Source organism: Nuphar pumila, chromosome 10 (assembly GCF_984573655.1).
Source record: "Nuphar pumila chromosome 10, dmNupPumi1.hap1.1, whole genome shotgun sequence".
NCBI lineage: Eukaryota > Viridiplantae > Streptophyta > Magnoliopsida > Nymphaeales > Nymphaeaceae > Nuphar > Nuphar pumila.
Window position 1 is genome coordinate 4,772,040 of NC_143258.1, and position 72,089 is coordinate 4,844,128.

At 39.4% G+C, this 72,089-nt stretch overlaps 3 protein-coding genes across 3 annotated transcripts; 2 read left to right on the top strand and 1 right to left on the bottom strand.

Annotated features, from left to right (window-relative positions):
• Nucleotide 1: 1 nt before the first annotated feature.
• Nucleotides 2-5,564, top strand: LOC149823312 (glucan endo-1,3-beta-glucosidase-like). The gene is made up of 3 exons (XM_090019920.1): nucleotides 2-1,042; nucleotides 3,629-3,938; nucleotides 5,402-5,564. Exons 1-3 carry the CDS (start codon nucleotides 2-4, stop codon nucleotides 5,428-5,430), a joined length of 1,380 nt encoding a protein of 459 aa, XP_089876046.1. The 3' UTR covers nucleotides 5,431-5,564.
• Nucleotides 5,565-20,582: 15,018 nt separating this feature from the next.
• Nucleotides 20,583-21,329, top strand: LOC149823313 (uncharacterized). Its single transcript, XM_090019921.1, has one exon. The coding sequence runs from the start codon at nucleotides 20,583-20,585 to the stop codon at nucleotides 21,210-21,212; it is 630 nt and encodes a 209-aa protein (XP_089876047.1). The 3' UTR covers nucleotides 21,213-21,329.
• An 18,515-nt stretch (nucleotides 21,330-39,844) lies between these two features.
• On the bottom strand, nucleotides 39,845-43,284 carry LOC149823314 (heat shock cognate 70 kDa protein 2-like). The gene is made up of 2 exons (XM_090018776.1): nucleotides 42,803-43,284; nucleotides 39,845-41,851 (listed from the first exon to the last, which is right to left on the bottom strand). Exons 1-2 carry the CDS (start codon nucleotides 43,014-43,016, stop codon nucleotides 40,119-40,121), a joined length of 1,947 nt encoding a protein of 648 aa, XP_089874902.1. The 5' UTR covers nucleotides 43,017-43,284; the 3' UTR covers nucleotides 39,845-40,118.
• Nucleotides 43,285-72,089: the final 28,805 nt, after the last annotated feature.

Below are 72,089 nucleotides of genomic sequence, written 5' to 3' on the forward strand. Positions count from 1 at the left end.
CATGGCCGGAAAACCACCACCACCCACCACCGCAGCGGCGGCCTTCCTCCTCTTCCTTGCACTCGTCTTTAACGCCAATGCCATCGGGGTGAACTACGGCACGCTCGGCGACAACCTCCCTCCGCCTGCCCAGGTGGCTGAGTTCCTCCGGACACGCACCACCATCGACCGTGTGAAGATCTTCAGCTCCGAACCCGACCTCATCCGAGCCTTCGCCGGCACCGGAATCCCCGTCACCATCAGCGTCCCCAACCAAGAGATCATCCCCCTCACAAGCCCCGGCTACGCTGCCCGGTGGGTCTTCGCCCACGTCCTCCCCTTCATCAACGGCACCCGCATCAACCGCATCACTGTCGGCAACGAGATCCTCAACACCGGCGACAAGAACCTCCTCGCCAATCTCGTCCCGGCGATGCGCACCCTCCATGCGGCACTCTCGCGCGCCGGACTCCACCGGACCCAGGTCACTACTCCGCACTCCCTCGGCATCCTCGCCGTCGGCGACCCGCCGTCCGCCGGCCAATTCTGGCAGGGCCTCGACCGCTACGTCTTGGCCCCGATGCTCGATTTCCTCCGAAAGACACATTCTCCGTTCATGGTGAACCCTTACCCCTACTTCGGCTACAACCCCACGATGCTGAACTACGCCATTTTCCGACGGAACAACGGCACACGCGACCGGTTCACAGGACACGTCTACACCAACATGTTCGACGCGCATATGGACGCGGTTTACTCGGCGATGAAGCGGTTGGGCTACGGCGACGTGGAGATAGTGGTGGGGGAGACGGGGTGGCCGACGAAGGCTGAGCCGGGGCAGGCGGGGGTGAGCGTACGCATCGCGCGGACGTACAACCGACACCTGATACGACACGTGTCGTCCGGGGTGGGGACGCCGCTCATGCGGGGGCGGAAGTTCGAGACGTTCGTGTTCGCGCTGTTCAATGAGAACCAAAAGCCCGGGCCCACCGCCGAGCGCAACTGGGGACTCTTCCAACCCGACTTCACCCCTGTCTACGACGCCGGAATTATGCTCGGCCAGGTTCGGGAAACGTAACCAGATTTTCTTTTTTCTTTTTGTCCCTCCCGTATTTCTTGTCCACCAGGCTAGGCCAGAGGAGAGGGTGGTGTATGTTCGCCCCCGATGATTCACTGAATCCCACGTCTGTGTTCGGGGGATCGAATGAGCGCCACATATTCATGCACATGGGGCTCGTATTCCCGTGTATGTTGACATACTTTGCATCGGACTTTGGTGCGGCATCAAATTACGATGCAATATGATGCGGACACACATGGGGATACATGCCGGTCTGCATCTTATACATGACGCTATTTGGAACTTCCGAACATGAGATCTCAGTACCGGCCCTGTTCGGAGGGACATATAACCTGCTTTGAGGTCAGAGCATAGTGACAAACGTTTTTATCGGCAAAATATCATTTTTCATAAACTCACGAGAAATTGAAAAAATTTCATAAATTTCTCTTTTTTTTTGGTAAAATCGATCCAATAAAAAATAAATTTAAAAATATAAAAAATATTTTTATAGGAAAATATTAATAAAATTTATTTATAAATAAAAAGACATGTTTTTTTCATGATAAATAGTCATTTAAAGCATAAATATCACGTTTAAATCATGGTATTTATGTTTTTTCATAAATCTCACGATATTTTGAAAATCTCATAAATCTCAAGAGTTTTTTTTTTTTTTGAAGGATTGGCTAGGTAAGAGAATTAGCCTCGGAGTTTTACACGCTGTAGGCACGATGACTCTAGGTATGGTAGGCTGAGACAGCATGAGTATCGCCTGCCTGCTAGAGTCAAGCTTAAAGGTTGTTGTTCTTAAACCTAAAAGTTAATGAACTACTATTGTTGTTGGTAGGGAGGATGAAAAGACCAGTATGTTAAGATATATATATATTTTTTTTCTTTGGGTTAACAAAGAATCATTTGTTGCTTTGCTTACCTTTTTTTTTCATAGCGCTTTTTTTATAAAAAAAAAAACAAAAAGAAAAAAAAAAGCCAACAATGAAAATATTTTTTAGGGTTGGCGGGTGTGGCTTCTTGGAGTCATAAATCCAAAAAGAAAATTAAGATCAGATGCAATCACATTGCACGAATGCAATGTGCCGTTGCACCTCCATCTGCTATTGAATTGAAAACTGGTTTCATTAATTGAAGCATAGTCTTAAATCTCGGTTTGAGGATTTGTCAGCAAGGAATAATCTCATGATATTAAAAAAAAAAAACAGTGTTTTTTGGATTTTTTTTTGAGAAAATATCAGTATATTTTGATATTGAATATATGTAAACATAGAAAAAACATTAAAATATAAAAACATATAAAAAATGCTAATATGATGTCAATATTGTAATTAATATAATGATATTTGCAAAGTTACCGGTAGTTTGAAAAATCACTTTCTTTGGGATTATATCTGGTTTTAAAAATATCAGAATACAATCACGATATTTTTAAAAATTGATCTTTAACTTTTAAATTGGATTTATTTCGCATTCAGCTTTTATTATATTTGTAAATGTACATAAAATCTATTATGATTTTGGACCGTGATATGATATGCTGCTGCATATAAGGGTAGGCAATGGGCCGGCCCATTGAGAAAACCACAGCCCACAACCCGCGGGCCTAATCTGGTTAGGTCTATTTTATAATATATAATATATATAATATAATGTATATTATATATATATATAACACATATAAATATAATAGATATATATACATGGGCCGAGCTTGGGCCTAATTTATAGGCCAAGCCTGACCTGTGGTAGGCTGGTCTGTGCCGGAGGCCGGCCCGGTCCGATGACCACCCCTAGTTGAATACTTATGTTTGCTTGGATGAACTACCAACTGTTGGATCCAAATGGTATATACCCGTGTATGCATGCACACGTGCACTCACTTGGTATGATTGAAAACAGAATCAATGAAAACTTGGAAGTAGGATGTGTTTTTTTAGCTTTAGGGTCCATTTGTTTCATTCTCGTGGAAGGGAAAGAGTATTTTGGGAGAAGGGTCACGGATTAAAAAAAAAAAAAAACTTGTGAGCTCAGCTTTCTCGTGAAAGTTCTTTCATAGGCAGGTTAGGAAAAGATTTACCTACCGCCAGCACAACACTTTTCCACCATGATGCTTGGATGTTTGTTTTTTCATAGTAGGAAAGATGCCAACTTGACAATTTTTTCCTTAAAAGCTGCACTAAACATATCCTGAGGTTGTCAAGTGACAAAATACATCATTTCCCACTCTCACATATCCCAAGGTTGCCAAATGCGAAGTTTGATCAGTGGTGGGAATGAATAATCATAACTGAAAAAATAAAAAATGTGATTGTTGATCACCAAGTCAATCTTGCGATCAACTTTCACAAGATTCAAAGTAAAAACAATTTCAGCAGAAAATCACAATCACAACTTGTGTTAATTTTTCTCATGTTTTGCTAACCTTGGAAAATTGTTGTGAACTTGTAATTGTGTCTAGAGAAAATCCAAGAATCATAGCATTGCAAACACTCCCATAGTTTGAACACATGGTCTGTTCATATTTCCCAAGAACTTTAAAGTTGACATCCGATGATGAGTTGTTTGCTTGTGCAGCCTAGAGGCGGCGCGCCGGTGAGGCCAGCGCCTTCTACAGGGAGCGGCGCCGTTCCAACGCCTTCTGCGGGGAAGAAGTGGTGTGTGGCAAGGCCGGACGCAGACGAAAAAGCTCTCCAAGCCAACATCGACTATGCGTGCAGCACGGGTGTGGATTGCTCCCTGATCCAGGCAGGGGGTGCCTGCTTTCAGCCCAACACCATCCGATCCCATGCCGCGTACGCCATGAATGCTTACTACCAGCACTCGCAGCACCGCGACTCCGACTGCGACTTTTCCCACACCGGCGTCATCACCACCATCGACCCCAGTAAGCTCCCCTTGAATTTAAACAACGGCCACCCCTTTAAAATGGCTGGTAAAGGAGCTGGACGATCCAAGATACGCCTGTTCAAGCTCCGCTTGTTTAGCCTGAATCCCAACTAGAACATCGGGCCGAGCCTAGCCTGATGAGCCAAGCTAGAATTTCATGTCCAATTTGAAACCCAACTTAACCGACTGTGCAGAATTGGGTGCAACCACATTGTATACAAAAATGCCACATTGCTCACAAGAGCCAACCAAGTACTGGATCTGCTCTCATATCATGCTGAAGGGGAAGATTAGGTGCAATGTGGTTGCATACTTTTGGTGTGCTGCTGTATCTGATCAATCTGTTGGGTTGGGTTCCAAAGTTGATAGGCTGTATCCAGTGACAAATATCGCAAGATTTATGAAAATCTTGCCAGAAATTGTCTGAAAGTTTAAAACGTAAGTTTTTAAAAATATCGTGAGATTTATGAAAAAACATAAAGACCGTGATTTAAACATGATATTTTTATTTATCATAAAAAAAATCGTGTTTTTTTTTTAATTTTTAAATAATTTTTATTAATATTTACTTATAAATTTTGTTTTTTTATATTTTTTAAATTTATTTTTTATTGCCAAGATTTTGCCAAAAATGCAAGATTTATAAAAATTTGCCCAATTCTCGCAAGTTTCTGAAAAAGATATTTTGCCGCTTTTAACTTTTGTCACTGTGGCTGTATCTCAAAGAGGAAAGCCAAATAGGTATAGCAGCACACTAAAAGTGTACAATCAGATTGCACAAAGTCTTGGGGATTGGTTGGAAAAGTGACATGCCCCACCTCCCACCACCTGATCCCCTATGCTATAGGGAAACATCATTTTGGGTGGGTATCTTTGCTGACACGAGCGGACACACTGACACTGATACTCACATGTACGATCATTATTTAGTATTTTTTAATAATACACTAATATATTTTAATGTTTCTAACAAAACTACAATTTTACTATGAAAATGTCAAAAAATAAGGTTTTATTGGTTTAAAAAATAAAATCTGTCTTAATATCCTATTTAAAAAAAAAACTTAAATTTGTGAGTTGAACTCATATATGCCCCCATGTCTAGGCTGGTAAACAAACTGAACAGAGGTTGTTCAAGCTTGGCTCGTTTCTTGTGTTGAGCTGAGTCGAGGCCTGAGCTAAAGGCGCCGAGCATGAGCAAGCTCATTTACAAAAAAAAAGTATATTTTTTGAGAATTGAAAACAATAGAGTTTAGAAACTAGCTTATTTCATGAGTTCAATCGAGCTCTTTACAAGCCAAACATGAGCCAAGCCACCTCACTCCCCAGCCCTAGAGTCGTGTCCACTGATCTTTGTGACATAGCTGATCTCGTTTCTTTCTCAAACAAGAAGAATAATTCTTTTTATTTTCTGTTTCTTTATTATAAGTTTATTCTTTTTTTTCTTTTTTTTTTAAACAGGTTACGGTAGCTGTACCTATACAGTTTAGCGGCGGTAATTTGAAAGGGAGGGGGGAGAAAAATGTGAGGGCATAGAATTTTTTGCAAACCTGCAAAGGCAACGTTGTATACTTGGCGAAAACTTCCTTATTTAGTTATTTATAAACTTAGACGGTGGGGGCCACAATTTGTGCACCTGTTTGTTTTCTTGATTTTTTTTTTGGTGTGATGTTCCTTGGTAGAATTTTAGGATGTCAACGGTTGGGTTTGAGTAGGGGTGGCAATGGGATCAGGTTGGCCGGTCAGCATACCTCAACCCGAACCCAACCCGTTTATTAAATGGGTAACCCGACATGACCTGCCAACCCGTTTAATAAACGGGTTGGGTCGGGTAAACGGGTTGGTGGGTTAGCGGGTTGACCCGCTCGCCTAACTTGTTTATTAAATGAGTCAGCTGGGTTGGCAGGTTGGCATACCCCTAACACGAACCCGACCTGTTTATTAAACAGGTTCGTTTTTGCCAAACCTGAACCCGCCTAAGAGGTGGGTTGACGGGTCGGATCAGGTTTTGCCACCCCTAGGTTTGAGTGAGATATCCGATTGAATCTGAATCTGAGAGAAACAAGTGAGAAATGAAACACAACAGAAAAGTTATTTGAAAAGTGAGTGGGAAGCACATTTTTTCACAAATGAGAAGCAAGTTTCCTTCTTCCTTTTTAGGTATAGCATAGCACTTCCCGCTTTAAAGGATCACTTTCCCCCTAAGGGGGTGCTTTCAGTAACTATGGTTTTCTGTCCAAGGTTCTTGCACTACCGCAATAATAGATCTATTTATCTACGATCGAATTCTATTCGTTCGAGACATCATTGTCAATACAAACTAAATATGGGAAAAACAAATCAAATAAAACAAAATACAATAAATAAACTAAATATAAATAAGGCGTTGTGTTAGATTGGCACTACAAAAAACGAAAATGAAGTAAAAAAGTAGGGAAAAAAGAATATTGTCTTTCTCTATTCTGACCTGTTTACATCCTTATGTGAAGACCACCTTGGCTGCACTACTTTTTTTATGTAAATGCTTTTAGGAGTATCAATGGTTGGATATGACCCGATCCAACCCATCCTAGATCCAGTAGGATTTAGGTTTGCTAATAAAAAAGGCCTGATTAAGAATTCGAGTCAGAGCCATGAGATCTGGTTAGGGGTGGCAAAACCTGACACGACCCGCCAACCCGCCTCTTAGGCGGGTTCGGGTTTGGAAAAAATGAACATGTTTAATAAACGGGTCGACCCGCCTAACCCATTTATTAAATGGGTCGGGTTCGTGTTAGGGATATGCCAACCCGCCAACCCGGCTGACCCGTTTAATAAAAGGGTTAGGCGGGTGGGTCAACCCGCCAACCCATCTGCCGACCCGTCAACCCGCGAACCTGAGAACCCGTTTACCCGACCCAAGCCATTTATTAAATGGGTTGGCGGGTCGTGTCGGGTTACCCATTTATTAAACGGGCCGGGTTCGTGTTTGCCACAGCCGACCCGTTAAATAAACAGGTCGGGTTCGGGTTGAGGTATGCTGACCCGCCAACCCGTCGGGTCGACCCGCCAACCGGACACGATTGCCACCCCTAGATCTGGTTAGTATATGAAGCCAATTATGGTTTTTGAAGTTTCAAACCAGATGCGGGTCAGACCCTAGTTTTGATTAAGATTTGCAACTTTTCAATTAGAAAACATAAAAAATATTATTTTATAAGGTATGCATAGGTCTGGTTTGTGTGAATCATATAAGATCTGGGTATGGTTTTCCTTATATCATGATATTTTAAAAATATCGCGATATATTCAATGATTTAATTAAAGGGCAACAAAAATGTGGCATTTTTCTGTTGAAATGCCTCAGATATTTGTGCTTGAGCTTGAGCTTGAGCTATGGATACTATCCATGGAAACAAGCTCTAATATTGATTGTCTTTGTCTTTGTTAAAATAAACGGTGGCCATTAACAATAATGATAATATGGATGCTGTTAAGACCAATGTTGTCAAGATGATTGCTATAGAGGTGACCAAATGTTGTGTGAGTGCCTTTAACTTGTGAGCTCTATAAGGACTTGAGCGTCATTATTTTATTTATTTTTTAATTTGAATGGCAGTGTCCACTAAGCAATTGCCTTTCAATGAATTGGACCCTTAACAAGAGATTCATCTTTGAAATAGAGAAAGATTACCAAAAACACGAGTAGCAAAGAAACAAATACAGCTTAAAATAAAGTAGCAACTATAGATGTTAAGAGTCACTAGAATATGAGAACTATCAAGCATATAGTACACATCTCTATGGTCAGATTTAAGAAAACATGCCAAAAGAAACCCTTTAAAAGCCCCAGAAGTTGGTGGTAGGTAGCTACCACCTACAGAGAGCTCTCTGTATATATCTATATATAGAGTAGAGCTGCTCCAACACTAGGTGCTTGAGATATGTTCCTTGATGGGCTTTTTTGTTCTTTCTGTATTTTTTTGGCAGTTCTGACCAATAAATGTGTTGGGCATGGTTGATTTATGAGAAATCCATACCTGGATCATGTATTTTCTATGAAAAACATGATATTTGGAGCATCAAAAATTTACAAAGATTTTAGACCATTGATTTTTTTGAACCTTATTAAAACCCACCAGAATCGAACACTTCAAGAGCAGATCCCTATAAAATCAAGTACATATATCACATCTGTACAGTCAAAATTTAAAAATAAAGTGAAAAAGACTTGAAAACCCCATCAAGCACGTATGGCAAACACCTAATCTTCAAGCACCTGGGCTCTACTCTCTCTAAATATGTAAGAACTGAACATATTAGACCCATTTTTCATGTTCTGCCCCCATTAGGTCCCATACGTTGGAGTGTTTTATAATAGATCTGAACCATTAGATGTGTTTAACATACTCAATTTAGTGAGAATCGACTCTTGGGATTAGTGTTATTAAAAACGCGTCTCAAGGCACAAAAAGCGTGCCTCGCCTCAAGGCGAGGGGCTTTATGCCTTGAGGCGCATGTATAAAGCGCAAAATCTCCGAGGCGTGCGCCTCATACGCCTTGAGGCACGCCTCAAGATTAGGCGCATATGTCTCATTCTTTTGGTCAAATGAGGGTCAAAACCCTCATTTGACCAAAATTTAGGGCTTAAACAAAGAGAGATCGGGCCCTTTTATTTTTTTGATAGCTCTCACGCCTCTCTGGTTTTCTCTCACACAGTCTCTCTCTCTCTCTCTCTCTCTCTCTCTCTCACACACACACAGCCACACACTCTCGTGGACGAGCCCGAAAACAGGTATGGTCTTCCTCTCATCTCTCTTTTTTTTCTAACACGCAGCCTGCAGAAAAGAGTTCCTCCTTGCCTAGACATTGCAATTTGCATTTCTCATAGACAAAATAAGGAAAATGAAAATGGTGTACATGCATATTTTCTTGAGAAAAAAAAGTATACGTGCATAGCCTAAAGTTAGTTTTTCTGCACCTGATTTCCAAAACCAATAAAATATCCTGAGTCCATAATAGGGAAAAACTATTGCCAACCTATTCAAATGAATTTGTAACAATTGTCAAGAAATGAAGGGTTGATTTTAACAGCTTAATGTAAATTTTCTGAATTTTCTTAGAAGCCATCATATTCGGCCAGTTAAAGGAATTCTTAGCTTAGTATATTGGTCTCTCTAGGAATGTTCTATATCTATGGTGATGATGGATATATCAGGTTTATCAACATGAACACATGTGAAACAATTGTCTTTGCGTGCTCACAGATCAGTTTGATCTTCTGGATGTTTTATCGACAACCTGTGATGGAATGCCAGTCCCTTTTTTTACACGTAAGATTGATGACTAAATAGATGATCTAAACTACCTTTACTGTTGGTAAATATCTGTAAAATTAAAAAAAAGTGTTTCCAATACTTAATGTTTTCTGATAAAACACACATACAGTCTCTCTCTCATGCTTGTATTTATTTGAGATTTTTTTATTTCTTTCCAATGTTAATTTTTAGTATTTGCTTGAGATTTTTTATTTCTTTCCCGTGTTAATTTTCAGTATTTGCTTCATCAATAAGGTATTTTTTATTTATTTGTAATTTTAGATATATTTTATACTTTTTTTAAGTTAATTTTTTTTTTAGGCTTACGCTTTACGCCTCACGGCTTACGCTTCGCCTCAGATTTTGGTGGAGCGCCTCGCTACGCCTCAACGCTTTTCACAACACTGCTTGGGATCATGTTTTCTCGTCAAAAAAATGTGATTTTATGAGATGGGAAAAACTGAGGTCTTCGTAGCCATTGGTTTTTTTTCACCGCAAGATTCTGGTTATCCAAAAGCCTATTTCCACTAAACAAAACCTATAGATCACGTCTATGGTGTTAGATATGAGAAAAATTGCAAAAAAATATGATTTTCAAAGGGGCCTAACAGGTAAAACGAGAAAAGGGGCAGAACCAACGCATTATTCTCTCTCTCTCTCTCTCTCTATATATATATATATATATATATATATATATATAGAGAGAGAGAGAGAGAGAGAGAGAGAGAGAGAGAGAGAGAGAGCTGCCTACACGTAGCCTATGAGTTTTTTAAGGTTTTTTTTTCGTGTTTTCTAAAATATAACCATATAAATGTGTTCTACATGCCTGATTTTATAGGAATTAAATCATGCATATTCCTATTTTGGCACGCAGTTAAGTTTTTATGAGGTTTGAAAACCGACAATATAATTTTTTTTAAAAATAACATGAATATTTGAGGCTTAAAAAAACATATTTTTTATCGAAAAACACAATCCAAGTATGGTTTCCTGGTGAATCAACCGTGCCTAACACATCTGCAGGGTCAAATTTATGAAAAACAAATAAAAAACTCCTCGTTCACTCATGGTAGGCTGCGGTAGGCACAAAACGGGGTATGCAACTGCTATCTACTCTCTATATATATAAAGAGAGAGATGAGAATCTAGTAAATGGGCACAATGCTAAATGAAACATGCTATTGGATTTTTGGGTCTTTTTTTTTTTTAATTTTAACCATACAAATGTGATATATATGCTTGTTTTTAATATAGGAATTCATTCTTGAAGCATTTAATTCCAATGTATGAATAAGTTTTTATAAGGTTTAAAAAATCAACAACCTATAAATTTTATAAGTTTTTGTGAGTCCAAATACCATATTTTCTATCCAAAATGCATGATCCAAGTGTCTATTTTTAGTAAATCAATCATGTTGAATACATTTGTACCATCAGAGTTGCAAAAAATGTTTAAAATTCAATAGCCTCATTTAGCACCATTCCTATATAGTAGGTTCTCATCTCTTTCTCTCTCTTTATATATATAGTATAGCATGGGTGCTTGAACATTATGTATTTGTCATACGTGCTTGATGGGTTTTTTTGTTCTTTGGTGTTTTTTTCGCAGTTTCAACCCTATAAATGTGTTGGGCACGGTTGATTTATGAGGAATCCACACATGAATCATGTGTTTTCGATGAAAAATGATATTTGGGGCCTAAAAACTTTACAAAGATTTTAAACAGTTGATTTTTTTAACCTTATAAAAACCTACCCATATGTAACATCTAATTCCTGTAAAAATCAAGTACATAAATCACATTTGTATGGTCATATTTTAAAAACAAAACAAAAAAAAACCCTGAAAACCCATCAAGCTTGTATTGCAAGCACCTATGCTCTACTATATATATATATATATATTAGTCCTATTAAAGGCACAAAACTATTTCAACATAGCTTATTTGCTAAGAATCAAACCTTGAATCATATAATTTTCATCTAAAAATATAAGTTTTTGAGTCATTAAATTTTAGTCAATGTGAACTATTGATTTTTGAAGCGTTTAAAAAAACTACTTGCATGTCACAATCACATGATTCAAAACTCATTTCTTACTAAACAAATCTTGTAGATCTCATCCATGAGGTCGGATCTACAAAACAAAACATTAAAAAATATTAAAATAATGTGACATGCAATAGTTTTGTGGCTTTAACAACACCAAATATTGACCTTATATGTATATATAAAATAAATTTGTGGCTTCTATAGCATTTATCTCTCAAACCATCCTAGGCACCTTTCAAATAAATACTTGTGTTTTTGGTTAATCCAAACATGTATAGGGTTTACAATTACATATTCATTAAAAATCATGCCTTGAATCAAATCAATATAACGAAAAAATTATTTTTAGTTAATCAAGTTTTTGTGTAATATGAACCATTGTTTTTTTTTTCTTGAGCTAAAAACACATCTAAACATGAAAAATGTTTAAAGTAATTCACGTTTTCTACTAAATAAAGCATAAAAAAATGCGAGGGGTAAAAACATCAAGAAAAAATTGAAAATCTACGATATAGTCCATTCAATGAATGTAGTAAATTACATGGTATTTTTTAAGACACGTCATTTTTTTTGAACGGTACAATTATTTTACATATTTTTTATCATTTTTACATTGAAAAATTGTGGGTCTTAATCGAAACACGAGTCGGGCCCAAGTTTGATATACAATTTCACAAACTATACTTCCATATATTAATTAGATCTTCAGGTCCAGATCCGGGTCTTAATTGGGTCTTCTTATTTAACACCATACCCGACCCGTTGACACCCCTAGTGCGTGACATCTTTTTTGTAAATAATAGAGGACGAGTAGGCATCAACTATGGTACATAACTTTTTGTTTCAACAATTGGTTAAAAGAGGGATTCAATGTTGTTAAATTCACCTTATGAACCGAAAGGATTTAAGAAAGAATCAAATTATTGGCTGATTCAGGCTTGAACATGGATTGAACCCAAAGGCGGCCCAGTCCTGCCTCGGAAGCCGGGTCGGACCTGGGCCAGAACCGACCCGGATTCGAAAGCAACCTCACCCGAAAGCATATGTAAAAGGGATATTTTGACCAAAACTACTGGGTAGGGTCCATACCCAACCAATTTGGAGGCAATCTAGCTACCTACGCTGGGTCCATACCCAAACCAATTTGGAGTTTACAAACCTATATGGAAGTTGGTTGGGCCCTGAGTTGATTCAATGATTTGTCAAAGAATGCGTGGGATTTAGAGGCACAAACAGATCGGTCATAGTTGGATGTCCAATCCAAGTCTGACATGTTATCTCTGAATTTGGATCCCTAAAGTGAGATTTGGGAATGCATTTAGGTTGGATTCTAATTTTATCAGATTATTTTCATATTCGGATCAGATTTTAAACAAGTATTTTAGGTCAGATCAAATCCGATCCAACTGCATTTTTTTTCACGTGAAAAGAGCTTTTTTTTATTCTTTTTTAAATCAAATCCAGTATTACTGCATACATTTTAGATTTGGACTCAACTCCACCTCATCAGATCTGATCCAGATCTGGATTAGGATTTGGATCAGCTATTTGCATTTTGAATTGGATTTGGATCTAACGTGATCCATTTGACCCCTAGTGAGAATACGTGAACCAGTGGGACCTAAGAGGCCTTAGCTGTATTGGGCATGTCATACCCCCAACCTCAATCAATGTGATTCTCCAAAGACGCACTTGTAAATGGATCCCTGAAAGACCCAGATAGGATCAGGGGTCCAATGGGTTAAGAATCCTACGTGTTCCAACCCAATATACATTTAAATGGATCTCTGAAAACCATGAATTGGATCAGGGCATAGTGGGCCTTGAATCCTACCTCACCTGCTTATGGAACTCATGAGAGAACATTTGTTCTCATTTTAATGAGCATGGAGGTGAATCCAGGTACGCTGTCTCTCGGTCCCTCTCTTCCTCTGTTTTCTCCCTCATCTTTCCCTCTCTATGCGTGCATCAGGGACTCGGGAGGCCAGCAGGGAGCCAACGACCGCTCCCTGCTATGATTTCCCTCTGAATTGCGATCGTCGGGAGGCTGACAGGGAGCCAACGAGCCTCCTTACGACACTCTATGCTGCCGAGAGACCAACAGGAGGGCGATGGCCCCCTATCGTGCCCCTTTTTCCTTTATGCCTCTCTCAAGTCGTCGAAATGAGCTCCAAGCTTTATTTCTGAAGGATTGTCCTTATGCATATTATGTCCATTATTTTGTGCATCGTTTGCAATTAACATTGGTTTTTGCAGCTAAGGATGTTCATGACATTTGACAATTTTTTTCTCAATTGGATAATGTTGTTAACATTATTACTTCTTCGCCCAAGCGTGTTGGTGAGTAGAAAGCTGCACATAAAAAAGAAATTGAGCATTTGTTAGAAATTGGGGAACGATCGATAGGAAGTGGGGCTAATCAGATTGGGAACTTGCATAGAGCTGGAGCTACTCGTTGGAGTTCTCATTATGAATTTGTAAAGAGCTTGATGAATATGTACGCTGCAACATGTAAAGTATTTGAGTGCCTAATTGAAAATTCTTCAAGTGCTAGATCTCAGGCTGAAGTTGATGGTGCATACACTTACATTACAAGTTTCGAATGTGTATTTGTCTTGCATTTGATGAATCAAATATTTGCAGTTACTGATATTCTATATCAGGCCCTTCAAAAGAAAAATCAAGATATCTTGACTGCTATGAGATTTGTCTACACTACAAAGACGGTGCTTTAAGCTTTGAGAGAAGATGGTTGGGAAGAACTCCTTCAAGAGGTAACATCATTTTTTCAACAAATGATATTTGCCTACCTGACTTCAGTGGTTCATATATGATTGATCGATCCCATGGTCGTGAGTATCTCTCAGTTGAGCATCACTATTATTTTGATGTTTTCAATAATGCTATAGATTTCTTGTTGGTGGAGTTAAATACTAGATTTAATGACACATTAGTCGAACTTCTTTCTCTCAGTGCGACATTGGATCCTAGAAACACATTTGAATCCTTTAATATGGCTGATATTTGCAAGTTTGTAGAGAAGTTCTATCCTCAAGATTTTACACCACAAGATATATTTTACTTGAAAGAAGAGTTACAACATTATCAGATTGATGTGGTTTCTGATCCTCGATTTCAAGTACCTACTATACCTTATTTGTATCAAAAGTTGGTTGCAAGTGAAAGGTCAAAAAGTTATGTCATGCTAACTAGATTATTTCGTCTTGTATTGACATTACCAGTTTCTACGACCACTACAGAACGAGCATTTTCAGTGATGGAGCATGTGAAGACGAAAATTCATAACAAAATGAATGACGGTTTTCTTGCTGACTGTATGACATTGCACATCGAAAGAGAATATACTATGACTTTAGTTATAGATTCTCTTATAGATGAATTTTATGTTGCGGGTAACCGTTGGGGTCCATTTTAGTTAGTACTTTTGTATTTTGATTTATTTTGTCATAAATAAAATTTATGCATTGTTATGAACTTCAAATTACCACACCAGTGTTATATATTGCCATTAGATAATGTTTAAGAACTTTCCGTTGAGGTTGAGAAAGACTACAACAAATAGTTTGATTTGTGCATATGAAATAGATATAGCCATTTTTTATTTTATCTCAATTTTTTTTCATGGCACTGCCCTCAAACCCTCGGTTATCACACCAAATTTTTTTTTGCTACACCCTTGTTTGCCCCCCCCCCCCCCCCCCCCCACACACACACACACACATGAATCCTAGCTGGGCCCCTGGTTGAACCGGTTGATCTATCTTTTTTAATTCAGAATATTACTAAAATTTAAAAGAAGTAAAAAAGGTTTCAGAAAAAAAATTGAAAAGGGGTCGGTTCAACCTCGATTCAGCTCGATTCGGGCCAATTTCAAAATATGGGCCAATTCGGCCCGGAAGTAAATCAACTGGGGGCTGATTCGTTTGGATTAGAACTATTCAGGCCAATTTGATTCGATTCTGATAACATTGGTTCCAATTTGATGCTGGCTGCCCGGTTCTAAAAGTTTTATGTCGATGTGATCGTACATACGTGAGTCTTTGTCTTTACATGTAATAGTGCAATTCATTGAAATTTCCTGCTTGAACATTATTACCACTGTTACTATGTATAAGAGGTGAATTAATAGCATAGTGACAATATTGCGAGATTCATGAAAATCTCGTGATAATATCACGAGAAATTGCCTGAAAGTTTAAAACGGCAAATTCTAGCAAGATTTTCAAAATATTGCCAGATTTATGAAAAAACATAAATACCATGATTTAAACACGATATTTATGTTTTAAATGGCTATTTATCATGAAAAAACCATGTATTTTTTATTTTAAATAATTTGCATTAATATTTTCTTATAAAACATATTTTTTTATATTTTTAATTTTTTTATTGTCGAGATTTTGCTGAAAATGCCAGATTTATGAAAAAAATTCAAATTCTTGAGAGTTTTTGAAAAACGAGATTTTGCCGTTTTTAAAGTTTGTCGATTAATACACAGCCACACTTGCCAGTTGCGACATTCCCAACCGTTGAGTTCAACGCATCATTTATGTTCCCTGGTTCTCATATCCACTTACTTCAAAGTTTCTACAGTAGGATAAAGACATGTCATTTTTAAGTTCTACCTTGCAAGGACACGGCTAAATTGACATAGGGACACGCTATTTTTGGAGGAAGGATCGGGTGCAATCACGTTGCACAAATGAAATGTTCCGCTGCATGATCACCGGCCATCTTCCTACAAACAGCCCATCAGAGTGGGGCCCAACAGCGAATGGATGGTGATAAGGTGCAGCGGCACACCCATTGCATATTTTTGTGTAACTTTCTATTATGGATTGTAATACAAGAGGATGCCTCAAAAAAATAAATAAATAAATAAATAAATATATATATATATATATATATATATAGATATAGGAGGAAGAATAAATTAGAGCATCCTTGTGACATAATTCTTGATGGATAAATAGGCTACCAATGAAGGTGTGAAACTAATGAGTAGAAATTAATTTTTTCTTCAAAAATTTTAAATTTTTTGATAGATTAAAAGTCAATGATGTTTCAAAGGGATTTTTGTTGGATATTTTGGATCGGGTCCAGCCGTAAGTAAGTGACCCTGTTTGACACAAGGACATTAGTGGGGAGGGAGTTAGGTGAATGTTAAAGGTCTACATTCAATACAGCATGTGAAGGGTCTTGCTCACCTTTGACTTGCTGGCCTGGGCTCATCGTGGGCATTGATAGGTTGAATAGAATGCCGAGCACCTGCGTCAATGCTCCTTTTGCCTGGATCAACTATGGCAGCTTCCGGTATTTTTTGTTTTCCATTTCGGTTTACACCAACAGTTTTCTTACCCCATGAGGGCAGTAAATGCTATCCCTTCTTTTGCATCACATCTATTCCTTTTTTTTAAGATATATTCATTCGTTCTTTTTATCCAAACTTTATCTCTTTCACAAATTTATAACATTGGTTGGTCCTCTATAATTTGAGTATGAACATGGTATAGACCACTTCAAGAAATCACAACTGAAGGAGCTTTTTCCTTTATCCATTCTCTAGATTTGCTTATCATAATTTACTCACTAGAAAACATGCTTTGAATGTTTTTTTTTAGTGTAAAGTTTTGATTCTACATAGATTACTGATTTTTAATTTTTTTTAAAAAGCTTAACATGAAAAAATTCTTCATGAAATGGATGTCCTCCCCTAAATAAACTATAGAGACGACATTTGTAGGGTTTTATTTGCGAAGCATGCAGTAGAATATCAAAAAACAACATGGTACATACCGAGTCTATACTACAATTAGGGAGGACAAAAGAATTACTCAAAATTTACATATCTAAATAAGGAGTCCCTAGTAGGGATGGCAGTGGACCGGGGGAAAGCGGGGCCCCACCCCGCCTCGCCCCGTTTGGACCGGGGATGAAGGGTATGAAACGGGGATGGAGGCGGGGACAAAGGTTAAAATCCATCCCCGTCTAGGGGTGGAGGCAGGGGTGGACGTGCACTTTTCCCCGCCCCGTCCCCGCCCCGACCACTTTTCCCCGCAATATCCCCGCCCCGCCCCGCCTCATCCCCGTTTGAACTGGGGATGGAGGACATGAAACGGGGATGAAGGCGGGGATGGAGGATAAAATCCATTCCCCGCCGGGGATGGAGGCGGGGGTGGAGGATAAAATCTTGAGGTGGGGCGGGGGTGGAGACCTTGTCCCCCGCCCCGCCCCGCCATACTGCCATCCCTAGTCCCTAGAATATGAGAACTACTGTGTGAACCATGATTTTCATGGAATTTTTGTTCTTTTATCTTAAATCTAACCATATGGATGTGATGTATATGCTTGGTTTGTTCTATAAAGACCAACTCTTGAATCATCCAATTAAGACACATAAACAAGATTTTTGAAGGCTTTAAAGTCAATGACTCATAATCTTCATAAATATTTAAGCATCTAAGTCATTTTTTCATAAAAAAATACACAATCCAATAGTTCTTTCTAGCAATTCACCTTGCCAAACATATCTACATCGTTGGATTTGAAAAAAAAAATAGTAGAAATGCCTAGTTCATACCATAGTTCTTATATCTTAGCTTCTCTCTAAATAAGAGCTAGTGTTTACGTTGATAATTCCACCATGACATATGGATCAACTTTCAACTGTCATATATATACTTTTTCTCTTTGACCCTTTTTGATAGACTTTTTAAACTTTTAGAAAAGTACTTTATAATTTAGCCATAATCCTAGCGACTAAGGTGCTTCTATGCTGCATAGAGATTGGATCTGAATGGTTCTGGATCCGTTTTGAAGTTTGGGCACTGTAAATGAATTGTATCCAGTAAAAAGAGGTCCATTGGATAATGTAAAGGTTCTCATAACAAACCGTAGTTTATGAATCTTACATTCCAAACATCAATGCATCAATCAGGACCACACAACCCCTCTAGTAATCTAATGTAATCTTAATCTGAATCTGAATTCTATAAAGTCTGAATCCAAATATGAACTGGGGGAAATGTAAGAAAACTGAATTTGGATCCAAATTTTATGTGGTAGAACTGGATCCAGTAAAAAAAATTGAAAACATGTTTTATATGTAAAATTTGCAAATGGATTGGATTTGAGATCATGTATGAATTCAATCCAAAAGCACACTTGGATTATAATTTGAGATCAGCATCCCAAAATAATATCAGATTTGGATCAGAGGTCCAACCAAACCCGATCCATCTGCACCATTTGGGAATCTGTGTATGTAGGCATCAAGGTAAGTAATAATGCTGGCCACAGATCTCGATCCATTGACCATGATGAAGGGGTGAGATTCAATGTTGGAGCCCCATTGTTGTGGGTCAACCACCCTCCTATGTCAACTCCAATCTACTAAAATAGCAAACCTCTGCCTCGAAACGGATGCACCCATTTGCAGTTATGGGTCTGTGTCCAATTGAATATTGGTATGTGGTTGAGATCATGTGCCGGATCCAGCACGTTGTTGCCTTGGGCCCAGACCGTAACAGCCACACAAAGCACGAGGCCAGATGTGCATGTTGGAGCACACCACCGTGCTGGATCCAGCACCATAACATAAGGTCATATACCAGAACAAGTAAAACATACACATGCTGACCATGTTAGAAAGGTAGTGGGTCAGGCCCTTGGTTGGATGGATCAAACCTTGTGCCACATGGGACTAGGGGTGTCAACGGGTCAGGTTTGGTTTGGACCCAGGTAGAACTAGACCCAAATCTCATTTGAGATTATGGTATCGGGACCCAACCCCAGTCAAATCGGACCCACCATAAGAGTAACCATACCCAGATCCTATAAGGACTACAAGAACCAAACTTGGACCATACCCAGATAAATAATATAAAAGTTAATATGCAATTTTATTCACAAAAAATTGCATCTCTAACATTAAGGAATTTCGATTTCATATTAAGATGCATACCTTTTATTCTCTAGTAGCAAGCTTATCCTAAAACTTTCAAAAATATAAAAGAGGCACAAAGTTTCATGATTCTGAAGCAAGCTTAACTATGGTGCACATGCTATTCATAACACGTTTGGTGATATGGATTTGAATTCATCAAGGTCCATATCTATCCTTATAGGCTTTGGAAATTGGGTCCACCTAAACAGAAGGGGGTTTATTGGCCTAGATTCATGCTGGATGCTGGATGCTGGATCCTGGATCCTCCATGGTTCATAGTAAGCCCCCAACAAAAGCAAGAGTTCCAAATTTTAGGATTTAGGAAGGGTAAAATCGTTATTTCGAAAAAAGGTGAAACACCTAAAAGGGTACTTGTGTCATTTAGAAAATGAGGTCTATTCCCGTCCACCAAACCACAATCAATGCATGGTTAAATATGTAACCAAAGGAAAATCATTTTGACAGGTTACCTTTCCTAAAGGACTCTTCCATGATGCACTTAAAAACTAATATAAAACTCTCTCTCTCTCTCTCTACAACGACGAAGCCTAACTAAGACTGACAAGAGCTGAAGACAAACCCACTCCAGTGCGGCTCCACTCATCCCTGTGTCATGCCCATCTTATATCTTATGGTGATTTTTTTTTTATCAAATCTGACTTTACAGATGGATGGATTCAACATGGTCGATTTAATAAGAATAGACACTTAAATAGTATATTTTTGACGAAAAAATACGATTTCAAATTATAATTTTTTGTATTTTGTCAACCGTTTATCTTTGAATCACCAAAAAAAAGTTCTAAACACAAGTCAGATTTTTGAAATTTAAATGTTGATTTTAACTAAATGTATGATGTAGATCACATATACTGAGCGGGATTTGATTAAAACAACTTTATCAATGAGATCCCAACGAAGAGTATGAAGATAGAGATGACTTTGGGGATGAGGGGAATATATTTAAACTCCATGATATAAAACGCCTCTCTCTCTCTCTCTCTCTCTCTCTCTCATGGGGGTAAAGGAGACTCTCTCTCTCCCTCTCTTTCCGAGTCATAGATGGAAAGAAGTCTCTCTCCAAATAGAATGACCAGGAACACGGACTCTCTCTCTCTCTCTCTCTCTCTCTCTCTCTCTCTGTATATATATATATATATATATATATATATATATGGTTACTTTCTCTCTAAGTCTCTCTTGGTACATAGAGAGAGAAAGTCACAAGACCAACAAAAACAACTCTCTCTCTCTTAATTTGGAGTGCATAGACTATACGATAAAAGAGTGAGAAATCACCCCCAGGCAGCAGCAGCAGCAGCAGCGGATGGATCAGGATCATAAGAATCCCACCTTCCTCGCACCTTCCAAGGTGAAGGGCCTCCGCTTCGGCGGCCAGCTCCTCATCAAGAACTTCACCGTCCGCCGAGCGACACTCCCGCAGCTCCTCCGCCTCCTCCCCTCCGCCACCACCACGGCCACAACCTCCCCCTTCGCCTCGACGGTGGCCTACCTCCCCACCAACTTCACCATCCTGGCCCACCACGCCCTCCACACCCTCACTCTCGGACTCGGCACCAACAAGACCAAGGTCGTCATCTTCGTGTTTGAGTCTCCGGCCCTCCGGTCCGCCGTCGACCGGTCCTGGCCCGCCGAGATCGCCCTCGGTGAGGTCAACCGCCGGCTGGTCCGTGGGCTCGGCGCTGGGCTCGAGGCGGCGAGATTCAAGTTCAGGAAGGGGTGCATCACCTTCTACGTCTACGCGGTTCGCCGGTCGGGCGGCAGCGGCGCTGGGGGGTTCTCGGGCGGATCGGGGGACGAGCTGAGGAGGGTGGTGCAGTCGGTGGCGTCGCTGAAGGACTTCTTTGACCACACGGCCATGCTGGCCATGCCTCACCAGAAGTCCATCGCCCACCACCACCACTCCCCGGTCCGGCTCGCCACCATGGCCCACTAGAAGAAATTTCACCCCTCTCTCTGACATTGTTTTATTTTGGTCTTATTTTCTGCCTCATTTCACCTCTCTCTCTCTCTCATATTTGTTTTATTTTGCCCTTTACCTTCTTCCCTTATTTCATCTCTCTCTCTCTCATATTTGTTTTATTTTGCCTTTACCTTCTTCCCTTATTTCGTCTCTCTCTCTCTCTCTCTTGATGGGTGTGATGATGTACAGGAGGGTTCATAGTTTCTTTGTTTGCTGTTTTATTTTATTTAGTGGGGACTAATTTTGTTCTCAGTTTTTTTTCCTAATTTGTGGTTATGTATTTTCTTGAGAAAAAATATTAAATGAGATTATAAAATGGTTTTCTTTTCTTTCTTTGTTTTCACTTTTTTCATTCCTATGAACATCAGGCATTGCCCAAGCTTGGCAATTTCTTTGGGAGCAAGGGGTGCCCTACGGGTTTACACTATCCAGACAGCAGCGACCTTAAGTATTGCAGACTAAGCCAGCACGACTAGGTCTTTGATTCCTAAAATGGTTTTTCAGGCCTTTATTGTAAAAAAGTGCCCTGGTATCCCATGTGGTATGCGGGGTCCTGTGTCAAGCTGTGGGGCAGCTGTTGTTCTGGTAGGGGTCCGCCTAACCCCAGCTTGCCTTTCAAAAATAAAAAAGTGCCCTCCATATCTGAGATGCACATACTCTTCAACTCATGCTAGGATGTCCACATATAGATGGATGTTTTGGCAGGTGATCAAGCTGCACAGAGTCTATTCAATCGCCAAATCTCGTCATCTTAAAAAAGTGATCTGCATGATGTTTTATGGATAGGAAAATAAACGGGTCGGATTTGGTTAGAATGTATGTGTTCCTGTATGCTTGCATAATCTGATATGGCCTAATCAGATTTGCAGTAGATTCAGATTCAGATGAAAAGAGACACTACGGAATCTTGATGCGATCAACTTCAATAGCTAATTGCATATACAGTTTATATATACTTAGATTCGGATGTTAGATGAGTTTGGATTCAGAACCAAATTTTGATGTAAAGCTCAAAACCACACCTGGATCAGGCTATTATTCAGCAGCTGTATTCTTTACTAAATCCAATTAAATGCATTTGGATTTTATTGAAAATCCGTTTCCTTTCTCTTTCCTAGACCTAGTAGTGTAGTTGTATGGAGGTGGGGAAACCTATTCAAAGTGAAATTTGACTAATAATATAAGGTACCCAGGTCATCACCTAACTTCATATCCTCATCCATATCTGTATCCCACCTTAGCTGGAAATCATAGGTATAAGCTGCACCTATAAATCTGACCCCACAAATGTATCTATGGTTTGATAGGGATCACACCTTAGGTTGTGTTCTTCTTTTTTTTTTTTTTACTTAAAGATCATTATCTTTTTTCAGTCATGAAATTTTGGTATAGTGTGGGCCATTGATTATTTTTTCAAGCTCTTGTTAAACCTAATAATACGCATGTCATAATCTCCTGATTCGAAACTCATTTTCTATTGAACAATGTCTCCAGGTCACATCTTTAAAGTTTAATATTCGACAAAAAAATTAAAAATTCATAGAAAATCATGGTTTCTACTAGATGGGTGTAGGTTTACATCATGCACACACATCTCTCTCTCTCTAGATAAAAGTGTCAGCAATGTGATGGTACCAGCACTAATTTTAAAATGGATTACATAGATTACAAATGATGCTCCTTCCAACACTGAATCCTAGATATTTTTTTCATAACAGAGTTGGGGAAATCAGAGCCTCCTCCTTTTTATAAAACAGCCTTTAGCCAACCCAAACAGGCTAGAGGGTTGTTCATACTACCACAGTTATTCAACCACCCTTATACCAGTGGGCGTTGAACTTGCAACCCCCCATCACATGGTGACTTGCACAAACTGCTCCTACCATATGATCGGAGCCCCTGTTGGTCACTGAATCCTAGAATTGATTGGAATTGCTTCAACGTCCAAGAATATGTACTACCCTATTGCTGACACTTTTATCAAACTTGTCTTAAATTATAAGGATTAGAGGAAAGTCACATTGCAGGAGGTAAAGCTAATATCATCAGAGCAAAATCAAAGAAATAATGTGATTAAGCACACCAAAGTAGAATTCTCTAGCAAAAATGATCATTTCTAATGCTGAAGAGTAGATTAAAACTCATAATGTGTGACAAACATTACCTATTTAGCTATTTTTCTTGTTTGTGATGCCACTTTTTTGCACTCTATGGGCAGCTATATTAGGAGCTCATTTGGCATGTGCCACTTGCAAATGTCACCAAATTGATGAGACATCACAAGTTCAAAATCTACGGGTGCTGCAAGGCTAAAGTGGATGTAATCCCTACTGGATAAGCAGGGACTTGGGATTTTTATACCAATATCTTTATGTTCAACCACAATAGGAAAACATTTTAAGATATATTATTGTTTGGTATAACTTACAGCATATTAAAAAAAGAATTCAAGCATATTCTGAATGTTTATAATCTTTCTTTTGAAGATAGCGTGATTGGTGATGCTTTTGTTCACACACAGAGAGAGAGAGAGAGAGAGAGAGAGAGAGAGAGAGAGAGAGATGATGAGGTATGGTGGAAAAAGGAGGATACCATTATGCAAAGTGGTGAAAAGGGGGCCCATCTCTTAGTTTCTTAGAACACTTTGTGGTCTAAAAAGGAAGGCGACAGAGGGGCCCCCCTTTGATCTTTTTCCTCATCAACTTTATGGCCCCCACTTGCTTTTCCCCAAGACAACAGTTCTGCACCAACATTCAGAGAAATTGAATGGGCTTTTGACTTACCCAACTTACAGAAAATGCCCGTGGTAATGGCCCTAAATTTTGCTGAGGACGCTTCTATAGGAAGCCAATTGCATGAATTGTCATAGTTCATGCCTCTGTCCAAACCAAGTCTTGAAATCTTGATAGGGGGCTTTAGGCCTGATTTTTAGGGTTACAAATGGGCCGTAAACGAGTGGAGCGAACCAAATAGAGAGTGTTCAAGCTTGGCTCATTTCTTGTGTCGAGCTGAGCCGAACTTGAGCTCATGAAAATCCTGAGATAAATGAGCCGAGCATGAACAGGCTTATTTTAAAAAATATATATTGTTTTAAAGTTGAAAGCAATAGGATTTGGACCCTAAACCTACTAAGACAAGCTCATTAGAACTCTTTTACAAAATAAATAATTGTTTCAAACCTGAAGTACTAGAATTTGAATTCTAAACTTATTGCTTGTGGGCCAAACACTTCAATCATCTTTATTTTATAATATATAATATATTTATTATTAATAAACGAACCTATGTGAACCAAGCTGAAATGAACATTGGTTGTTCATGCTTGAGCTTGTCAAGCCTATTTCACGAGTTTGAGTGAGCTCTTTATAAGCCGAACATGAGCCGACCCACAACCAGTCCTAGATCTAGGCATTTACTGAATGTAACCTAATAGAATTCAAATTTGGATTCAGAGTCAGATGAGCAAAGATAATGCGGAATCCGGGTCCATTTAGCTAATCAGATATGTTTTACATGAGATCAGGTCTGTAATTCATTAGATTTGGAGGCAAACTTGCATACCAAATCGGAATCTGATTGATGATCAGATAGTACCTGCTTTACTGAATCCGACTAACAGGTTTTGAATTTGGATATATATTTGGATACTTTTTTTTAATAGGCAAGCTGGAGTTAGGCTGACCCCCACCAGTTATACAATCATACCATTGAGATTTGAACTTGCAACGTCCCATCAGAAGGTGATGTGCCTACTGCTTTAATTGGTTGCTACTGTATTTTAAACGTGATGATTTAAAAATTAAAATTAAATATAATTTCGATGAAGTGCTAGCATTTAGTTGTGCCATTTAGTGAAAAATGCATTCCTTATGTATAAGAACGTTTTATTGGATCGCCATGTTCTCAGTTTAGATTTAGATGACTGTTTGCATTGATAAGTTATACAAAAATCTAATGATTTCAGGATTTGGCCAAGTCTAAGCAGGTCTACCTAGCCTGAGCTTGTTATCAGTCTACGTCACATGGACACAGACATGGATGCAGACTTGATACGAGTGACACATTAGGCAATTTTTTTGAGAATAAGGACATGAGGACACATTTTTTAATTTTATTAAAAATATTTCTTATATATTAATATATATAATTTTAAAAATATTGTTAAAAGTAATAAAATAATGTTAGATGTGCCATAATGTGTCACATGGTTGCCGACCAGATGTGAAACCCTAGCGTGTCCCTGTGATATATGTACAGGTAAATGCTAGATTCTCTCAGTCAAGTAGGGCTGGTAAATGAGCCAAATGAACCAAAAAGGGCATGTTCGGGCTCAAGTCATTTACCAGTTGACCAACCTCATGACTAGGCTCGTGCACATTTTTAGCCGAGCCGAACTCGAGCTCCGCTTGTGCCTGAATGATGCAAGCCGAACATGAAATTGTTCATGTAGAATAATCCATGTTAATTATTACATAAAATATATATAATGTTTATATATTACACTCAAAACTAAATGTATTATATATATATATATATATATTACACGTAATAGTTCATAATTTATATATATTTTCCATGCATCTTTCTCTTTATATGTATATTTTATGCATTCTTCTCTTTATATATTACACTAAAAATATATATTACACATAAAATATATACATATTTTATCTATACGAGGCTACGAGTCAATGAGGCAGACTTGACTTTGACCAAAGGCGACTAAGTCAATACTCAATAGGCTCGAGCCAGTCTTGTGTCTCTCTTGAGTGTTATAGAGTCAAATGAGCCCGTTACACACAGTCCAAGTCAACCATATTTTACATATAATAAGCTCTGCTAGGGTATAGGCTCAATCGATCGGTTCATCTCTTAGATGAGATGAAGATGAGGGCCTACTCTCTTATTAGCTGCCCCCATATCCAACTTTAGGAACCCACACCATTATTAAAAATCATAATTTTTTCAATGCAATAATGCACCTTTTGCTATATTAAAAATGGGTTTATATTTAATACAACCCGTTGCAGGTACAATCTAGTTGAAATTTAGCGATGCAAGTTGTTTCGACTCAATCTAACCTCGTAGATGTGCTCACCATACCCAATTTAGTGAGAAATGACCCTTGGATCATGTTTTTTTGAGTCAAGAAAAATCAGTACATTTACAATCATCCATTTTTGCATCGGCAAGAAAACCTATAGAGAGGTTGGATTCCGATGAATCAAAAGCCAGATCCCACTAAAAACGTGTAGATCACATCCATTGGGTCATTTGGACAAAAAAAACATAATAATATAGAAAAAAGTTTGATAAGTAGTTTGCACATGCAAACGATTGTAGTAAACTTTAACACATTAAAAGTAATTTGGTGCTAAACTGCATGCTAAATGGATTTTTGGGGCTATTTTCATATTATTTTTAAATTCTGATAGTATAGATGTGATCTATGTACTTGATTTTAGAGGGATCAGCTCTTGAAGCGTTTCGATTCCAACACATTGGTGGATTTTTATAAAGTTCGAAAAATCAACGGTCCAAAATCTTTGTAACTTTTCGAGGCTCCAAACATCATTTTTTTCATCAAAAACACATGATCCAGGTGTGGATTCTTAGTAAATCGACCATGCCCAACACATTTATGGGGGCCCTGCATAAAAAGCAATGGAGAAGCCCGAAAAACCCATTTAGCACACACTTTAGCACCAAATTGGTTTAGCACTGACCCATTATATATATATATATATATATATATATATATATATATATATATATATATATATATAGAGAGAGAGAGAGAGAGAGAGAGAGAGAGACTTCCCATGTAGGGTCGGCCAGTTGGTTAGAGCGAGCATCAGTAGGTCCAGAGGCCCGGACCTCATGACTTTGATTTACCCTAAGATCAAACCACTGACAAGTATGGAGCATCACTATGGGACCAATGTACTCCCCCGAGGTTTACTTGTTGCTCCAATCTTATGACAAAATAGGATTTAAGGAAATGAAGATCTCAAGCCTAGAGAGACGTTTTTAATATCGCTATCTTTAGAACTTCAATCGCCCCACTCCGGGAATTCCGAAGATGCGAAAAGGGGTTTGTTACGACTGAGTTTTTATGATACAACTAGGCTTGAACCTCAAGAGAGTCATTGCTTCGCAAGAACAGATGACATCTCCCACACTTGAACTCTGCAAGCCAAATCGGGAAAAAAGAAAAGAAAAAAACTAGAGAGTAAAAAATCTGGATTCCTCAAAAGACGAAAAATGAAGAGATTTATAGACTTTTAGAAATGCCAAAATATTTTGCGATAAATGAGATTAATGCCCATAAATTTGATGGTTTGAAATTAGGATGAAAAGGTCCCTGACAGTCACCTGCCTTTGATTGTTGATTAAAGGCCTTCAAAATCATTAAATAGGCACAATGCACCATAATCTCTATATAAATGCATTTTAAAGCCTTTCAAACGGCCAAACAACTCGAAAACAAAAAAAATTAAAATGGACCTTTGCACCTCATATGCACCTCGCATCGTTGCGAGCGTGCGAAGTGCAAATTGCGCCATCATTGCGCCCTTGCGCACAAACGCGCGTGTACACGTCCATTCCTGCACGATACGCAACAACGTCTGCAAACCACCTTAAGACACCAGAAAAACTTATCTCTCTTAGATATGAGACTAAACATTTTCAAATCACTTTTGGTGGGAAACAATAAATCACCAAGACTTTACAATTAAGTTATATTTTAAATTTTTTTATCTAACAATCCCCCAATAGTTTTAAAATGTACTTGGCTTGCATAGAAACTTATGCATCGGTGAGAGTGTCTGCATGACTTGAAACCCCACTTATTGAAAAAAACCTAAATTAACCAAGGTGTTAAGTGGACTTACCTTGAACTTAGCTCCTTATATTGTTAACGAATTTTCAATCATACATAGGTTTTCAAAAGTTCAATTGTGTGAATTTCATGTTGGCACATTTTGAGCATTGTGCTTCCCTGGATTCATGAGTGTTCTAGAGAATTGTCAATTCTCATAAGAAGTGGCTCACACTTCTACACTCATATGGGTGAGTTTGTTTAGGTGTACTGTAACACGCACCCTAGCCTTAAGGCCTACAAACTCATTAAGAGCTATTAGCTCAACCCTCACATTAGTTACAGCTCATGAGCACACATCAATAATGGGCTTACATAAATATGCTCAATATTTGTCATTCACCAATTTGTTTCTCATTGAACCTAGGCATGTGGGATCTCCAACGCTTTAGGTTGGGTATCCTTAGGTGATGACTTAATTGACTTAATTCTCATTCCTCTCGATGTTTTACTGATGACATCTCTCGAAAGACCTTTCGTAAATGGGTCTGCCAAGTTTTGACATAACTTCACATATTTCAATGATATAATATTGTCATCAATCATTTGTCTTATAAAACTGTCTTAGACTAATATGTCTAGACTTTCCATTGTATTTCATATTACCTGCTTTACATATACCTGATTGGCTATCACAAAACATTGAAATAGCAGGTATAGGCTTCTCACCTAGTGAAATATCCACTAGCATATTCTTAAGCCATTCAACTTCTCTACAAGCAGATGCCAAAGCAATAAACTCAGATTCCATTATAGAATGAGTTATACAGGTATGTTTCTTAGACTCCCATGCAGCTACTCTTCCACCAAGGGTAAAAACACAACCACTCGTAGACTTGAAATCTTCAAAATCAATATTCTAACTTGCATCACTATAACCTTCAATAATAACAGAAAACTCGGTATAGTGGATTCTGTAATCTAAAGTATAATTAAGATATCTAAGAATCTTGTTCACTGCATTTCAATGTTGATGACCAGGATTATTAGTATATCTACACACCTTACTCATTGCACACACTATATCATGCCTTGTGCAATTCATTGTATACATAAGACTACCTACAACACTGGTGTATTTTAATTGTTGAACACTTGCACCAATATTAGGAGTCAATTTCATATTTGGATCATATGGCGTGCATGTCGGTGAACTATAAATATATCCATACTTTGTAAGATTTTTCTCAATATAATATGATTGACATAATGCAATGCCATTAGTATTTCCTACAATTTTGATTCCTAAAATAACATCTGCAACACCCAAATCTTTTATATAAAACATGAAAGATAAAAATCTTTTTGTTTAATTTATGCATTCACTATTGGAACCCAAAATAAGCATATCATTAACATATAAACATATAATAACAATTGAGTTATAATCTACTTTACTGTAGACACACTTATCAGCATCATATATTTTAAAACGATTATTTATCAGAGAACTATCAATTTTTTTATGCCATTGCTTAGGAGCTTGCTTTAATCCATATAAGGATTTCTCAAGTTTGCAAACTTTGCGCTCTTACCCTAGCACTACAAATCCCTCAGGTTGCTCCACATATATCTCTTCATCTAATTCTCCATTCAAAAATGTTGTTTTTACGTCCATTTGATGGATTTGAAGCTTATATATAGCAATCATGGCAATCATATTTTTAATAGTAGAAATCCTGGTTAAGGGGGCAAAAGTATCAAAATAATCAATACCTTCTTTTTGTTTAAATTCTTTTGCAGCCAAACGAGCTTTAAATTTATCGATTGTACCATCAACTTTTAATTTCTTTTCGAAAATCCATTTGCAGCCATTAGTTTTGCAATCAACAGGTAAATCTACTATTTTTCAAATATTATTAGACATAATTGATTCAATTTCATCATTTATAGCCTTTCTCCAAAAAGTAGCATCTTGAGAAGACACCGCCTCTCGAAAAGACACATGATCATTCTCAATTAGAAAGGTATAAAAGTTAGAACCAAAATTAGTTGATTTTCTAATGTGTTTACTGTGTCTAACTTTAGTTTCTGATTCAGCAGCACAATAATTAGAATATTAAATCATGTCATTAACAAGATGTTCATCTATTATAATACGACTGCCATCAAGAAAAGAATCAAATGCATTTTTATATTCTATGAAAGATGCATCTCTAGATTCAACAATAACATCATTAACAGTGTCCAGAAATCTATATGCTTTACTATGTTCAGCATATCCAACAAATGCATATTTAAATGTTTTAGGTCCAACCTTCTTTCTTTTATTTTCTGAAATTTTAACATATGTTAAACAACCCCAAACAAGAAAATAACTAAGATTAGGTTTTTTACCAAAACACAATTAAAAAAGGTGATCTTTCAGATTTGGAATAAGGAACTCGGTTAAGAATATAACAAGCAAAAAGTATAGCCTCTCCCCATAAGTTGGAATGCAAACATGTATTAAGAAGCATATCATTCATCATTTCTACAAGTGTTCTGTTTTTTCTTTCTGTTGCTCCATTTGGTTCAGGAGTTTTATGAGCAGATGTTTGATGAATAATATCATTATCTCTACAGAATTTATCAAATTCTCTACCTAAGTATTTACCTCCTCTATCTGTTTTTAAATATACAATCTTTGTTTTAAACCTATTTTGTACTTCAGCAAGATAAAAAAGAAATTTTGAAAATGCTTCAGATTTATGTTTCATCAAATAAACATAACCGAATTTTGAGTAATCATTAATAAAGGTAATAAAGTACATATTGTTGACACGACTCAAAACATTATCCATCGTATACACATCAGAATGCATTAATTCAAGCAATTTATAATTCTTTTCTACACTAGAAAACATGAGTTTAGTTAGCTTGGTTTGAATGCATGTCTCACACTTATGATTATATTCTATTCTAACACGATAAGGAAGAAGATCAAAGTTATTCATATTATGAATGCAACAAAAATTTATATGTCCTAATCGTGAATGCCAAAAAAAATAAGAGTCAACCATATAAACAAAAGTAATAACTTCATTTATGCTCATCTTAAACATACCACCAGTGACAAACCCTTTTTCTACAAAGATTTTCTCTTTGGTCACAGTTACAATCTCAGACTCAATAACAATCTTAAAACCATTTCGTGACAGTAGATCTGCAGAGATTAAATTTTTTCAAACTTCTGGAGCATAGTAGTCATTCTCAAGTGTTAGGACTTTCCTGGAGGTGAACTTAATTTTCACACTCCCTTTTCCCAGCACTTTAGTTGAGGAAGAGTTTCCCATAAAGAGATTACATCCCTCCCCCACTACTTCATACGACTTGAACAAGTTCATGTCGTTTGTCATATGAACAATGCTTTCAGTATCCAGGTACCGGTCCTTATTTGCAGCCACCATGAAGGTTTCAGATATTGCAGCAATAAGCCTCTCCTCTGATTCATTTAGCTTAGGACTAGTCCTCTTCCTTTCTCTGCATTCTCTAGCAAAATAGTCAAACTTGCCACAAACATAGCAATTGATTTTCTTTTTATCAGTTGGCTTTTTTCCTTTCACGATTTTCTTTTTTATTTTTTGGCTTTTCATGATTTTGTCATCCTTGTTACTAACAAAATTCACTTTAGAATAACCCACTTTAGGACTCTAATTCTTTTTGTCACAAAGACGAGTCTTCTCCTCAATTCGGATGTCCTTAAGAAGACCATTTAAAGTAATTTTCTCATTTTTATGTTTTAGGTGATTCCTATATTCTTTCCAGGAATCTGGTAGTTTCCTAATGATGACAGCAACTTGGAAGTCATAATCAAGATACATACCTTCTCTTTTGATCTTATAGGTCAATATTTGCATCTCATAAATTTGAGTAAGTATAGGCTTATCATCAATAATAAAAAAATTAACATATTGATCTACGATAAACCTTTTGTTACCAACATCTTCTGCATTATACTTGATCTCAAGAGTATTTCACAACTCTCTAGCTGACTCCAATGGAGAATACAATTCAAAGAGAGAATCAGCTAAAGTGTTCAAGATATGCCCTTTGCATCGGTAGTTGTCAGTATGCCACTTCTCTCGCTCTTTCTTTTGTCTCAACTTCTCCAGGAACAACAGTAGGACATGCCTTTTTTAGGACATAGTCGATATACAGCTCAAACAACAAGAAAGAAACCTTTGATTGTCACCGCTTGAAGTTTAACCCATCAAATCGATCGAATTTTTCAAGGCCATGGCTAAGCAGATTGATAGAGTTGGATGTTGAACCAGAGGCCATTTTGAAGTTCTAAAATTATTGCTCTAATCTTGTGACAAAATATGATTTAAGGAAATGGAGATCTCAAGCCTAGAGGCACGTTCTTAAGATCGCTATCTTTAGAACTTCAATCGCCCCACTTCAAGAATTCCGAAGATGCGAAAATGGGTTTGTTACGACTGAGTTTCCAGGATACAACTAGGCTTGAACCTCAAGAGAGTCACTGCTTCGCAAGAAGCAGATGACCTCTCACACACTTGAACTCTACAAGCCAAATTGGGAAGAAAAAAAAGAGAAAAATTGGAGAGTCAAAAATTCAGATTCCTCAAAAGATGAAAAATGAAGAGATTTATAGACTTTTAGAAAGGTCAAAACATTTTGTGATAAATGAGATTAATGGCCATAAATATGATGGTTTAAAATTAAGACGAAAAAGGTCCCTGAACGGTCACCCACCTTTGACTATTGATTAAAGGCCTTCAAAATCGTCCAACAGGCACAATGCATCATAATCTCTATATAAATGTATTTTAAAGCCTTTCAAACGGTCAGACAGCTCGAAAACCGGAAAAGCCAAGACGGATCTTTACACCTTATATGCACCTCATGAAGTGCAAAGTGCGTCTCAAGCGCCCTTGCGCGTCCATTCCTGCACAATGCGCAACAACGTTCGCAAGCCACCTTAAGACACAAGGATTACCAAAGTAAAGAATAGAGAACCAACCCTCTATTTAAACCACCAGAAAAACTTCTTTCTTAGATATGAGACTAAATATTTTCAAAGCACTTTTGGTGGGAAACAATAAATTACCAAGACTTTACAATTAAGTTATATTTAAAGAAAAAAATCTAACATTACCACCATAGGGTAGGGCCAATTAAGGCCCCCAACCAGATTGGTTCCTCATCATAGAAAAATGTATATGTAGAGAAATTGCAGGTGAAATAGAGCTTTTCTACAAATATTCTGTACTACAAATCGTATTTCAACCATTTCACTTAAACTAGAGTTGGGTGCTGATAAAGTGGAACCTCAAAAGAAAAACAAAAACTCTAGTATGTTGAACCAAGGAACTGGTACAGGTCAGGATCAGGTCATACCCAACCAATCGACACCCCTAGTCCTGAGTCACCTAAGCAGATTTCTCATGTTGCTTCTAATTCCTTGCCTCCCATAATGTTGGTGCCCTAGAGAGAGTAAGTAACTAGTTTATTTACTAGTGAACGAGCATGGGGTTTGGTCTGGTCAAGGCCTCTCTTGCATTGAGCTCAGGAGGTTCTTGTTTGCTGTTTTTCTTATCTGATGAGGTGATTCCTCAACTCCAGATCAGTGTATTTATCATATTCTTATTATATTTCTAATTAAACTTTTCTTTTTTCCAAAAAAAAAGTTAATTGCAAATATTTAACATCATGATATGTTAAACATATTTTAATGCTCCTCCAGTTGATAAAGGTTACTTGAAGTCTTGAAGGGCATCTTTTGATGTATGATTTCTAAATTTTCAATACTCTTCTTGAGACAAAAAACAAACAAACAAAAATTACTTGTTCCGGTTGACATCTAGGGACAAGTATTGACCTTCACATGAAAAGTTGGCATTGAAGGGCATCTTTTGATGTATGATTTCTAAATTTTCAACACTTTTATTGTGACAATAAAAAAAAAAATCAAAATTTACTTGTTCCCGTTGACATCTAGGAACATGTCTTGAAAGTTGGCATTTATAGATTTTTTTTTCAAGTACCAAAAAACAGCCCCAAGGGGGGTTAGCATAGTGGGGTGGGGGCATTGGCTGCTAGAGGGATAGTCAAGGTTCGATTCTCATGGGCATCACCCCTCTGCACAAGCCAATGCGTAGCATAGGTCCCAGGGGCAGAGGTCCTAGCCTCAGAGTTTTATGCTGCCAGCACAATGAACTGTAGGTATGGCAGACTGAGCCTAGTGCGACTAGGTCTTCATGCCGAGTGCAGTTTCTTCGGGTTATAAGTCCAAAAAAAAGAAAGTACACAGGCCTCACGTGAAACAAGATCACGTTCATAAGCACCATGATATCTACATTTCTAGTATTCAATGGTATGGTCATGCTCTATACTGAAAACAATCATAGCACCTACTTGGTTAGATACTGGCCTAATGACAGGCTAATAACAACGGTCCAAAAACTTGTATAAAACGCCAAGCAAGATGTTGGCAAAAATTGAAAAGACATTTTCCAATCTTGTCTTAGATGGAGTCCTGCAGTTGGTCTTTGTCCCCCCTTAATAAGTTCCCATAAGTACTGACTCTATGTCCATATTTAGAGGTTACACAATTGTACTACCTCTGATACAATAGAACTTGAACCCGTGACTGATTGCACATGCTATCTGGTGCTAAGATCATCTAGCTAGCCCTTTGGATTCTTTAGAGATTTTGAGATAAGAGACTACTAGCATGAAGGTCTCAGGGAAGCTTAGGGTGTTTATGAAACAATGTATCATAAAAAGGCAATTATGATAAAAGACATTGGCATGACCTTTGGGTGTTTATGGAACAATATATCTTTTTGAGATTTTGAGATAAGGAATCCTCACTGAGAACCGGGTCACTAACGGGCCCGCCAGATCCCTGCAAAGTAAAACTCTGGGTTTGGGACTAGGGGTGGCAATCGGGTCCGGTCGGCGGGTCGGGTTGGTGGGTCAGAATACCTCAACACTAACACGACAAACGGGTCGGATGTGGCAAACACGAACACGACCCATTTATTAAACGGGTAACCCGACACGACACCGTTAACCCATTTAATAAACAGGTCGGGTCGACACAACATGATTACACGACACGGCGACCCGTTTATTAAATGGGTCAACTCGATAACATAGACACGATAACTATATATATATATATATATATATATATATATAAACGGGTATATATATATATATATATATATATAAACGGGTTGTGGGTTGACGGGTTCCTAACCCGTTTATTAAACAGGTCAAACGGGTTAGCAGGTTGGAATACCCCTAACACGAACACGACCCGTTTATTAAACAGGTTAGGCGGGTCGACCCGTTTACGACACAAACCCGTTTAAGCCAAACCCTAACCCAACTAAGAAGTGGGTTGGCAGGTCGGGTCAGATTTTGCCACCCCTATTTGGGACAAGAGCACCCAGCTTTACGTGCCCCAATCCAGTAAAAGCAACAACAGCCCCATGTGAGACGGGGTTCGATCCTGGGCCTTCAGCTTGACACAGGACCCCACTTACCACATGGTATACCACCTCAGTGGTATCCCATGTGGTAAAAGCAATTTGACAGTTTATGGCTTGTCAACAAGCCTACCGAAAGTTCAATCTGGGTCTGCATTTGACAGTTTACCTGAAATGTTTGTCCTGCTTTTAGAAATTTTGAACACTTGGTAATAGATTTAGAATTTCTGGTAATGCCTCTATGATATGAACTTAGTAGAGTATTTTGCATGGTTTTAAAACCCAGCACTTGGCTCATGTTAACTTTATATTTTATATAAAATATATAAATATATGTATATACTATCTATATTTCATAGCATTTTATGAATATATAATATGATATATTTAATGTATAATTTTATTAATACATGCATAACTGTATTTTTATATATAATATACATAATATTTATATTATATTTCATATAATATATGTAATTATATAAAAAATACATTATATATTATATATGCATGACTCGTCCATGACTCACCTGAGTTTTGTAAAAACCATGTTCAACCAGTTTTTTGACCCAATGACTGGGCAATCCTGGCTGAGTCAACCAAGTCACTGGGTTGACCCGGCGAGTTTTTAAACTATAGTATTTTGAGCATATAATCTGTTATACATGTTTGCTTGCTGGCAACAGCAAAACATGATATATTATCAAATTAGTATGGTTTGAATAGCACAGATAGAGCAGAGAACTTAAATCCTAGTGTCACCAGTTCAAATCTGGTTTCTGGCATATGGTTAGATGGTGCAAGGCAAGGATTCCAGAATCTTTTGCACCATGTTGATAGAGCCAACACCCACGTTGTGAAATGTACTGGCCCCTTTTGAGAGAGAGAGAGAGAGACGATTTTTAAATTTGAACATCTTTTTAGAAGCTTATGTTGGTCAAAATAGTTCTTTAATATATTCAAAGGTCTATATATCAAATGAGTAAAAAATCTTAACAAAAAAATGTGATATTTAACACCCACCCGGGTCGCCCTTGTGGTAGTGGGCTTGGGGAGAAGGTGATGACCTCTTTGTTCCACGTTCGACCCCCATCGGGTGTGAGACTGTCTTTCACCGGTGGGCTCTGTAAGGGCTTGGGTGTCGGCGACCCCACCCGGAGATTACCCACTTCAGCGGCGAACTTCGTCATTAAAAAATGTGTGATATTGGATGAAATATTATCGTAAGTCTATTAGTCATCCCCAAAAGGGGGGGAAACCACTATTCTAATGTTTGTGCACCAGGATATAGATAGTATTTACTTGTAACTTGATACGTTTTAAATGTTTCATGATCTAGCAAGAAATTTGCAAGGGAGGTACTATATTTAAAGAACATGAGAAATTAAGATGATGACATATTAGCATTGATTATTGAAACTAAAAAGAAACACCAACTGTTGGATCTAATCTACAAAAATTATTGATAAGAGTTTAATTAGTAGCTTACAAACCCTAGTTTCTGCATCAATCTACTAGAGCAAGTTAACTCCACTAACCATAATCAAAGGTATTATATATGGGGGACTTCTTTCTATCAGGAGCCATAAGCCTATGGTCATAAACTGGAGATTCAAACAAGAGCCCTAAGCCTGTGGTCATATAAACGGGGCTTTAAATTACTTGGCAGCAACACATTAGGTGAGGAACGTTTTTGAAAAAATTGCTGACCCATCTCCTTGCACAACACTAGCTGGGTCCCACAAAACATGTCAAGAACAGTAACCTTTTGTGGGATCCACAGTCTGAATCAGACACATGCAAGCGGCCTAATGGAGTGGCACCTTTTTTTGTGCAATTACTTTGCATCTGATCCTTCCTCAATGCCGCCTTCATTTTTGATATACACAAGGGATCCTTCAGAGAATTCAAGTAGAAGTAATTTGATGTCTGATTCGGCCAATATGACATGACAGATAGCTGGGTTAGATGCATGGATTCATTTTCTATTTTTTTCAAGAAATGGCCGAATACCAGTTCTAAAATGACTTCTGATAGTGACCCAGGCAAACCCAAAGGGGAGCAAAGAGGCTGGCACACTCCCTAGTCGAATGCATCAATGCAGGTCCCAACTGGTATTTACAACCAACAAGGCAGATTAAAGTTTTGTGGTAACTTAAACAGATGAAGAAACAAAGACAAAAAATAATAGTTCATTTGTATGTCAACAGAAAGTATTGGTAATGACTTGTAGCTTTCATCAGGACATGTCAATAAAAGAAGTAAAGAAGTGTTCTGGATATACATAAGTTTACAACGGTATGATCTTTTCTCTTAAAATTTGTTTTTTTGATTTGGAATACATGCAAATGATTTGGACAATAGTAAAAGGAATACTAACTTTTGATTTGGACAAGTGTTACAATATGTAGTTCTTACCATGTTTTCAGAAAAATGTAAAACCTGTAACCTTATGCGAAATTTTGCACATAATGAGAAAAATTGCATGTATACTTGTGAATTGTTTTGTATACGTGTGTAACGAGGAAATTAACATGCAGTCGACTTTTGCAACTATCAACGCAAAACTCTTCACGAAATTTGCAACCTAATCGCCTAATATACTATGAAACTTGCATAGTAAAAATGAAATCTCGCATCTCTTAAAGTTAATATCGTGCAAAATTTTGTGAATTCTGTAATTTTTCATGAATTTTGCATCAAAAATTTACTTTCACAACTATCACATGCAAAAATCTTAACGACTTAGGCACGTAAGGGATTTTTGCAAGAGTTGTTGCGATTATTGTAACATATCTGCAAAAATCATACAGATTTTGTGAAAGTGAGGAGCGAATTTTGTAGGTGTAATGTGCAAAATTCACATTTAACAGGATGAGAAATGCATCACGACGTGATGTGTGGATCTCTACATTTTAAGGGGTAAAACGATCTTAAAAAAGTAGGGAACCTATGCAATTGGACATTTGACGGATTTTGAAATTTGTAGGAAATTCAGGAAATGCGATAAATTTACCATACAATACAAAATATATGTATGAACAAATTTATTTTTTATTTGAATGAAATGATAAAACATATTTTTATGCAAATTTCACAAGTTTTGAGAGGTTTCAATTACATGAAGTTCACATATTAAGTTTGTGTAAACTTCACACTATGTACATGAAGTTTCAACTACAAAGAAAACCACGCTATGCAAACTTTGAACTATATTAGAACTTAGTAGAATATTTGGAAAGTTTGTAGAGGTTTTAGTTACAGTTCCTATCACCAAGTGAATTTAGTTGAACTAAACCTCAAACTTGGTGAACTATTAGTACGATATTTGCAATATTTTGAGGTTTTAGTTTAATAAGATGATCACAAATTTGGTTATGCAATCTTTGCCAGATCAGTAAAAAAAATGAGTTTTTACTGTATAGCCGATGAGCGGACCGATATATCATGCTAATCTAATAAGTCCACTATGTGAAGGTTAAACTGGACATTTGCTATTTTATCCAAAAAACGCATCATTTTTTATCATATATTACAGTCGTTTTTCCTTTTTCTCATAACACGTCACTCTTAAGTTCACTGTATAAAAAAAACTGAGCTCGTTCTTTCCCACCAAGGAATACACCCCATGAGTAGGTGATAATAAGAATCAAAATGTTCAAGAAAAAAAAGGACCAGATGGGAAAAATGACCGGGATCAATATAACGCCAACTGCCAAGGGTCAGATTATCTAAGTAGGGGTGACTTGTGAACGTCACGGACTCAAACCTTGCCACAAGATTAAAGTTGGGTGTAAATTTAGGGAGGAAAACGGCCCAGATCCGAAACAGTTATAAATACATGGGATTCGGATAGGAATCAGATTTGGAACTGCCAAAAATTGTAAAACCCACAGGATGGATTCGACCCATTTACATGATTGCATCCTTACTGTACTTCCAAACGAGCAGGGGGGCTGAAGGCCATGTGCAACAGATTACATCAGGGGTTTTTTACCCCTAACCTAGCCCAGAAAAAAAAAAAGGTAAAATGCCAATTTACAGCATAAAAGTACCAAACGCAGTGTTCCAAAGTAGCAAGGGTACTCAGGAAACCGCAATTCAAGGTTCCCAGCCAGAGATTTTCCTTTGCAGTTAAACATGATACAATTCCCAAACCTCGTAGCCACATATAATCAACACGATGAGAAAAGAACCACGTAGCCACTTACACTTTGAACTTACCAGAGCATTCAACAAGAGAGTTCAAGTATCTTTCAGAACATCTAAATGGGAAAATGAAAACACTTAATTTTCCAAATGGCATTATAAATGGCCAAAAAACAAAAACTGAGATTCGTCATCCATATAATCGGATCTACGGAAATAAATGCAATCCACCGTAACTAAGAACAATTAACCATGACAAAATGATTGTTCAAAATATAAATCTCTCCTGGCCAAATAAACCAAAACCAGGAGACTCAAAATCCCAATTACCTCCCCCCCCCTTACCTCCCCCCACCCCCCTGAAAGAAAACTCCATACCGCCCCCCAACTTCAAACGGAGCTCGTTTAGTCGACCTCCTCAATCTTGGGGCCAGCACCACTAGCACCAGCAGACGGGCCATCGTCGTCCATGCCACCACCCATGTCAGCACCAGCTCCCTGGTACATCTTGGCAATGATAGGGTTGCAAATGCTCTCCAGCTCCTTCATCTTGTCCTCGAACTCATCAGACTCGGCGAGCTGGTTGCTGTCCAACCACTGGATAGCCTGATCGATGGCGTCCTCGATCTTCTTCTTGTCCGCAGCAGCAAGCTTGGCACCGATCTTCTCGTCCTTGATGGTGTTCCTCATGTTGTATGCGTAGTTCTCCAGGGCGTTCTTCGACTCGACCTTCTTCTTGTGATCCTCGTCCTCAGACTTGTACTTCTCTGCTTCCTGTACCATCTTCTCGATCTCGTCCTTGCTCAGTCGTCCCTTGTCGTTGGTGATGGTGATCTTGTTCTTCTGCCCAGTGGTCTTGTCCTCGGCAGAGACGTTCAAGATACCGTTAGCATCGATGTCAAAGCAGACGGTGATCTGAGGGACACCACGAGGTGCCGGAGGAATGCCGGAGAGCTCGAACTTGCCGAGTAGGTTGTTGTCGCGGGTTCTGGTTCTCTCTCCCTCATAGACTTGGATCAACACGCCAGGCTGGTTGTCAGAGTAGGTAGAGAAGACCTGCTCCTTCTTGGTCGGGATGGTGGTGTTCCTTGGAATCAAGACGGTCATGACTCCACCGGCGGTCTCCAGACCAAGAGACAGAGGAGTGACATCGAGAAGAAGCAGGTCCTGCACTTTCTCGTTGCCCTCACCGCTCAGGATGGCGGCCTGGACGGCAGCACCGTAGGCAACGGCCTCATCAGGGTTGATGCTCTTGCAGAGCTCCTTGCCGTTGAAGAAGTCCTGCAACAACTGCTGCACCTTTGGAATCCTAGTCGATCCACCAACGAGCACGACGTCGTGGATCGAGCTCTTGTCCATCTTGGCGTCCCTCAAACACTTCTCGACGGGCTCCATGCACTTCCTGAAGAGGTCCATGTTCAGCTCCTCGAACCTAGCGCGGGTGATGGTGGAGTAGAAGTCGATTCCTTCGTAGAGAGAGTCGATCTCAATGGTGGTCTGGGCGGTGGAAGAGAGGGTACGCTTGGCCCTCTCACATGATGTCCTCAGACGCCTGAGGGCCCTGGGGTTGCCGGTGATGTCCTTCTTGTTCTTCCTCTTGAACTCCTGAACGAAGTGGTTCACCATCCTGTTGTCGAAGTCCTCTCCTCCAAGGTGGGTGTCTCCGGCAGTGGCCTTCACCTCGAAGATACCCTCTTCGATGGTAAGAAGAGAGACGTCGAAGGTGCCACCACCAAGGTCGAAGATGAGAACGTTCTTCTCACCGACGCTTGTGGCCTTCTTGTCGAGACCGTAGGCGATGGCAGCGGCGGTGGGCTCGTTGATGATACGCATCACGTTGAGCCCGGCGATGACACCGGCGTCCTTCGTGGCCTGACGCTGAGAGTCATTGAAGTAAGCAGGGACGGTGACCACCGCATTCTTAACGGCGGAGCCAAGGTAGGCCTCGGCGATCTCTCGCATCTTCATGAGCACCATGGAGGAAATCTCCTCGGCGGCGAACTGCTTATCCTCGCCCTTATATTGGACGACGATCATGGGCTTGTCGCCTGGGCCGGGGATGACCTTGAAGGGCCACAGCTTCATGTCGCCCTGAACCGACGCGTCGGTGAACCTCCTGCCGATCAAACGTTTGGCATCTGCACTAGGGCAAACGTTTCAGTTACAGTTCATAAAAGCCAACCAAACAGTAGGGTACAAAAAATTGGAATCCAAACCCCGAATCCAATAAAAGCACGTAAACGTATTTTAAAAAAGATCATGATGCAAAGTTAAACTGTGGAAAGCTACACAGAGAGAAACTCGAGATGAAGGCCACATAGAGAATTGGAAAGCGATACAGAACACAAAATCAGGTTCGAACCGTAGAGCTTTGGGAACAGTATGAAAATCAATCAGTGGATTCATAATAATACGTTAAAATACTTGAAAATCTATCGTTGGATTCATAATAAAACGCTTTAAATACTCGAAATCAAGAAAGAAACGCATATTCACAGAAAAGATATCCCAACGCCGTCGGGATGAAAGGGATAAAAAATATGACTTAAAAATTCCCAAAACAAATAGATCTCAAAGAAGAAAATTTCGCAGAAAAAGACTAAACTTTTCAACTACTTTATGATCCATATTACAAAAAACAAGCACCAGAACCCGACGACTATAAGCAAGAAAGAAAGAAAAAGGAAGAAGGGGAGGGGCAGAGACCCATAAACAACCACTAAACAAATACCTAACAACAATCGGAGAAAAAATTCAGATTTGCCTCAAAATGAAAATAAAAAAGTAAAAGGATGCAGTGGATGGTGAGAGGGGTATAAAACGCAGTAAAATCTTACAAAACTACAGATCTAATAAAAAACTACGAGATCGCAAGAAAATAAACAAAAGAAACCGAGAAATTCTATATCTACATCCAAAAACACCATAAATCGCAATAGATCGCATAAGAATTCAACGAAAACGCCCCAGATCTGATAAAAAACCATCTAATACCTCAACACGCTCGGAAAGACACCTAGAAACTCCAGATCTACTCACAGAAAGAAGGATATGAAAGAAAAATAATCAAGAAACGGTAAGAGACTCACCGAAGACGGTGTTAATGGGATTCATTGCGACCTGGTTCTTCGCGGCATCGCCGATGAGACGCTCGCTGTCCGTGAAGGCGACGTAGGAGGGAGTCGTCCTATTACCCTGATCGTTCGCGATGATCTCCACCCGATCGTGCTGCCAGACCCCAACGCAGGAGTACGTCGTCCCGAGATCGATCCCGATCGCCGGACCCTCTCCCTTTCCGGCCATTATCTCGTCGGAAAACTACGAAGAAAATCAGATAAACGAAAGAAAGGAGAGCTAGCGATAAAGAGAAGGGGATCGCGTGAGGCTTCAGTATGAGGAGAGGAACGGCCAACCCTAATATCATGGCTTCCCACCTTCCAGAATGTTCGAACCGAGGCTTGCTGGCCGTCTGATCGAGGACAGATGGACGGTGGGTCGGTGGGGATAGAAGATTCGTTCTTTTCCCACTCTCCGTGAGAAAAGAGCGACCTTTTCCCTCCAGTCGTTTCCAGAAGCGTCCGGCGGCTTCGCGTGGACTAAGAATTAGGGTAACCTTCTGCGAAAAGTCCCACAAGTTTTGCTTTTATTTCGAGAAATGCCATTCCATATGGCTTAAAAAACTTATGTGACAGGGATGCGAAGCGACCGACACGTGACGCGGGTTCGACGCGCAAAACTCGAGAACTTTTTTTTGGAAAGTAAGATCTCATAAAATAAAATTTGGAAAGCATAACAAAAAAATTACTTTTCAATAGATTTATTTTTAAAAATATTTTTATCAAAATATTAATAAAAATATTAAGGTAATGTCACCGACAGGTAGTCACAAGTTCGAAACCCATGGGTGGCATTCCTTATCGCAAAGTTGAAGCTGAGCATACTTCCTGGAGGCCAGTTAATGTATTGTTAGCATCATAATGACAAACGTTTGCAAAATCTCGTTTTTCAAAAAAACTCCCAAGAAATTGAAAATTTTCATAAATCTTGCATGTTTTTTGGCAAAATCTTGGCAATAAAAAATAAAAAATAAATTATAAAATATTATTTAAAAAAAAATATTAATAAAAAATATTAAAAATAAAAATACATGATTTTTCATGATAAATAGCCATTTAAAATGTAAATATCGTGTTTAAATCACGGTATTTATGTTTTTTGATAAATCTCGCGATATTTTGAAAATCTTGCGAGAAATTGCTGTTTTAAACTTTCAGGCAATTTCTCGCGATATTATCGCGAGGTTTTCATAAGTCACCTGATATTTGTCACTATGGTCAGTAATAGGGTTTTTTGTTTTTTGGGATTAACTCAATAAAAAAATTAAGATAATTATAATTGCAGGTTAACTTCATGACGTTTGAGAGCTTGAGCTAGATCTGACCCTGAACAAACCAAGCTTAGACAGTTTAAGCTCAACTAGTTGGAATTTTTTTCAACCTAAGAACGGGCCAACAACTGAGATAGAGAAGCCGATTTTAGGTCAGGTGGGCTTTGAGTGAACAATTCTTGGTTATACTTGAGGCTGGTAAGCAACGAACCGAACATGGTGTGTTTGGGCTTGGCTCATGACTTGGTTCATGTTCATGTTTAGTTGAGCCAAACTCAAGCTTGCTCATACCTAAATGAGATGTGCTAGCTTGTGTAAAAAAAAATATGTTATTTATACATGAAATATATATATATATATATATATATATATATATACTTAAAATATGTATATTTTATATATTAAACTTAATAGTTCATAGTTTACATGTATATTTTTCATGCATTAGTTTGTCTATATATTTCACTTAAAATATATATTTTTCATTATTTATACAAGCTCACCCGAGCGAGCCAAGCTGAACACTTAGCCAGTTATACGAGCCCATTACAAACAAGTTCATGATCAACTGAGTCAAAAGATGTTCAGTTCATTTACCAACCCTATAGCCGATTAGCTAACTGCAAAAAAAAACTTTTTTTTTTTTAGATTTATAAACTGAAGAAACTGCAGTCGGTCTGACTCAGCTTCGAGCCAGCCATACCTACGATCGTCGTGCTGGCAGTGTAAAACTCTGAGGCTTGGACCCCTGCCCCGAACTGCACAAGGATTTGGAATACCTTTTTTTTTTCAATATTGAAATGAATTAATTAGAATTCAATTAGGCAATATTCACTAGTCAGATTCAGTAATACTTTCCAATTCTAATCCTATAAGGAAATATCTGATCAGGCCAGATTTAGTAATGCTTAAGTTGGAACCAAATCCAACCATTTACATCCATTGGATTTGTCCATCTAGTTTGTTGATCTTGGGTAGGACTTCACTTACCAAAACAGTAAGGGCAATCTTTTTTTTTTTTGACAGAGAAAGCTGGGGTTAGGCAGACTCCTACCAGTTATACAACCATACTATTGGGATTCGAACTTGCAACAGCCCAACACAAGGTGACGTACACTAACTGCTCCTGCCAGATCAGCGGAGCCGGGGTTGGAAACAGTAAATGTCAATCTTGGTTAGATTTAGAATCCTAACTTGATTATAGAGATAAGAAGGATTAACTGAGTTCCCACCCCGAACTAAAACCGATTTATCAGTCTACAAGAGCTCTGCTTATCGGGTAGCATCCCTTGCCACAAGGTCAAATTACTCGAAACAAGGCAATCTTGTTAGAATCAGTATCAGGCCGGAATCAGTTTAGAGAATTGGCCAATAATTTTTTTTACTTTACTATCATGGTGGTTACCCATGTGGTCAGTAGAGTTGTATGCCAAGCTGAAGGCCTAGGATTGAATCCCGCTGGCGCATGGGAGTTGTCGTTGCTTTATCACGATAGGAACACCGTAGGCTAGGTGGTGGTGTCCTCAACCCAAAGTTTTACCTCGCAGGGAGGCGTTCTCGGTGAAGGTTTTCTTTCATCATAAAAAAACATTTATATTATTTCATGTAACTTCTTTTTAATAGAGATGCAAATGGTTTGGATCTAGGATGGAGGTTTTGCAATTCATGTATTTAGCTGTTTGGGATTTGACCCGTTTACATCATTTATCTTTTAATAATTTGCATTTAAAAAACATGCTTAGTCCTAAAATAGTTCAGCTAGTTGATTTATGACATAATTGTAAGGATGGCAGTGGACCGGAGGATAACGGGGGCCCGCCCCGCCTCGCCCTGTTTGAACCGGGGATGAAGGGCATGAAACGAGGATGGAGGTGGGGATGAAGATTAAAATCTATTCCCGTACGGGATGGAGGCAGGGATGGACTTATGCTTTCCCCCGCCCTGCTCCATTCTCGTCTCAATCCCTGCCTTGCCCTGCCCCGCCTCATCCTCAATCCTTCAAGGAATGACTATAGATCGAGGGAAAACGGCCCCCCGCCCCGCCTCACCCCTGTTTGGACCGGGGATGGAGGACTTGAAATGGGGATGGATGCGGGGGTGGAGGTTCAAATTCATTCCCGTGCGGGGATGGAGGTTCGGATTTTGAGATAGGGCGGGGGTGGAGACCTTGTCCCCGGCCCCTGCCCCTGCCCCTGCCCCGGTCCACTGCCATCCCTACATACTTGTATTGCTCTATATGCAAAGACAAAAAATTGTTATTTTATACCTTAAGAAGATATTTTGAAATGAATTAAAGTAGGCAGATAAATGTAATAACTTCAATGTTAAGCAGCTTAGTGTAAATTTGTGGCTTTGAGAAATTATTATTAAAAATTACCCGTTTTATCTTTGAGCCAGGATTCCTCAGATAGGTTTGATGGCTTTGAGAAATTATTATTAATAATTACCCGTTTTATCTTTGAGCCAGGATTCCAATCTCACGGGGGTTTGCTTTGCCAGCTTGCCTATCAAAAGGAAGACGAAAAAACGGGAATAAAATTATTTAAAAATATAAATTTATCGTGACAAAACGTCAGCAAAACATGGGCAGCCAAATTCTCGTGATAAATTGGAACCTTTTATTTTTCTTGATTTTCTGGCAAAAATAAAACATTAAATTTAAAAATAAAAAGGAATACTAATATTTTTTAGAAAGAAAAGAAAGATACTAACTAAACAAATTAATTTCTGGCATTTTTAGTATCAAATATCAGCTAATCAAATTCTCTCTTTTTTTTTGCTTATTTTTTTTTAAAGCTGATATTTGTAACTATGCATGAAAGCTTGTGTTAAGAGGAGCAATTATCAACTTAAATAAGGAATGGATTTTAAAGTCAAGCCAATTTTTCTTTGCCACGTCAACAACCTCTTTATGGATAAAAAAAAAAAACGTGTGGAATGACTCTGGCTTCTCACGGCGTTAGGGATGGCAGTGGACTGGGGCGAGCCGGGGACAAGGTCTCCACCCCTGCACCGTCTCAAAATCTGGGCCTCCATCCTCGCACGGGTTTGGATTTTAACCTTTACCCCTGCCTCCTCCATCCCCTGTCCAAACGGGGGCGAGGCAGGGTAGGGCCCCATTTTTCCTCGATCCATTGCCATCTCTTAAAAGGATTAGGGGCGAGATGGGGCAAGGCGAGAGAAAACGTAAGTCCATCCCCGCACGGGTTTTGATTTTAACCTTCATCCCCACCTCCATCCCTCTTTCATGTCCTTCGTCTCCGGTCCAAACAGGGCGAGACGGGTGGGGTGGGGCCCTGTTTTTCCCCGGGTCCACTGATTGCTGTTATTTTGAAAACTATTATGATTTTATGATATTTTCAGGAGGTGATATTATACCCAAAAAATGCAATCTTTTCAAAATATCATTTATTTATTTTAACTCAATTTTGACATGATATAAACGTTTTTCTAGTTTTTATTATTTATGTGTAGATATTTATATGTACAGATATTTGTTTGAAATTTTTGAAAAAATCTTGTTTCTTAAAAAGGTTATGAGATTTTCTATCACAATATTTTTTGAATTTAAAAAAAAAAATCTTGTTTCTTAAAAATGTTATCAGATGTTCCACCACAATATTTTCCTGAAAGTTCTCCATTGGCTATTTGAACCAGCAAATCATAACCATTATAAAATTGTTAGCTAGATTAGAAACCAAGTGGGTCCACTAGCCTAATAAATATATGGATGAACCAACACTTTACTTCCTTTTAAGTATGATTGGCCAAGAATCGAACTAGTCATTTATCAACGAAAAGTTCGTCCACCAATAGGCAGTTTTCAGTCCATTATTAACATCTAAAGTGTGTAATGTACCATAGATGCCGTTCATCTCCAAGATGTATGGCATCCAAAAGCTCACGAAATGGTAGGTCCCTACCTAGATGTGTCCCACGAGCCTCTTCAATGACATTTATGGTCTAGATTAATGGAATCAAGTATTTGTTTTGATATTTAGACCAAGAAACCTCCCCCAAGATCAGAGACCTAGCCACATTTGATACCCATTTAGCACCAAATGGGTTTAGCACAGACCCATTACTCTCTCTCTCTCTCTCTCTATATATATATATATATATATATATATATATATATATATATATATATATATATAAGGTAAAGTGATGGTAAATAGCAAGAATTACCGCTGGGCATGGCTGTGGACCGAGGGGAAACAAGGCCCCGCCCCCCGCCTTGCCTCGCCCCATTTAGACCGGGGATGAAGGACATGAAACGGGGATAGAGGCAGGGATGAATGTTAAAATCAAAACCGATGCGGGGATGGACTAATGCTTTCTCCCAACCTGCCCTGTCCCATCCCATCACGTCTCCAATCATTCTTTAGGGATGGCAATGGATCGAGAGGAAACGGGGCCCCACCCTGCCTCGCCCCGTTTGGACCAGGGATGAAGGACATGAAACATGGATGAAAGTTAAAATCAAAACCTGTGCGAGGATGGAGGTGGGTGGGGATGGAAGACAGGATTTTGAGACGGGGCGGGGGTTGAGACCTTGTCCCCCGCCCTGGTCCACTACCATCCCTATTTACTGCCCATTTTGGTTTACAACAAAGGTCTATTTTTCTCATTTTTTTTAGATGAATAGAAAAACAGGAAAATAGAATTCTGGTAGGAGGCTCCCAAACATAAAACTTGTAACATCTAGTGAGAATTCTAGCCTCCCATTCCCAAAACATCCTGAAGCTTAAAAGACTTTTCCTCCTTTTTCATGTTATCGATTCTTTTGATGTGTTAAACCAATTCATTAGAGATGGGTTAAATAGTGAATAGGGATGTAAACAGTTTGGATTCGGGTCAGATATAACCAATACCATATCCGACTAATTAGATATTAGCTAATCTGAGTCAGAGTTGGATTGGAATTCGGATGGATAAAAGCTCATACCATATTCAAAGTTCTACATGTAATCAGATACAGTCGATATCTGTTGGATTTGGTGGCAAAATTCAAAGCCATATCTGAATATGACTATAATCCAATGTGGATTTGGCTTACAAAATTCAGAGGGAGAGGAAGACACTAGAGAGGGAGAGAGAAGGATAGATGGGAGACTCTAAAAAGATGATCCAATGCATAGAACACGTCTAGGGTTCTCTCTTGTGAATTTATAGAGAGATCAGGTGCCCTTTATCTTTGGGATACAACTTGTCAGTTATGGCACAAAACAGAAAATGGAGGGTAGATCAGGTGCAGTGGCACACTAAAGTGTGCATTGTGATTGCACCTGATCTACTGCCATCCTAATGCAAGGTTGTACAAGGGTATTTTTTTTAGATACTTGTAATCTTCTAAAACCCTCAAACACTCAAAAGTATTAAGTTGTGCACTTCTTTCATGTTTGGAACTTTATGAGAAGTTAGCTTCTCAAACATTTCAAAAAGGAAATTTGTTTTCTCAAATATGACATCTAACTTGATGAATGTTAGAAATATGATTTTACACTCATGCTCTCTAGCTGATCAGTGCCCTCATGCCCGCGTCTAGACAAGCCCTTGCTGCCACACCCTTCTACGTCACACAACATTGTGTCCCTGTCCTAGGACATGACACCTCAGTGTTGCTCACTTGTGCTGACGTTGTTGCTGCATGCTCAGCTAGGTGTCTTCCTTCTGCCCAGCCACCCAACCCCAATGCCCAACCTCGCTATGTGTGCCTGGATCGACCCCATTGGAAATCAGGTCCTAACAATTGGTATCAAAGCAGTTCGTCTTGTGCGCCATGCTGACCAGCAGTTTGCCTTGATCGTTGCATCAAGGGCCCACAACCTTCTCGCTTCTGTTCATGCATGATTTGATGCTCATATTAAATTCTGAGTTATAATTTTACGTCAAATTTTATCGTGTGCAGTCCTAGATCAGACCCACATTGATCTAACTCGAATCTAGAGGATTCATTTTCGTTTCCCCGTGCCCATGATGATTTTTGGGTCTCCAAATAGCCATACAACAATTTTGGCGGCTTTGTAGACGTGTAGTTGAATTTTTTCTGGCTTGCACCGAGTCAAATATGTATTTTAGGTGCAACCTAAGCACTTTTGGGAAGGTCTAACAAGCTCAGATGTTTAACCGTTATTCTGAGATGTGTTTGGGAGTTCCACGCCTACTTGACCGTTTGTGCATGCAGTGCTTTTGAACTGTTATCGTAACTCTTTTCGTATAAGGAGTCTCATCATCAAGGGATCATACCCTTCTTGTTTTTGCAACCCAGAAAACTCGCGATATGACTCGAGCACAATAGATGCACGATGGACTATGCACTATGTTTGAAGCGAGATCTTCTCAAGTCGATGAGCACCTCGCTAAATTATCTAGTGATGTGGCTACGCTTAACAAAAAGCTAGATAAGTTAAATGAATGTGATCATGCGGATCACAACACGAAATTCGACATGGGTAGCTAGTCCTTGGGGTCCACCGATGGACCTTATCATGCCAGCTAACCCCAGCTGGAATTTTCTAAGTTCGCAGGGGTCGAGCCAACGAGTTGGATATTTTGAGCCAAGCAATATTTTCAGATTGATAGGATGCCCGAGGAGGACCGGCTGGCCTTTGCCTCGATCTATCTCGAGAAAGATGTCATCTGCTGATATCACTGGCTGGTGTCCTAGCTTGGGGCGCCTAATTGCGAGGACTTTTGTTGAGCCCTAGTGATACAATTTGGCTCCTCTGCTTACACCAATCACTGTGTCTCGTTGTCCAAGTTCTGGCAATAGGGCAATGTCATTGACTACTAGGCAGAGTTTGAGAGGTTAATCAACCTTGTCACCGGCTGTCCCAAGAGTCATTGATTAAGACCTTTATCACATGCCTTAAGCCAGACTTACAAATCAAGGTCCAAGTTGTGAGACCTATCACCCTGATACAGGGTTTCGAATTGGCACATGTGGCTGAGGGAAAACTCTTTAGGATGAACTCGCATTGGACTCGACCAAGTGGGACGCCGACAGATACATACGCGACCCAGGGGAATTCATCCTCTAGCAAGACCGTGTCTTGGCCTGCACAAGAGACCGCACCTCCTAGATCTTCAAAGAGGGACATATATACGCGACCCAGGGGAATTCATCCTCTGGCAAGACTGTATCTGAGCCTGCACAAGAGACCACACCTCCTAGATCTTCAGAGAGGGCCACTGATCGCCCTATACAGTCGGCACAGGTGTTGAAAATGTGCCCCAAGGTTCAGATCATGTGACTCTCCTACGAACAGATGGCAAATCATTGGAAGAAAGGGATCTGCTATAACTGCAATGAGGTTTGAGAACTAGACCACAAGTGCAAGGTTCTGAACATGTACTTGTGCAATAGCGAGGCCGATGATTAAATGAGTGAAGCCAATTTGATAGATTTGACAGAAGACATTCTAGAGGAGGTTCGAGAGATATCAAACCATGCATTAGCTAGCATGAAGGTGCCCTAGACGATGAGGATACCAGGTAGAATCAGTTAGTTGGTGATTTCAATGTTGATTGATACCGATTCGATCCACAACTTCATGTGTGTGAAAATGGCTAAAAGGGCCAAGTGCTTGACTACCCCTCAGCTGCCTTTTGAGGTAATGGTTGGGAACAGGAGCAGACTCATATTCACTGCCCTTTGCCCTAGAGTTCGGCTAGAGATCCAGGAGACCATCCTGAGTCCCTGACTACAAACATGTTCGTACTGCTGATTAAGGGTTTAGACATGGTCCTGGGATGCAGTGGCTCCAGTACTTGGGTTTTGAAAGGGTAAAACTTTAAAAACATGATTATGGAGTTTGACTATGGAGGCTACCTGGTTTCAGTTCGAGCTCCTTCAAGGACACCTTCCTCTATAGCTGAGTCTAAACAACTTGCCAAAGTTGTTCAGGAGGGAGTCTCTCAAATGTTCGTGATGATGGCAATAGATGGGGTACCCACGACCGCTATAAAGACACTGACCAACCTGGAGGCCTTGCTGGAGGAGCTAAGCACAATGTTTGATGAGCCTAAAGGCCCACCACCATTTTAATCTCTTGACCATGCAATTCCTACCGAGCCATAGAATAAGCCCGTGAATATATGGCTCTACAGATATGTGAAGGCTCAAAAGCTAGAGATTGTGCATCTAGTGAGAGTGATTCTCTCAAATATGATAATAAGAGCTAGCAAGAGTTTGTATTCTTCTCTAATTCTATTGGTGAAGAAGAAGGATGAATCTTGACGATTCTGTATAGATTACTGAGCTCTTATTCAGATCATAATTAAAGGCAAATACCAATTTCAGTAATCAATGAGTTGTTGGACGAGTTGCATATGGCACATTACTTATTGAAGCTGAACCTCCAATCCGGCTACCACCAGATCCACATGGCCTTAGATGATGTGCATAAGATTGCATTCCAAACTCATGACAGTCTCTATGAGTTTTTAGTGATGCCTTTTGGTCTCACCAACACACCAGAAACTTTTCAGTGTCTGATCAATGATGTATTTTGACCCTATATATGACAGTTCATACTGGTCTTCTTTGACGACATCTTGAACCACAACCCTTCTTGGGAAGATCATATGTGCCAGTTGCGGGTTACCTTGGAGACCCTCGTTGAGTATCAGTTATATGCTAAGTGGACCAAGTGCAACTTTGGTCAGACCTATGTCCATTACTTGGGACATGATGTTTTAGGTCAAGGTGTTGAGATCGACCTTGAAAAGGACAAGGCGATGCAGAGTTGGCCAGTACCTCAATCTCTCAAGGGACTACGGGGATTTCTCGGCCTTATCGGCTACTACTAGAAGTTCATTCAGGGGTATGCTCAAATAGCCCACCCCCTGACGACCGTCTTGAAGAAGGGTGCCTTTCACTGGAGGCATGAGGCTACTCTGGCCTTTGAGTCTTTGAAGAGGGCTGTGACTCAGGCTACCGTTCTTGCCTTATCGGATTTCACACAAACTTTTATGGTTGACACCAACATGTTTGGGCTTGATATAGGGGAGGCTACTCTGACCTTTGAGTCTCTGAAGGCTGTGACTCAGGCTACTGTTCTTGCCTTATCGGATTTCACACAAACTTTTATGGTTGACACCAACATGTTTGTGCTTGATATAGGGCCTATTCTTATACAGCATGAACACCCCATCACTTACTTTAGCAAGGTCATTATTGTTGGGAAACGGGGCATGTCCATATATGAGAAGGAGTTCATGACTGTCATCCTAGCCATGGATAAGTGGTTATCGTATCTGATTGGTCGGTACTTTATAGTTCAGATAAACTATAGGAGTCTCAGGTACATGCTAGAGTAGTGGGTGAGTACTCCCACCTAACAAAAGTAGGTCGCGAAGCTTCTGGGGTATGACTTCGAGATCTAGTACTACAAGGGGGTCAATAATTAGGTAGCTGACGTCCTCTTGTGAGGGAGACACAAGGATGAGTTGACGTGTCTTAGCATGACCTCAATCACCTTTCTGTTCTTGAATGACCTCTAGTGGAAGTATACAATGCACAACTTTGTCTCTATAGTACATGTGCAGATCCAGGGAGGAGAGACTTCCAAACTAGAGATACGACGGAACTTAGTGATGCACCGTGGTCAAATAGTAGTTCCTTCCGAGTTTGACTTGATGATTCTTCTTATACAGCAATATCACATGACTCTCATAACAAGTCATGAGGGGGTCTAACTGACTTATCAACGTTTAAGTAGGGAGTTTACGTGGAGGGGTATGAAAAAGCAGGTTTATCAATTTATGGGACAATGTGATGTGTGTCAGAGGGTCAAATACGAGACCACCTCCCCCACCAGATTGTTGAAACCTCTTCCAGTGCCAGTCCATGTTTGGGAGGACATATCGATGAACTTCATTGATAGGGCTTCCCTATGTGCAAGAAAAATCCACCGTCATGGTTATGGTAAACCGTTTGTCCAAGTATGGGCACTTCCAGGTCGTATCTCACTTATACACCACTACATCCATCACATAGTTGTTCGTACAAGAGGTGTTTCACCTCCACGAGATGCCCCATACCATCGTCAGTGATAGAGATTCGGTGTTCATCAATACTTTCTAGGTAGAGTTGTTTCAATTATAGGGTACCAAGTTGGCCATGAGTACCGCCTATTATCCCCAGCTAGACAGACAAACCGAGATATTGAATTGATGCTTGGAGGACTACCTTTATGCCTTTATAGGTGACATACCCAAGGCGTGGGTGAGGCTCCTTTCGTAGGCCAAGTGGTCCTACAACATAACCTACCACTCCTCTATTTAGACGACCCTGTTTTGGGTTATGTACAGATGACCCCCACCTATCATAGCCAACTATGTTGTGGGAGTTGCATGAGCGAACGCAGTTGAGTTAGCTTTGCTATAAAGAGACCATTTCTTATGCTTGTTGTGTAAGAATATGACTACCAGGCAGGAGAGGATTAAGCGGACATATGATCAGAGACATCGACCATGACAATTTTAGGTGGGTGAACTTGTGCTTTTAAAGTTAGAGCTCCACCGACAAAGGACCATACAATGAGTACAACAACAAAAGTTGGCACCCTGCTTTTACATACCTTTTCTTATATTGGAGAGAATCAAAACAATGGCTTATTGCTTGGACCTACCCATAGGAGCCCAATTGTATCATATGTTCCATATTTCTTGCCTTAAACCCTATAGAAGAGAGTCGCCCGACGTGTGTCCAAAACTGCTCGACCTTGGTGATATCTCACCCCAGCCGATTAGGATCCTTAGGAAGAGAAGGCACAAGAAAGACAACCGCCTAGTTACGAAGATAATGGCCCACTGGTCAAGCAAAGGTGTGGACAAGATGACATGTAAATAAAAAGACTGGATAGCTACTCAGTATCCATAGTTCCCATTTTGATGACAAAGTGTATTTGAGAGGGATGGATTGTTACAGACCCTCACCTTAGGTCTGATCTGCAAGATCCCAGATCCATCTTCGATCTGCCCAGCTGGGATTTTCGCAGTAGAGAGAGAGAGCGTCTCATTTACCTTGGGACTCTCCAATAGTGGGATGCCTCCCTTGGAGTCCCATCCATGGCCGGAGTGTAGATTATAGACTACTCTTTCCTTTTTGTTCTATAAATAGGGATGTATATTCTCCATTATTTCAATGAGATTTATTAAATGTAAGCTCTAGATTTCATTTTTGGTGTGTGTGATTGCTTCATGAAGGAAATACTTTACTCCTTAAACCATTCATCCATCTCCACTCATCGTCGGCCAGTCGGGATCGATATTCTCCCTTCCAACCGTGCCTTCACCTAGCAACCACGCCCCACACCTGTTTCACATATGCTTTGGTTTCGTGCTAGCAAGGTGAGACATCCCTCTCTTCCTGCTTATTTTTCCTAAGGTTGTGTCCCACCCTGCGATACACTCTTCCCTCCCCTGAGTTGTAGTGTCTCTGCTCTGGACATGCCAACCCATGCCAACCCTGCCTCCTGCATTTTGTGGTTGTGTCTCCCTCTAGGACACCCCCTCGCTCCATTCGATCATCGTCGTCATGCTCTGACTATGTCTGCATATGGACACACCCCCTGTTGCCACGCCCTTCCACGTCATAAACCAATGTGTCTCTGCCCTGGGACATGACACCTCAATGTTGCCCCTTTGTGCTGACACTGTTGTTGTATGCCCAACCAAGTGCCTGCCTTTCACCCATCCACCTTGCTGGAGTGCCCAGCCTCTCTCTGCATGCCCAGATTCGATAGGACCGACCCCATTAGGAATCAAGTTCGATCAATAAGACCTAGTTAAGACCTGGTTAGGAAGAGACTCTAGTTAGTCCAATTGAACCCCTTCCTAGTCTAGTTCTAACCATTAGTTATGACTTCTTTTGGTAATTGGTGGGTGTATGAGTTATTTGGGTTATATTTTGTTTTGGATTTGAGCTAGATCTAAACCCAGGCCAAAAGCTATAAATAGAGGCCTGGGGTTTCCTAGGGATGAAAATTTGTAATTAGGAAATCTCTTTCTATCTCTCTCTCCCTTAACTCAAGGATGTCTCTCTCTCCTCTTCTCTTCCCTTTCCTTTTTCCTATTGGTTCACGTGAGGGCCAGGTCCCAAAGGCTGGTCGGTCACCCTCTCCGAAGAGCCAAGCTCTTTGACGTGAAGGCATGTGTGATCTTGATCTCTCGGTGAGCCAACTAGTGTTCATTTGTTACAGATCATGTGACAAAACTCCAGAATGTGAGAGACTTTTTTCCAACCTACTATAAAATTGTAAGCGATCCCTAACATCAGATTTTAGCCTTAGCCTAGCCCTTACCTATTTTTTCAAACCGAAAAGCCAAAACAACCTCCTACCTATAGATTGTCCCGTCCATTGAAAAGATTCAACAATTTTACACTGCCAATGGCCTCACTTGCAGACCAACACTAGTCCAGACCCTAAGCCACATCCTAAACCTCTGTCACCAACCCATGGAGGCTTCATTGAACCCCAATGACAATCACTTGGCCTGAACTCCCTAAGTCAACCCAAGTGATCTTACAAATTATGAAATAACATGCAGTTTGATCATTCAACTACACCAACCCACTCTGAAGCCTTACCTATTATTGCAAACATCTGGAACGTGTATCAGACCTATACACACATTCCAAGACAAACTTGGACCCTCTAGACCAGATCTTATGAGTTCTAGACTGAGACCTACCGAACCACTCACTGAACCCAAATCGCATCTACCTAGCTACCAGATTGACTTAGTCCTACCATTCCTCTTCATTCACAACAACGAGAAACCTACGACCTCTTCTCTACCATGTCAACAAGGGTACTGACCCTAGAACACATAACTCACAGGCCTCACAACCTAAGACCAACATGTTTGATTCACTTGAGTCTGTGAGACTGAAATTGATGTACCCATCAATTGTGAATTTGAATCTCCTAACTGAGCCAATCTCCAGTTTGTCCAGCTAAAAAAATCTAGAGGGTATAACAATAGCCCACCGCACACTGCCATGGTTTCACCACACACTTGCATGCCCTCAAGAGCTGATGGAGCAAAAACACGAGGTGCATGGCATGCCTTCACATTCCCAAGGTAACCACTCTTCCAATTTTGATGCCTTGATCTAGATGTTGAGCAAGATATGTACGATGATGGTTGATATGTGCATAGAGCAGTTGTTTAACCGCCACGAGACTTGCATAGAGACCCTCGAAAGGTGGCATGTGCAACAAAGGGAAAAAATCATAACAAGGCCCCATGTGATCCATGCTAGTCGCTGCCCACCATGTGTCCTAGGAAAGACCCAAACATCAAGCCATCCCCTTTAACTAGTGCACCTGAGTCCTTCGCGACTCCTCTCTTCAGGGCAGTTCTCCAACATGTTGCAAGGCTTTCCCATGGTCGACTAGAGGTCGCAACATTGCTTGGGGATGCAGAGGTGCCCCTTCAACCCACTGATTCTGTAACACCCCAAATTTTTAAATCCCAAAAATTATGGATTTTTTTTTTGAAATACTTTTAAATACTTTGGTAAATTATAGCAGAAAAATTTAACAGGATAAAACTTGGTGCGTTACTTCTCGGTTACATTCATAACCATACATGCATTTAATTCAAAAATCAAACTTTCACAAATTGAATTAAAAGTCCATACATATCCAAATTAATAACAAAAAATTATTTATCAAATTAAATTAAATAATCAGAGTATTGAGCAATTAAAATTGCTTTCAATTCAAAACACTTGGCGATTGAGAAAGGCATGGCTCGGTCCGCGTCGCAACCTCCCACCATCGCATATGAGCTCACTCACTTACTGAAAAAAATATTAAAATCCATAGGGTCAGACAAAACTCGTCTCAGCAGAGAGCATTATTCAGAATATGTAAATTAGAGTAAGTAAGCAGGAATTACTTCAAATTTTAATGTGTTTAACAAAAGTAAATACAACAAATTTAAGCATGCATTTCTAACATCTATTACAAGCATATATTTGCAAAACTAACCTCAATCCATCATTCATTCAAGCATAAATGATTAAAAATGCATAAACATAATTAAAAATGCATGCACTTACCATTGCAGAAGCCGATCTTATATATGAACCAATTTTTATCTTTAATTAACTATTCTTTCTTATATGATGCATGCCATGTCTATCTAATACACAATCATTTAAGTTATAGTTTTCAGAACCTTGTGGGTATAAACACAAGCAGAAGTCTTAGGTTAGGGCTACGGTGCAGGTGGTGTTTTCAATCAAGGGGTGACTTTATCTTGGCTGGGCTTATTCGCCAGTGCCAGGTGAGGGACGCAAAGAGCGAGAAAAGTTTTTACACTACCATCCCAATGCATCAGACTTTACTCATGAGATTCTGTACCTCCATGCTACAGTCTAATGTGGAGGGTTCCCTTATCTTTGTGGTTGGGGAGGAGCAACCTTCTGTGCTCAAATCGATACCCACGAAGCCAGACTATTATTACTCACCTTCTCTTAGTGAGTATCAATCTTTTAATGTTACATGTTTAACTTTTAATTATTTGTTTTAGATACAATATTCATTTAACAGTCTCATTCCGTGAATTCAGCCACTTCAGGGCCTAAGAATGCATTTTCGAAACCTTTAGTTTAAGATCATAGCATATGCTTCATTCCTTTCAAAATCATGGGTGAATGCATAAACAAAGAAATAATTTTTTTAAAATAATTGATGCATCCATTCATTTACATTATCATTATCATGTACATGATAGTCATATGCTAGAAATTGCAGCATGCTCAATTCATTAAAGCTATGTATTTAGCATTGGGCTCGGTAATGTTGCATAGGCTTAATTCATCTCAAAATTTAAGCCCACATGCACCAAGAAAACATGAAGCTTCTTGTATGGCTAAATGCATTCAAACAATGCAAAATGTATAACATGTATTGGCCATTATCATATCAGAAAAAAATATGTATAACATTTCTTAACATTCACATCAATAATCACAATGGGCAAACTCAGTCCAATTATTCGATAGAGGTCACAAGGGCACACTTGTTTCTTAGCACATTGGTCAGTTTATGTCCCACAAGTGAACCCTTACAGTACCTGCAATAAACACATTTTTAACATTCCATAACAATCTAACATGCATTAGGAAAGACACACATACACATGCAAAGGATTCATAAATATTTTGATAGTCGATCCTAAACTGGTTCCAAATTAGTGAAAACCCAACTCTGTTCGATTGTTATAGAGGCTACAAAAAATTTTCAGTCATTGGTCATAGTTGAATTTTTCACAGTTTGAAAGATTTTTTTTTCAGCTTTTCGATGCCGCAAATTGTTCATAAAAATTCATTTGTATGAGGGAGTCACAAATGTTTTGGTGCAGACCTGTACTTTTCTGTTTCGACTGTCATAGAATAGTTCTCAATCTATGAACAAAGCTCAAAATTTTACAGTAGCTGTGAAATTTTGTTAACTTTTCAACTAACAAACCACTCATAAAAACTTCTCTGGTTGAGAAAGATACGAGCGATTTATCTGTTGGGTGTCAGGCCAAAAATACGTAATTTCGAGAAATATGCATTCGGGTGGTCCAAAATAGGCCACCCAAATTCATACATCCAATTTTTTTTCAAATGAATACATTTCAAAAATTCATAAAAACCATATTTACATTAATTCTAACTGGCCTAAAATGGACAAGTCATGTTTTCGCAGCTGTTAGGCCGAAAAACAAATCTGTCTCCCCGAAACCTATATATTTCCTTAGAAATAGTTTCAGTAAAATTTACAATAAGGTATCTAAAATACATAATTTTTTCATAAAAAAAAATTATGCTACAATTGTTGAGTATTCACATACACAATCACTACAAATTCTAATTTAAATTTGCATAAAAATAATTAAATATAACATGGTTTCTCTAAAAATTATAGAATTTATTTATGAGAAACCCGATAATATAAAACACATATTTTCTTATGACAAAAACTGTAAAAATCATTCTAATTCTTACCGTACATTCATATGAACATGATTTACTAATTCTAACCAAAATTTGTATAAAAATAACTAAGTAATATATGCAGTTTATAAATTTTACCGATTTTATTTGTGACAAAAATTGAGAGTATACGAATATGTTTTTCTTTTGATTTTAAATTCCAAAATTCGACAAAATTCAGATCAAAGTGAAGTATTTGACCCAGGCGGTGAAGGTAGGAGGGTGGAGGGTCTGAAGGTGGTCAAGCTCGGGTGAACGCCTAATCCCACTGAGCTTATCCCTTATAACTCTATGCAAGGACCCCACGGTGTTCCAGATGCACCAAAACTTTCTACCGCACAACCTACATTGTTTTGTGCAGTGTGCAGGCTGATCAAAAGGCCAACTTCGCACATCTCCTCAATGCAAAAAGTTTGTTCTTTTAAGCCATGTTTCCACCGTAAGCTTCTCCTCATACCCCTCATCACAATCATCTCAGGCACCTCCACAAAATTTTAACGATGCAAGGAAAAGCGAGGCACCCAAAACCGCTCACGGTCATGTTCAGGCTATTTACTGAAGTAGAGTGTCCTATCACTTGCTCCAACTTTGAGCTTCCACCGTCGGGATTTCATCCGTGCGTAGCACCTGTGATTCGAATATATCATAGCTGAAAGGGTGAGCTTCGCAATGAACCACATCTCCGATACCAGATTCTGCAGATTCCCAAAACATTCTGCCCATTTTTCGGCAAGTGTCAGAGTATGCTCTATTTCTAAACAGTGTACATCCTTGTTCCAGGGCTCCATTTGCACATGCACGTCGCCCAATTGGCATGGGAGTTTGGGCTGCCGTTTTGGCCATGCCTTCTCCTTCGTATGGACATCCAACTCCTAAAGGCACAGCGAGATAATCAACCTGGGCAAGGAGATACATAAGTCCCAAGATGGCCCTGACAACTCTGTCTATACCTTGTTAAAATTTATCTTAGCCAAGGCATGTCGCTTCACACGCATTAGGAGCCTTGCTATCTCCCATTGTGAACGCAGATCACATTGCACAATGCCTTGATGTCACCTGTCATGGCAAGGTTGTCATATAAAAGGAAGCATCACATAAAGTTTGAATTGCCATCGTTAGTGCGACTCTGCGGCATGCGCGCTTGGCTCTTACTGAAGCTCTGCGGCCTGCACCGCTGCACGATTGGCTCTTACTGAAGTGCATGAGTGCAAACAATTTGCAGTGTTCGATCCAGGTGATGAACAATCCATCAGAAACTCCTTCGATGCACATCCTAATAGGCACATCGATATGGTTGTCATCACACATCTCATGCCGACATTTGCCTCTAATACATGCAAGCTGTGTATACCCCTACATAAGAGAGGGTTGTGTATGTTCGCCCCCGATGATTCACTGAATCCCACGTCCGTGTTCGGGGGATCGAATGAGCGCCATGTATTCATGCACATGGGGCTCGTATTCCCGTGTATGTTGACATAACTTTGCATCGGACTCTGGTGCTGTTGCAAAGACTTAATCACCCTTACTTGCTTTTCTTGCCCTGAAATGACGGTTCGAGGAAATGACAAAAATATCCTCCATTCAAAAGTTGTGAAACGACGGGTGGGGAAAAGGACAAAAAAGTCCTCCTTCCAGAAAGTTTGATGTTAACCATTTAAAGTGGAGACGTTCGCCTACGCCATCTGCTGTAACAGTGCTCCCATTATCAACGTTCCAGTGTTACAAAACATTCCAGTGTCTTCTCTTCATTACTGCTGTCGTTAGGCATCATGGAAGAAAGCAATGATTCACAAACATTCCAACCAGTGCCATCAAGGCACAGTGAGTAGCTTTTCATCTCATCATGCTATCGATGAAGAAGGCATGTCGTCTTGTGTGCCATTAAGGCATTGTTTGGTTATTGCAGGTAGATCTTGTTATTACGAAGGTTGGAAACTTATCGATATTTGTAAGACGCTGGGACCTGTTGACAAGAACGCTTGTTTGCAGATGCTAGGAAGGGCCTCTACCCCATCAGGTATCCTACAGTCACTCATCATATGCATTGTATCTCAAACCGCTGTATTAGTAACAGACTCTCGTTTTTGTGAGATACATTTTTGTTAGTTAATATCGATTTGTTTGCTATTATGTTCAAGTTCTTCCTTATCGATTTGTAATTTATTGTGCGATATATTTATCGACCTTTTAGATAGTATGTTTTTGTATCGTCGAGTTATAAGTTATAAAAACTGAACTGCCGTATCGATTTTCAATATCTGACAAATCGCTATACATATCGTTTTGTAAGATATTATATGTTTCGTAATATGTATTTGTAAGATATTTGTACACAGACTTTGAAAACGTTTGGGTGCAGAAACACATCTTGACACGCATGGCGGGGCGATTTTTGCATGCATATCGTTGCTCTCTCAGCGACTTCTATTGAACTCGCTTTAGAGCCTCGTGGATATTATGAGAGCGTTATCGTCAACACACATGTACGACATGTTTATTTTATTGGCATGGTAAGCGACACGTCTATGCTCAGCACAAGCAAACATCAAACCGCACTTGCTTTGATACTTTCATTCATTAAATCGTTGCTTTGACTTGCATAACCCTAGTGGTATCCGTTCTTATATGCATCCTGATTAAATCGTAGTAAACCTATGCCGCTTGCTAACGGAAATTGATATATTGCTTACAAAACATTCCACTGTCTTCTTTTATTTGTCGTTGTTGTTAGGCATTAAGGAAGAAAGCAATGATGCACAAACATTCCAACCAGTTCCATCAAGGCGGCGTGAGTAGCTTCCCAGCATCATGCTATCGATGAAGAAGGCATGTCGTCTTGTGTGTCATTAAGGCTTTGTTTGGTTATTGCAGGTAGATCTTGTTCTTACGAAGGTTGGAAACTTATCGATATTTGTAAGACGCTGGGACCTGTTGACAGGAATGCTTGTTTGCAGATGCTAGGAAGGGCCTCTACCCCATCAGGTATCCTACATTCACTCATCATATGCATTGTATCTCAAACCGCTGTATTAGTAACAGACTCTCGTTTTTGTGAGATAATATCGACTTGTTTGCCATGTTACTGCAAACACAAATTGATATATTGCTTAAAACATTATTGAGCTTATCATAAGGTTGTAATAAAGACGATGTAGCTCAATCAATAGAAAGATCTGGAGAATTGAATATCTATACTTATGACCCAACTGAAGAATTGAACATCTGCACTGACGATGCACATGAAAAGAAGGGTGCAGGCATTAGACCCACTATTGACTTGAATGTTCCAGTGAAAGAAATGCAATTCAATGATGAGGTAGACTACCATGACAGCGCACATAATAAAAGTGTATGCACCGGGAATGTACACGGAAGTACACCTGACTTCAATGTTCCAGGAGAAGAAATGCAATTCAGTAATGATCCTGATTTTGATGTCAGTACACTTAATAAAACCGTAGGAACTGGGAATGTACATGGAATTGCACTTGACTATGTTCCTGTAGAAGGAATGCATTTTAATAACGAAGAAGATGCATATAAATTTTACAATGATTATGCCTTAAAAGTTGGCTTCAGTGTGAGAAGGTTTTCTTGGTCAAAAAATGCACAGTGTGTCTTGGTTAGAAAGACATATGTCTGTTCCAAGCAAGGTTGGAAGAAATCAATGGGAAATCCAACTAGGAGCACGCCAGAATCAATATGTGGATGTCAGGCGAGATTGGTTTTGAGAAGACATCCGAATGGGAAATTTGTCGTGCGTACTTTAATCAGTGATCATAATCATGATTTATCTGCATCATTTATGACTCCTATGCTAAGGTCACATCGTAAAGTAACTGTAGCTCATGCTGCAATGGCTGAAATAGCCGATAGCGTCGGCATTGCACCAAGGAAGACATACAATTTGTTTACCCGCATAGATGGTGGTCGCGAAAATGTGCCATTCACACCTTTGGATCTTAGAAACCACTTGAGCAGGAAGAGGACAGATAACATGAAGAACGGAGAAATATGTTGTTTGGTTCGTTACTTACAGAATAAATCAAGCAATGAACATGGTTTCTTTAGTGCAATGCAAGTGGACGCAGATGGATATGCCGTGAATATGTTTTGGTCAGATTCAAGGTCTAGATTAGATTATGAATGCTTCAATGATGTGCTTGTGTTTGATACTACAGTAAAGATTAACACTGAACAGTGGCCATTTGCGCAGTTTGTGGGAGTGAACCATCACGCACAGAGTTGTATATTAGGCGGTGCTTTTGTGTATGACCAGACCAAGGAAACCTTTGAGTGGTTGTTCAGAGTATTTACACAGGCAATGAACGGGAAGCATCCTGAAACTGTACTCACAGATGGTGATCACGCAATTGCGGCTGCAGTGCTTCATGTGTGGCGAGATGCACATCATCGCCTGTGTTTGTGGCATATCTTTCAAAATGCAGCAAAGAACATAGGACACATATTTAATCAGAATACAGGGTTTGACAAACATTTTAGAAGGTGTGTACTTCATAACGTAGACGAGGTCACCTTTAAGTCAGATTGGGACAAAATGATTAAGACATATGACCTTGCTGACTCTCTGTGGTTACAAAATTTATATACAGAAAAAGAGAAGTGGGCATTGGCATATGGAAGACAATACTTTTGTGCAGGTATGATAAGCACACAAAGAGCCGAATCTATGCATGCCACGCTGAAGAAAACCCTGTATTCATGTTTAACAATGTTTCGTTTCATGGAACAATATGAATTATTTGTAGACGGTCTAAGACAGAATGAGCTTGAACAAGACGTGAAATGCTTCAATACACGACCTCTAACTTTTGGCATGAAAATATTGATGCGACCTGCAGCTTTGTATACACTAACTGTATTTGAATGAATCAAGAAAGAGGTGTTGCATGTCATGAATTGCAGAATAGAAGAACTGGTGCAAACCGAGAATATGCACAAATACCATATTTTTTGTCAGGGCGAAAAGCATCAGAAAAGGCAAGAAGCGCATGTCACGTACAATGTCGACAACGGAAGGGTAGAATGTTCGTGCAAAATGTATGAATTCAAAGGTATCCTATGTTGTCATGCATTAAAGGCACTCAATCAAGAGAAGATACAAGAAATACCTGAGTCTTACGTAATGCGAAGATGGATGAGACGCGCGAAGATTGAAATGCTCGTTATGGACAATGCGAGTAAATCTGGTGTTGACGAGAAGTGCCACATAGCCTCCCGTTACCAACAACTGTGTAGGTCATTCATGCATGTTGCTGATTTGGCATCGAGAAGCGAAGAAGGCTATGCATGTGCGAGAAAAGCTGCAACGGAGTTACTTGAAAATGTGGAGTTAATTCACATTAAGTCTTTTGCAGCGAATGAATACTAGCCGAAGATAATGGGATCGAACAACGTAGGTCAAAATCATGTCTCGCTTGACACTCCCGAGAAGTTGCGCCGAAGCGTAAACATTATCTTCAACAAGTCAGTAGTGAACGTTGTTGATTATGATGGACATATTCATGAAGCAAAGGGTATCAAAAGAAAACCTGCCTCTGTTCGCAGTCGTCGGAGGGCAAAGGGTGCACTAGAATTGGTTGGCAAGAAAAGGACTAAGAAACAACCAACCTGTAATAAAAAACAACAAAGCCCTTCGAATGAACAGGTATGTAAAACATTATATTGCTCCCCATTGCGTGAAGCTTGTCAAATAGCTAACTCGTGTAATGTCCATCATGCAGCAATACCCTGCAGAAGTACCGGCAAACGTTCAAACCTACATTCCTCCCGACCAGATTTCCGGCAACGATCGCTACAGTTTTACAAGACTTTTGGTATGTTATCGATGTTGCGAGGAGGTAGGCATTTCTTGTGAAACTTGATTCAGTGTCTAATATTTTCTCTTTCATGACAGGCTACAATGCAGTCGACAGATAGGTTTGGGACACAGGAATCTCGTGTGAGCTATTAACTTAGTTGGCATGCCTCTTTGCATGACCCGATCTCCACAATGCCGGGTTTTTGGAGAGTTTATAGTCGTTTGTCTTTGACGACTTGCGGTTCGTGGTTGAATTTGTTCAAATCGATAGATAGCAGGTTTTTGCTTCTAGTTGTTCTAGTTGTTTCAATAATATACCTATGTTTTCTTTCAGCTAGACTATTTTGTTGTGGTCTTTTAGACAAGATCTATGATGAACTATTCTATGGTTTTCAAGATAGTTTTTAAAATCATTTGAAAGATACTCTCCTCCGGAATCAACTTTAAAGATTTTTAAATTATCATTAAATTGATTTTTAATCATCATATGATATGTCTTAAACAATGCAAAGACTTCATGCTTATGTTTAAGGTAGTATATCCAACAAAATCTTGAATAATCATAAAAAAATAACATAGTAAGCAAATCCTCCCTTAGATACTACGGGTGTCTTCGCCTCGAAAGAATAGCGCGCAAAGTATTGGCGAAGACAAATACAGCGATTGTTTGCCATCGCTGATTACAGCGATGCAAATTATCAATAGATAAGGAAAGGATTTGTTGCCATCGCTGGATACTTCGTGCTTTGAGTCGGAGAGCGATCTGTGGCATCGCAGCATAAATCCGAGTGCACAAGTTCAAAAGATTTGTTTGTAAACGTAGATCTTTGTTCGAAAGTCAAGCTTCTCATTTTTCCAAAAATGCAATGATTATAATTGAAATTACTATTACAGAGATCTTTGTCTTCGCAATCGCTGTATTTATCTTCGCCTCGAAAGAATAGCGCGCAAAGTATTGGCGAAGACAAATACAGCGATTGTTTGCCATCGCTGATTACAGCGATGCAAATTATCAATAGATAAGGAAAGGATTTGTTGCCATCGCTGGATACTTCGTGCTTTGAGTCGGAGAGCGATCTGTGGCATCACAGCATAAATCCGAGTGCACAAGTTCAAAAGATTTGTTTGTAAACGTAGATCTTTGTTCAAAAGTCAAGCTTCTCATTTTTCCAAAAAATGCAATGATTACAATTGAAATTACTATTACAGAGATCTTTGTCTTCGCAATCGCTGTATTTATCTTCGCCTCGAAAGAATAGCGCGCAAAGTATTGGCGAAGACAAATACAACGATTGTTTGCCATCGTTGATTACAGCGATGCAAATTATCAATAGATAAGGAAAGGATTTGTTGCCATCGCTGGATACTTCGTGCTTTGAGTCGGAGAGCGATCTGTGGCATCGCAGCATAAATCCGAGTGCACAAGTTCAAAAGATTTGTTTGTAAACGTAGATCTTTGTTGAAAAGTCAAGCTTCTCATTTTTCCAAAAATGCAATGATTACAATTGAAATTACTATTACAGAGATCTTTGTCTTCGCAATCGCTGTATTTGTCTTCGCCTCGAAAGAATAGCGCGCAAAGTATTGGCGAAGACAAATACAGCGATTGTTTGCCATTGCTGATTACAGCGATGCAAATAATCAATAGATAAGGAAAAAATTTGTTGCCATCGCTGGATACTTCGTGCTTTGAGTCGGAGAGCGATCTGTGGCATCGCAGCATGGTGATTTGTGGGTATTGTTCGAATGTCTAATCACACGTGGATAGCGATATGTGGCATCGCAGCGTAGAACGTTGTTGATTATTGTTGGACTGTCAATCTTAGCGTGATGTGAAGGATTGTTCAAGTGTGCTGCGATGTGTGGCATCGCAGCATAGGACTGTCAATCACTGTGCTGCGATGCCACAGATCGCTATTCAACGATAACCACAAATCGCCATACACCTCCAGTGAACTTCTTCTCCAGCAAATCTTTCGCGTTCCCGACACCTCCACTTGCCTTTTGAAATCATTATTGTCAGTTCTCTTGTGAAAAGTTGTATCCATATATTATAAATAAAAGGCTACTCAATGTGTATTTTCCAACGGATACCCATAAATGTTTGAGTTGTCCTACAATATTCATTGATCATGTTGGTTGAGCAGTACATCTTTTAGGTCATAAATAGTCACACAAGCACTGGAAGGTGTGTTTGTCTTCTACTTCGTGAACCAGCAACAACCAAACCGACGGTTCCTTCATAAACCTGGAGATCCGCCCTCGAACATAGAAAATTATAGTCGGTGAGGCAGACGAAGACAGCTACACGACCAACAATGGCGAATCATGGGTATATTGTCTACACATAGTCTACATGTTCAGCAAAATCCGTCTCTTTCATGCGTTTTTTGCGATTTATTTTTGTGTACTATATAATGTAATTTAAATATCGGTCGTTGCAATGTCCGCATTCATTTCAGTCGAACATCCACCGACGAAGTTGGGCGAAAACTTAGTCAATCACTCCTGGAGGACATCAACTGAATGCGCAGTGAATTCGCACAATGCAACATGATCAGTAATTTTGTTAGTATTAAACTAGTAGTAGTTGTCTATAAACGTAAGCCATGTGTACGTATGATCAATACAACACCATATTTGCTGCAAACAGACTATATCCGATTTCGTAAATTATATTAAAAGCAACGCACCAAGCCAGACTGTGAGCGTCGTCAGCCCATATTTCATGGTATATCGGTTGTATTTTATGTTGCTTTTCATTATTGATTTAGTCCAATTGATTCGTATGTTAACGTTGGTGTTAGCAATGTTTCTTTCGGTTTGCAGACTATATTACGCCGTTTGCCATACTCCAGTGGATTTCAAGACGGCAAACCTTATTGGGTTAACGGTAATCACTGCAGAGACCTTATGACAAGTGAAAAGGTAAGCAAACAAACCTACAGTGCAATATTACAGCTTGACAGTGGTAACAACATTTTTTCGATCTATTTGCAGATACTGATTCCTACACTCTGGCAGTCTGAAAAGCATTGGGTCTTATACGTGATGGATTTACGCGAAAAACAACTATGGTGTTACAATTCGTTGGAAGTTGACAGTGGTTTACGGCTAGACATTTCTCATCTCGTAAGATTCCATCTATATGAGTATCGTGTAGTGTACTGGGGTCATGAATTTACTTTCGGTCGCATTATTCTCAGATCGGTTTCCTCATAACCATTTTGGGAGTCGATGTTAGCGAGTGGATCTATCGCACGGCATACCATGCTCCTTTACAAGATAATGGCGTTGATTGCGGCGTATTTGTAATGAAGTACATTGAAGCGATATACAATGGTGCAGAACCCTGTTTCAACGCTGTATGCCATTCCTTGGCCTTTGTTATTGGCAATTAAGGGCATGTCTATTGCTTCTAGTTTATAATCTGTTTTTGCAGGTTGATATACCCGGATTCTGCGAAGAACTCTGCAAAAAGTTGACGTCCTTTCTAATTTCGGAGGAGAAACTGACGGAGGCGAGGTCTAAAAGGCTTGTAATTGATAAAAGATGTGCGCTCAACCCGCATGATTGACAGTCACAGGGTGAGACTGCGATGTGTGCAATGAACAAAGACTTCTAATGTTCGAAATGATAATATTCAACATCGCTATGAAATGTTGTATGCTTAAACATCATTTTAATGTCGCGTTCTTATTTTACGAATAGTACAAAGCGATACGCTTGGTGGTCTAACGTCAAACTACACTGCTACGACCATGAAAACCTGTGTCAGCATTTGAAAATTGCTTGAATTTTAAACAACGGTTTCTTCAATTATGATCTTACAGGCCTATGAAAAAGGTATAGACGGACACGATAACTGCGTCGAAGCCGCCTATGCACTCGATTGAAGAATAAGTCGTGTATGCAGGAATTGTCGATTATGTCAGTTCCTTATTCGCGAAGCAAAGTGGAACTATGTGTTGTGTCATTCAAATATTAATGAAACGGCATATCACCCTCCGTCAGTTTTCCAGTATATACGTCAGTTTCATTAAACCAAAAGCAAATCTTAAATAAAAAAGCACTCCGCATTAAAGAAAACAATGTCATGCCAGAGGGCTATTCTGAATGGTAGTCAATGCGATTGAACCGAATCTTTGGGTCTCAAATAAATCCACAAGTATGTCTAAAGAAATCGCCTTAGGTGTACATTACCGTCGGTTCATCAATACAGCGATTTCTAAGAACAAACCTTTCTTATTGATAAGTTCACGTAATGCGATATTTAGAAATATCTTTCACCAGAGAAAAATATGATGGTCGTACTTGTGCTGGTCGAAAGCACCAGCAACCCAACACAATATGCTGGTCGAAACAGAGAAAAACTACAGAAAATGGGTTACCGCCTGAACTAGGAACCCAAATCTATCATCAAAATTGCACCCAAATAGCCCTTCAAATCAGTCTCAATCTATCACACACCAAAAAATGACCAGATTACAATTGATTTGGGCAAACAAAACCCACCGATAGCATCACAATCACAAACTTTTTGCATTCAGGGTACTGTTCATCAGTTTTTTCAGAAAATACAATTAAATCCACTAAAAATTGAGATTTCATCCGACCATTAAAATTCTTGATTCATTCAATCACAAAAATCAAGAGCTAATGGAATCCATCATCAATCGACCAAAAGTTTAAGACTTCAAGGTTGGTACGGACGTCAGCTGTGGAGAACACAAGCTGAGGTGGGTCCCAGCACGACCGATGCAGATGAAGCTTCTTCCTCTCACCGATCTTCAACAAAGCACCCTTTCATTTTCAATAGAGCTCTGATACCATATTGAAATCGGGAAACCAGCAAGAACAAAAGGAGAAGAGAGGAGAATAGAGAGAGAAGACAACTTAAGCTTCATTAGCGCAAAACCCTGAAAAGGTTACAACATATAGGGGTCGACCCTCTTTTACACTACATGACAAAAATTTAGATACCCACTAACACCTTGAAACATTACAGTTATACACTACATGACTTGGCGGAGCTCCTGCTGGCCACCCTCAGCGCGACTGCACCACTGGGTTACTGTCGAGGAGGACGGCGAGAACGGTGATGGAGGGCCTCGTTAGGTTGTACAGACAGAGCAATCGATAGGTTTCACTTTATACTATTCTGTCTGCCGTTCGTTTTAAACTCAATCAATTTTCCGCATATTTCGTCGCGTATTACCGGAATATGTTCCTACAACAAAACAGGTAATGTGAAATCCAATATATAACAGGAATACCCAATAACATCGGATACGAAGCTCATACAGCGTGGAAACAAGGTTGTGCTCCATTGTATATTGCTTCAATATGCTTCATTACGAATATGCCACAATCGACCCCATTACTTTGTAACGGAGCATCGTCAGCACAAAGCAACATCCACTCACCAATGTCGACACCCATTTGCCCGTTAAGGAATCCCGCCTGTGAAAAAGGGATAATATATTACAGTCCGGTCCACCTCGAATAGCTACTTCACATTTGGGTACAAGCTTATCAAATGCATAGCATCGCGTTCTACGCCACTGTGGCAGTCCAATGAGTTGTAGCACCATAGTTGTTTTAGCTGAAAATTCATCTCGTATAGGACCCAATGGTTTGGATGTTGCCAGAGTGTAAGAAGTAAAATCTGCGAATCGATAAAATCATTTTTCGTTTCAGAGACTTATCGTGATGGGGATGTTACGAATAAACCTTGGATAAGAGGTTTGTTCACTTACCTTTCCAAATTTCGAAATGTCTATGCACTCATCATCGTTGTTCCAACAAGGTAGTGCATCGTCGAATCCTATGTCGTATGGCTTTCGCCGGACGTACATCTGTTGCACGAAATAGCAAGGTTTAACCACTAAGAAACGTGAGTACGTCATGAAAGCAAACAGAACAACAGCGACACAAACATACCATGAAATACGGGCTGATGATGCGTACTGTATTGCTCGTTGGGTTGCTCTGAATGTAATTGACAAAATCATACATTGTCTGGTTGCACAAAGTTACGAACTTCAAAACATGCAAACCGATGACCTAGAAATTGATAGTGAACAAATACTTACAAAATTACTAATAGTGTTCCCATCTGCAAATTCATCTTGCATCTGCTCGATGTCATCTACGAAC

Coding starts and splice junctions, on each gene's coding strand:
- LOC149823312 (XM_090019920.1), top strand. CDS start 2: ATGGCCGGAAAACCACCACCACCCACCACCGCAGCGGCGGCCTTCCTC. Junction 1,043..3,628: donor CCGGAATTATGCTCGGCCAG/GTTCGGGAAACG, acceptor TTGCTTGTGCAG/CCTAGAGGCGGCGCGCCGGT. Junction 3,939..5,401: donor CATCACCACCATCGACCCCA/GTAAGCTCCCCT, acceptor TTTTTTAAACAG/GTTACGGTAGCTGTACCTAT.
- LOC149823313 (XM_090019921.1), top strand. CDS start 20,583: ATGGATCAGGATCATAAGAATCCCACCTTCCTCGCACCTTCCAAGGTG.
- LOC149823314 (XM_090018776.1), bottom strand. CDS start 43,016: ATGGCCGGAAAGGGAGAGGGTCCGGCGATCGGGATCGATCTCGGGACG. Junction 41,852..42,802: donor TCCCATTAACACCGTCTTCG/GTGAGTCTCTTA, acceptor GCCCTAGTGCAG/ATGCCAAACGTTTGATCGGC.